We start from the raw sequence: 72,089 nt of genomic DNA on the forward strand, positions 1-72,089 counted from the left end.
ATTTTCATTTATGAATGAAGAGATTAGGCCCGTTTGTCTATTGGCAGGCGGGGCGGGGGGGGGGGGATAAGCTAGCAAAAAAAATTTAGCAAAAGTAGAGGACATGAGGATTGAGGATAAGAGCAGACACCCAGATGTGGAGAGCCCAGCTGCGGGTTGTTTCTAAAGGCGAACTTGAACTTGGTCAAGTGTTTACACTGTTTCTTTTGATTAAAAACCATGACAACTTGACTCAGATAGTTTCCCTTCTGCTATGAACATGAGATCACAGATGAAATAGAACTTTAAACATAAGATCTAATCAAATGCTGCAGAATGAAAGGAAAGACTCCAACAGAATAAAGACTAATAAAAGCCGAAGTGTGGCCCTTGAGTGAGGCTTGAAGGGCTGAGGCCTCAGCTCCTAAACCACACAGGAAGACAAGAGAGACAGCCTCAGGCTGCTGCAGGTGAGTAAACTGGAGCTGCTAATCCTGAAGGAAAGCATGCAAGTCATGAAAAGTGACTTAGAAAAACTACAAAGAGATGGGGCTCTACAGTTTCTTTTCTGTGTATAAAGGTATAAATGGGATGGGGGGAGGCAACAGAAAAAAAGTCAGAGCCTTGGGGCCAAACATGTCTACATAGAACTTTCAAATTTAAAATATCTGCCTAAAATCGGTCCTGGGCCATTTTAACCTATGTGACCTAGTTACAAACAAGGAAACTGGAAGAATAAAATCAGATTATAAAATTTTTGTTATAAAACATGATTAGAAGAGAGCTTTCAAGACTGTTGGTATGAAAAAAAAATAGGCATTTAAAATATTACAAATAGGGGAAAAACAGAGGGAAAATTCTAGATAGGCCAAAATTTACTGATGAGCTAACAAAGGAAGAATTTAAATATGATATGTTACATATAAGCATGTGTGTGTGTATGTATATACATATGTGTGTGTGTGTGTGTGTGTGTATATATATAGAGAGAGAGAGAGAGAGAGAGCGAGAGAGAGAGTGTCTTGTTATGTGTATATTTTTTATCTCAGATGCAGTTATTTTCTCTAGTATGTATACAATACAAAGGAAGTTGATTATGAGGATTGGCTCATGTGATTGGAGGCTGAAAAGCCTGAAGGTCAGCTCTGCAAGCCAGTGAACCCAGGACACCCAGGGATGTAGTCTGAATCTGAGGTCCTGAGAACCTGAGGAGCCATGCTGTAAATTCCAGTCGAAAAGGAAATGAGGTTTCCCAGCTCACCTAGGGAGGCTGGGAAAAAAGGAATGAAACCTCCTTTCTCCATCTTCAATCTTGTGTAGGCATTTAGTGACTTCCAAAAGGAAACAGAAACTTTAAGTAGAATCACTGTTCTGCAACCAAAATAATACTAATTTAAGACATTTTTATACAAAAGTTTAAGCAATTTTTCAGGAACAGACATCCTATATGTTGTGCAATTTTTTGCCAAGACTAAGAGGAAAGGAATATCTCTCAACTTTCTTACAGTGATCTATGTTTGATTTTTTAAAAATTCTTGACAAGATTATAAGAAAATGTAATACTTATAAGAATATATAATAAATGATCCATGGGTCTAAAGATCCATAAGCATACTAATGAATAATTATGAATGATATACTAAACATCAAGCTAATTGTTTAAAATTTATTTTGTGATTGGGTTGGATTAAAATCATTAAATGATGTTTGACAATCCATATGTTAGTAGATTAAAGAAAGAAGTGAATCAGGAAAAGATTTCATAATACTGAATACTATTTATGATAAAACATGAAATTTATAATTGAACGATTTTCTTAATCTGCTAAACAATGTTTTCTCATAACTTTCAGCAAACCTAATAATAAGTAGTGAAATGACAGCAATATCTCCTTTCAAAGCAAAAACCAAATAAGAAATTATGTTGTATTTTCTCTTTATTATTCTTAATGTCCTAACCAGTGTACAAGAGGGGAAAAAAGGAAATAAGAGGTCAATTATCATACAAACCAGATGAATATCTGCTTGGAAACATGAGTTCTTTAATATTACAGACTTTGCTGAAATTTATGGCTCTAGGACTGATACTCAAAATAAACCAGGGGTGGAGTTTGTGGATAAAGAAAATGTGAGGCTGTCATCCGGGTCCTGGAGCATGTTTTCCTTTACAGGACGGCTAATATCACAAATCTAGTGTTCAATAGAAGCAGTAAGAGCAGATATCATTGCCTTGGTCCAGTTTGAGGGTGTAGTCTTCACTGTTAAGGAAGATGCCAGTGTTAGCCCCACCCCTTCGGGTGACTCTCATTTCTTTGTTTCATTTTGCACAGTTCTCCTTACTTTGTAGCTAAAATCACATCTCTTCTACTTTAATGTATAGTCTTCCCTTGATCCCATGATGTATATATCTTCATTTGAGATGCAGTTATTTTCTCTAGAAATTGAATTTTTAATGTGTCCCTGTCTCTGTTTTTCAGAATTTTGGACATAGTTAACATAGAAGAGTTTGGACATAGTTCATATAACTATCTGCAATAATGACCTTAAGTCATTTTCCAAAAATTCCAACCTCTGTGTCAGTTCTCTGTCAAACCTTTTTTTCCTCCTTATTGGTCACATTTTCCTTTTCTCTTACTTTGTCTGGTTCTTTGATCAGGTGCCAGATATTTTGTGTTCTACATTTAAACAGTGCTATACCCTTTTGAGTTCCTATAAATGTTTTTGAGCTTTGTACTTAAGGCAATTACTTGGCAACAGTTGAATCCATTCTGGTATTGTTTTAATGATTGGTTAGGTAATTCCAGAGCAATGCTCAGTAGAGGGCCCATTATTTTCCATAGTAAAAACTGAGGCAAGACCTTCTGGAATATTCTGTCTAATGCTCTATGCATGTTGAGGGTTCCAGACTGGACTGTAGGAACAAGCACTACTGTTGATCACCCTGTGTAAGCATCAACCACTGTTCTCTATAATTTTTCTGAATCTGCCCCTGTTCCCTGGCAAACTCCAGCTGCTTCCCAGGTGCCCTGCTGCTCAGGACTTCACTGAATGCTCAGTAGAGGTTCTCTGTAGAGAGCCAGTTTTCTTCCTGCACAAGTTTCTCCTCCCAGCACTCTCCCCTGCAGATTACAGCTGCTTCGTTCTCTTTAGCCTCTCTACTCAGCTTCTTCAAGTCAGGGAATCCTCAGGTCCGCACACCTAAGCTTGGGACCTTTATCAAGGCTGTGAGCTGAGATACAGGTAAGACCCCTCTCTCTAATTGGCTTTCCTTCTTTCAGGTACCACCCATTTTGTTTCCTGATGGTAATCTAAATGCAATTTCAATTTTCTTGGTTTTTATTCTTTGACTGTTTCAAGTGGGTTTATGAGTCTGCTCCTTATTTTACATCTTGACCAGAGCCTGTGTTTTATTACCTATGGCTTTCAAATATATTTATTCTTTCATTTGATTTCTAAAATGTTTTCCTGCTCTCTTTCCTCATTTATCTCATACGTTTCTGCATTTCTCTTTCCACCTTTTGCTCTTCCTTCTTCTTTCTGTCAGTGGTGTCTGTTTGTTCTTCTGCCTTATTCTCCCCTCACCCTTCCTCCGGCCCAGTTGAGATTGCCCCATAGCCCTGAGGTCTTGCTTTATCTGATTCAGTGACCTAGGTAGGCATTTAGGAGCTTTTACATATCTCATTTTAGCTGATCATTCCATTTTTACATAGTTTTTTTTTTAGTCTCTTCTTTTATATATTAAATTTAATTATTTAATCTTTTTATTATGCAATTCTGATGTTTTTCTATTTATTGAAACATGATCTACTTTCTTTTTTTTCAAATACATTTGCATGGGGTTATGTTTTATTTATGTATTTTAGTTATCTGTAATATCTCATGTTTAAATGAGGCAGGATTTCTGGGGTGATTAGCTAAGGCATGTTTTTAAGCCTCCTGGACTTTTGAAGCATTGGCTATTTGTAATTTGTTCCCATAATATCTGAACCTCATGTGTGGAGTTTTGACCTTGTCAAGTCTGTGATTATTATTTGTATTCATATTTGGTCTCAGTTGAACCATTTTTTGTAATTTCATATTAAGTTGATATTCTGATTTTTTGAAACGGCAATATTTGATCTTCTCTGTGTGCTTGGAGGTTTTTGTGTTGCCATTAATTCACCCCAGTGAAGAATTTTCCTGTTTTCGCTGGTTGTTCTCAATTGCATCTATTCAGGTTTTCCCTCAAGGAAACGCTGCTGTGAGTTGTAAGAATGTTTTGACTTTGCAGAAGAAAGTGGGGTCCATGGATTGTGGGCTTGTGTATTTTATCTTTGCTGGTTGCTGCCAGCTCTTCTTTACTTTCCCATTGCTGCTTTGGTGGCTCTGCCAAACCCCACTATATTCTGAAAGGTATGAGGTCCTTATGCCCATTTGTAAAAAGAAGCAATTTTTTTCTGTCTTGTTGACTTGTTAGTTTTATTTAAGAGTTTGAGAGCAATTTGGAAATATGCAAATTTACTTTATCATTCACCATAAAGCAAAACTTAAAATAGATAAAAGAAAATGCAATGAAATATATTAATGACCATAGTAAGAAATACTAAGATATACAAGGATAAATTCTTCAAAGAGAAGGCAATACATTTACAGAAAGAGCTTGTAATGCTATTGAAGGAAATAAAAGAATACTAAGTGGTTGAAGACGCACATTATGCTTATTAGTGGCGAAACTCAGCAATATAAGAATTCAGGTCAAGCAAATTAATTCATCTATTATATTTTATTCAGTTAGAACAAACTCTTCCTCAAAAGTTTACTCAAGTGACAAAGGAAGGCTTAGCCAAGACATTTTAAAAGATAAAGAAAAAAATAAAGGAAGCTCATCATAGTTATTGTAATGATGTAATTTACATGATTATAATGATTATATTAGTAATACACAAAAGAAAAATTTTAGACACATGGGAAACTTATTCAAACAGCAACAGGGATATTATGAAAACTGAGGAAAATATTAGTTTTAGAGAAGCAAAGACAAGAAATAAGACTAAATATACTCAAAGAGACTTCATTCATAGTATTTTAATTCTGTCACAAATATTAGGAGTGCTACATGTGGCCCAGCATAGTGGCACATGCTTGTAATCCCAGCATCTGATTCCAGAAGATCTCAAGTTTAGAGCCAGCCTCATCGATTTAGTGAAATCCCATGCAACTTAATGAGACCCTGTCTCAAAAATAAAAAAATAAAAATAAAAAATGTCTGGGATGTGGCTGGGGATGTGGCTGAGAGGCTCCGTGCATCTGGGTTCAATCTATCCTACTGAAAAAAAAAATATTCTACATTTGTTCAAATCTCTACAACATTCAATATGAATGATTATTCTTAACGTGTTAGCTATATTTTCTTCACCTTCTACTCCTCTTCCTTCTCTTCTTTGCTTCTTACCCTCTCCCCTTCCCTCCCTCCCTCCTTTGATCCTTCTTGTCTTCCTCTGTCCATTACAAGAAATTTTAAAAAAAATTTAAATATACTAGAAACATTTGGATATTCTAGGTTGGTCACTAGACAGTGATCCCTACTCTATAAAAAATAAAATGTTTATATTGGTCAGTGGCTTGCCTCTCACTTCTGTTTTAGTTTTGTTTGATAGTGTGGATAGAATATATGAAGAGAATTTATGAGGAGAAAGAAATTGTTAGCAGCAAAATGATAGAGTCCATTAGTTCTTAAAATATGCACTCTACATAATTGCATGGGTGAAGTTTTAATTTAGGTTTTAAGTCTTTAAAAAATATAGCAGTAATTACTAGACCACCAGGCACTAAAACTCATGACAAATAATCAATTTTGGATTATACTTTAAATACTTCAAAGCTATTTGGTTCTCTAAAAGAAGGATACAAATAAAATATAGGGTAATTAGTTTAGCTAAAAATTATTTATCCAGAGAAAAATAACTATTTGGAATTTCTCTAGCCATTTTTGGAAATTGTATTAGGGCATTACAAATAAAAGGGTGAACAAGGAATATCTATTTCTCACCTGGAATAACTGAAAAGGTGATCCATGAATTGGAATTCGATACTCAGATGCTCATGTAAAGCAGATCATTCTGAATGGAGGGGTGTGGGTAGTTTATAACCAGTGAAATTTAATAGGGTAGTATGCTAGAAAGAAGAATATTTTATGCATTACCTTTTAGATTATCTGTAAGGTATTGAAAATTGAGAGCACAGATAATAAATGACAGTTCATCTGATTTTTCTTATAGCATGTTAGATAAACCTGTAGTGATAAAATTGAAGAAGAAAGAAGAAGCATTTTCAATGGCTTCCAAAAGTTTTAGAGACAGCTCTTGTAGAAGAATGACTCTCCCCTGGCACCTCGGTGATCTTGCATAAATCCACAGAAGTTGCATGGGCAAAGCTTTGAATAGCAGCTAACCTGTGTCTTGGCAGCATGCCCTATGGTACTCTTGGGCAGGGTTAGAAGTTAGCAGGGAGATTCCACAAGGCCATCTCTTTCCCTGTCCACCCTGAGGAGTTGTTATTAAATAGGTTTTCATCATCTTCTGCATTCTTTTGAGGTATGAAGTCCCTACAGCTCCCCTCTCAGAATAAAACCCATCTGCTTGGTAATGGAGATCTAGGATTGGCAGAAACTTTGTAAGCTGTGTAAAAGTAGATTGAACTGAGTCTCATCATCCAACAGATTAATCAATGTGAACCTTCAGTTGTGGAGTTTCATATGCTCATGATGTGTCAATGGATCCTATAGGGTAGGTCACTTTGCCCACATGAAGGAGTAAAGTTGATTGTAAAGAGAAGAAATTCATTTTCTTTTAATGTCTTTACATTCTAACTTAGAATGTGCATGCATACATATAAATGATTAGAAATATTATTTCAGTCCTGAAATTTTGTCATTATTTGATAAATCAGAATTTGGTAATTTTGGAGCCTTCTAAAGGCGGGTATGCAGATGAAGGACAATGTTGTACATATTGCTGGAGTTTTTATACTTCTTTGATGGTTTTATTGCTTATTTTCCCAAAGATGTAGAGTTTTTTATTTGACTTTGGATAGCATTACTTTAAAACCTTCAGTCTTATAATGTCTCACAGTTCTTCTTCTTGAACAGTTATATCTCTAAAGATTTTCTTTGTAATGAACTTTTTTTTTTTTAAAGAGAGAGTGAGAGAGGAGAGAGAGAGAGAATTTTTAATATTTATTTTTTAGTTCTCAGTGGACACAACATCTTTGTTGGTATGTGGTGCTGAGGATCGAACCCGGGCCGCACGCATGCCAGGCGAGCGCGCTACCGCTTGAGCCACATCCCCAGCCCCTGTAATGAACTTTTATTTATTTTTTTGTCTTGTTTTGGAATTTGGATCATCTTGACATTTAGTTGCCCACTTCAACTATACTGATAGTACCTCAAGGAACAAGTACCTGAGGTATAACATTATATCCTTAAAGTTCTAAGGTTTCGAGATGAGTTCAAATTCAAGGATGAGAAAGAAACAACACGGACTGATTGGATGAGTCTAAGAGAGACATCTGCTGGCTGCCTTTGAATAGCTACTCCAGGGAATTTTTACCAAGACTGGTTGTTCCACTTTTTAACATACAACCTGGGGAAAAGAACAAAATATGTGGAACATATCTGAAAATATTTCTGAAATTAACTCATTTAAATAAGTGTTGATAACTAGATTAGTCACTACAAGTTCATAAAGAAACAAAAAGGTATAGGCATTATATAGAAAAATGCTGTATAAGTACTCATTGATAATATCTGTTCTTTTAGATAATAATAAATTGGTATTAAAATCATGTACCATAATCATAAATGGTAATTATAAATTGATATAATAGTTACCTGGATAAAATTATTTCTTACAACTCAAAACTCTGAGAAAAAAAAGAATTTCACATAACAGAATATATTGTATAAAAAACACCGAAAATTTTACAATTGTCATATTTTATACTTGGCCTTTAAAATCTTTTGTTTTTTACCTTTAAACTTTGTTCATATTTCTATTTATTTAAATGTTATGAAAATGCTCATCATTATCCTGGTGTGTATGGCTTTTCATTTATATAGCTACCATTTCCGAAGACGCCAAGGAGGATGGAGTATGATTTAATTCATTATATGGCACACACTGTTTATTTATACAGTAATTTTAAAAATACATGTTGACAGAAAATACAAAATCTGACCTCCACAAATAAAACCTGTAGAGGTAAAGTAATTTAATAGAAAAGTAGGGTCTGGTACAAGAGGTGGAAAGTGATTTCGCCCACTTGAAAATTCTTTCTTTTGTGAGTTATATGAAAATAGCCAGTGATTATATTTTTAGAAATGGTTCATTCCTTTGACCAACTGTGTAAAGCTCAGATGCCTCTCAGTCTCTTGGAGCAAATTTCTTTTGTTTCAAGTTTGTGGCTGATGGGGCCATTCTGTCCAAGTGTGCCCTCTTGGCACTATTTCTTCAATCCTCTTTTTATCCCTCTCCTCAGCAAATGAGTTGCCACATCAGTGACCTTTATTTTGGTTTAAAGAACTGTGTCATTTCTGAGTATGAGAGCAAGGAGCACTGGACCCTTCTCTCCAGACCTTGACCCTCCACCTACTTCTTGTGTTAAAAATCAGCGAAAGTCACACAGGGCTAAGGTGGGAAATGTCCATTAATTACATACTAAGCTTCTTGTCATTTTTCCTCCCTCACATGTTCTGTATCAAAGAAAATTCTCTGTATTTATATAGGCTATAATTCACAAAATAATTTTACATTAAAAAATCTGATCCTAGTAATTACACAGATAGAGAAGATTATTTTTTCCCAATTTCAATTAACATGATTTTTTTTCACTTCTTTAAAATTGCACTTAAACTTAAAAAAATCATCTTTTCATATTTATTTCCTATGTTTAGCGGATTTGGGGAAAAAATTATTCTGACCAGACATAGAAAACACTATTTTCATTTGCAGATGGAATTGCAACTTGAAGAGGGTCAAGGATTTCTTCAAGGGCATGCCAGTTTGTTTTATATTTGTATTTTTAAAATTTGCTTCTTTATTTTGTATTTTACCTCGGCTGGCCTTGTGCAGCTTTTTTTTTTCCTTTTTAATACACTGTGTTTGAAAGACATTCTCTATTCATCAAAGGAAGCCAAAGTTTCCCCTGAATAAAAATGTCAGGTTGTGTTTGAAATCACTGCTAATTCCCTGTAACTAATCTTTATCTACATTTCAGTTCTTCTCTAATATCTCTTGTCTTATTAATTCCTACTTAATTTCTACTGACACATGTTTTTTTTAATCATCCTGAATAGTGGTCTTAAATCTTTCCTTACTAAGCAACCAACTCTTAAAGATTCCATGGTATGTACTTACAAGGCATTTATATTTACTTATTTTAATATTTGACAAAAGAGTACCATACAAAGACACATATATATGACATTTCAATTGATTAAATAAACATAAAAAATCCACAAAACAGTTATTGTTTTCATCCTGTTTCTATATTTACAAATTATCCTGTATAAAATTGCTTTTTTATTAATACGTGATCCAGGGCAGAAGAATTGACAAGATGACAAGACAGCATACTGAACAAAGAGTATCTGTCCCTTCCCTGAACTTGGTCATCATCCATTTGAAAGATAAGGTGTAAGGCAATTTGAATATGCTATTTTGTAATGGCAGCATTCTAACTTTCTATTCTTTTACTATCTTAGTCCTATTGTAGGGATTCTTCATATACACCACTATTATCAGTGTTTCCTTTTTTTTTTAAATAAACAGATGACCCCACCCTAGCTCCACCCTCTACCTATCCTATATGGACTATATCCTGTAATCAACACCCCATGCCTGTTTCATTTCTTCTCACTCTTGTTCTGCCTGCTCTTAGTACTGAATCAATTCAACTATACATTCCTCTATTTTTAATCCCAACCTGTAACTGGAGACACAATTACAGGATTATTTTGTTTTGTGATACAACATTTACGGTTCATTGGAACCTCAGCCTTTTCACCATTAGCTCTTTGAGTGCATGTGCTATTTTAATTTCTGCAGTTATTAATTTATGAATTTACTATTCTCAAACCCTCTTTTTTTCCCCTCATTTGCTCTTAATCAGTCTTCTTTGTTGAAAACCTTACCTATCTACCTTTTAAAAATTTTTTCCTTGTGGCACCAGGGATGGAAGCAGATGGCATGATTCTATATATAGAAAATCCTGAAGATTGCATGAAAAGACTATTAGAACTGAAAAGTAAAGTAGCAGAATAAAAGATCAACATAAAAATTAGTGGCTTTCCTACATACCAATAGTGAGTTTGTTGAGAATTTTACAAATAATCCCATGCACAATGGTTTGTAAAACAAAGAAAATCTAGGAATAAACTTTAAAAAATTCAAAGACTCCAAGATAAAAAAAAATTACAAAATAACAATGAAAGAATCTGAATAAGACACTAAACAATGGAAAGACTTCCCATGTTTGTGGATTGGAAAAAGTGTTAAAGTGTCTATACTACCCCAAATCATCTATAGATTCAACGCAATCCTCAAAACATCAATGACAATCTTCATGAAATTAAAAACACAATCTTAGAATCCATATGGAAGCACAAATTCTTCAAATATCCCAAGCAATCTTAATGTGATGTCTCCAGCTTTGTTCTTTTAGATTATCTTATTTCTTTGATTACTATGATATAGTACAGTAACCAAAACAGCATGATATTAGCAGTAGAACAGATGCCTTAAATTAAAAAGAATAGTGGTTCTAAAAACAAATCCACACATCTACAGCCAACTGATTCTAGATAAAGGTGGCAAAAATATACCTTGAAAAATTACAGTATCTTTAATAAATGGTGCTAGAAAACCTGGATATCCACATGCAGAAGATTGAAACTTGACCCATTTCCCTCATCTTGTACAGATGTCTTCTCAAAATGGATCAAAGACCTAATGAAAACTCAAAATTTGAAACTACTAGAAGGAAACAGGGTATTATTTCAAGATAGGCAATGGTTTTCTGCATAGCAAACATAACCAGGAGCCCATGTGGCTGGAATCTCACAGTCCAGAAAATAGTTGTTCAAAGTGAGCTTAGTGGGGAAAACAGTGGCCACATCCTGCACAGTAGGAGGCCATTATATATCAATCTTCATTGACCCATCCATGTAGTAAATAATTATTATGCTCTTTGTTTTCTACATTCAACAGTGCAAAAGTATTCTTTGGGGCCCTTATAATTTATGAGGAAGATTGATTTGGCAGACTCTTAGTTATTTCCCACTATCCCTTTCTCATTTTAATTGTTTAACTGGTATGTAGTCATTTAACATTGGTATGGATACAAGTTACAATAACGGGTATTTAAATTTTTATTCTTAGTTTTCTGAAATTTTAGCTAAGCTGTATTCATCATGTAATTATACTAATCTATTGTGATGAGTACAGATTAACAGATGTTCATCATGCTAATCTGTATTTATCACAGAAAGTTCCCATTCACAATCCTATATAGCTAGACCCCCTCTTTTATTTCTTCATAATTCTATGCAACCATCAATTGTTCTCCATCTCTATAATGTTGTCATTTCAAGGATGTTACATAAATCTAATAGTGTGTGTTAGGTTTTTGACACTGTAGCCAATATACCTTACAAGAACTTAGATGAGAAGTTCTTTTGGTTCATAGTTTCAGAGGTTAAGTCCATGGTAGGCTGAATCCATAGCTCTGGGACCAAGTTGAAAGAGAACATCATGGTGGAAGGGTGTGGCAGAGGAAATCTTCCCAGGTCTTGACAGCCAGGAAGTAGAACTTGAGTGCAAGGAGCCAGGGATATTGCAATCCACAAGGCACCTCCTTTCTCCATTCATGCCCTACATGTACAGTTGCCACCCATTAATACATTCAAATTATTAATCCACCAAATGGATTAGTTCACTGATTGGGCATGAGAGTTTGTGATCCAATCATTTTACCTCTGAACATTGTACATGGTCTCATACACAAGAGGGGGACACCTCATGTTTGCAAACCATAATGGCATATAAAGCTCTAAAATTTTTATTTCCTTACTTTTAAAAAATTTATTCTGATTTGTTATATATGACAGCAAAATGTATTACAATTCATATTACACATATAGAGTTCAAGTTTTCATACCTCTGGTTGTACCCAATGTGCACTCCAGTCAGAATGGCAGCTGTTAAGAATACAAACAAAAATAAATGTTGGCAAAGATGTGGGGAAAAAGGCAGTCATACATTGCTGGTGGGACTGCAAATTGGTGCAGCCAATATGGAATGCAGTATAGAGATTCCTTGAAAAACTGGGAATGGAACCACCATTTGACCCAGCTATCCTACTCCTCAGTCTATACCCAAAGGACTTAAAAACAGCATACAACAGGGACACAGCCACATCAATGTTTATAGCAGCACAATTCACAATAGTTAAACTATGGAATCAATCTACATGCCCTTCAGTAGATAAAATGGATAAAGAAAATGTAGTATATACACAATAGAATATTATTCAGCATTAAGAGAGAATAACATCATGGCATTTGCAGGTAAATAGATGGAGTTGGAGAATATTATACTAAGTGAAGTAAGCCAGTACCAAACAACCAAATGCCAAATGTTTTATTTGATATAAGAATGCTGATTCCTGTTTTTATAATAGACTTTTGATTTTCTAGGACAGTTTTAAGTTTACAGAAAAATTGTGAAGATGCTTCCTAGAGTCTCAATCTACCTAGTTTCCCAATAATTAATTTATTAGTATTTAACAATTGTTATGATTAATAAAACAATATTTGTGTATTGTTATTAAAGTAGATGCTTAACTCCTATTTCCTTAGTATTTACCTAATGTCTTTTTATCTATTACAGAATTCCATCCAGAACCCCACATTATATTAGCTGTCAAGTCTCATTAGTTATCTCTGAACTGAGAGAGAGTGAGCATTTCCTTGTTTTTCATGGTTAGACTGGTCAGGCCTGTAGTGGTCAGGTATTTTGAAGACTTGTCACTCAGTTGGATTTGTCTAAAGTTTCTTTCTTTCTTTTTGTAAATCATAATTAGCTTGGGATTATGGATTTGTGTGAGGAAGGACAAAAAGGGAAAGTGACCTTTTCATTTTCACTACGTAGTATAAAGGGATATACTCCTAATATGAGTCATCTCTGTTGATATTACCTTGATCAACTTGCTGAAATAATTTGTTCAGTTTCTCAAGTGTAAAGTTTTTGGTCATCCTTTCAAACTTGTACTTTTAGGAAGTTGCTCTGAGAAATCTATGCTTAATTAACCGGGAATTGTTAAAGGGTGCAGTATCAATAGGAAACATTTGGATTTCTGATTAGGAGATTTGTTCTTATTTATTTATGAATCATTTTAATTTTTGGATTGTAATGAAATAGCACTTTATTTTGTTGCTAAAATTACTGCGCTTCGGGTATGGGTCTGTTTCACATGATGGTGGATTGGTTTGCTTTTGTCCTTGTTGAGACTTCCTCATTTTCTGGGAAAAAACAAGATGCTCCAGTCTTCTGTTGTGCATTTTCTTTCTCAGTCCTTGAGTCAGCCAGATCAGTAGCCAGCGCTGGCTCCTCTTATTGGAGAGTAGCATCAGAGATGAAATCAAGGTGTTGTGTGTGCTTTCTGTTGCCTGCAGATGGTGACATAGGGTTCTTAAGCAAATTTAAATCAACTGAAGTCCATTCAAATTGCTGTGAGTTTCAATAATTGTTTCCATTTTATTATGGATCAGTATTTGATCATTGTAGTGTATTTAACCATTCACCTGTGTGTAGGCTGTATTCAGATTTTAGCTCTTACAAATAAAGTTACTATGAACATTCATTTATCTGGAATCGCAATTATTGAATCACATGGTTAGAGGATGTTTAGTTTTATAAAATAGGCAATTGATTCAGATGAATTCTACAACTCTACTTCACGTTATAGACAGAGTAGTAAGTGACAAAAAAAAAAGAGTTGACTTTTTATTTCAAATTCAAAACTATTAAAGAAAATGAAACTTTAAGTTGTCAGTAAAATATATTATGTAACTATAATTCCAAAAACAAGGATAAATGGTATTTTTTTCCTTTCCCCCAAACTATCCCTGTCTTCATCTTTAGCATGGATAAACCATCCAGGTCACCTCTGAGTAATTAAGCTGCTGTGTATTACCAGAAGGCTTCACCTTCTAGGTATCTCATGGAAAGATGCCATGGGTCCTGCTGTTTGCAGTTATTTATATATACATTTGGAAATTAAGATAATACCAGAGACATAAAAATACCCTACTGCCTAATAAACATTTCTTTGTTAGAGATAATTTAGTATGGAAAGCAGAGTGAAGTTGAACTTTATTAGTTATTTATTTAAAGTTTTATTCCAAAATCACTCAAATACTAAGATCAATGCAAATTAATTTCACTGAATTTATTGAAAACAACTTCATGACACAAATTCATTGCCAAATTTATGACTAGAGGAGTAAAAATTAAATTATGAGCCATGGTCTAGGATAGCAAATGCATTAAAATCTGATGTGCTTGACATGTCCCCAATAAAAGAGAGTTTAATAAATCACATTCAATATAAAGTATTAATAAATAGCACCTATGTCCTTTTTGATAGGTAAGCTAAAATAATTGTTAAAGGGCATGGTTCACAAAGAGGGTATTTTAAAATAAGTATACAAAGATTCTTGCATAAATTGCATTACATTTAAATGATTTTCAATCACTTTTGTCAGTGCATATTCTTTCCTAAGAAACAGCGAGAAGGAAATACAAAATTATGTGCAAACAGTTTAACTGCACAATTCACGTCAAACTGCTTAATGTTTAAATAGGTATCAACATAGGTGCCTTTTTCTTCCTAATCTCGTTTTGGAAAGTGCCAATGGAGTTTGCTGCACTTGCAGTACAATTTCTCCTTATTTTTGGTCATACACATCTAAATCCACTTATCTACCATCTTCAGCCTTATTTGATCTTTATAGAGCTACATTGGTTCCCATTAGATACAAGCAAAAATCATATACAGCTTCATAGTTGTAGCTTACATAATGTTGCTATTGAGTTTATTTGCTTTGCCTTAGAAAATAAAGGTTTATCTTTCATAAGAAAAATCAAAGTTAAATGAGGTAATTCAAGAAAAGGAATAATATGGGACATTATTAATTATTATATTAATATTATCATTTTTATACTAGTTATTTTTGTTCTTATGGAATAGTGTTCAATAAAAAAGGTATCTCATGCAATTTTAAGGAAAATGTCATAGCATGAGGCCAAAGTTTTCTATGCATTATGAAATTTGTTCTTGAATTTTATCCTGAATCTCTAAATAGCCAAAACAAAATGTGGCTAATTACTGATTTTCTGTTTCCGTGAGGAAGCCTTATGTGTTAAGCATTATGTATTAAGGAGAAACACAAATTTTAAATACTGATATTTAAAAGTAATATTTAGTGAACTTATAATATGAACAGTAAGCTTTGTATTTACTTCTGTCCTTCTATCAGCATAATTTGAGGCAAAATTTAAAGAGATAAATCAATTCTCTAGTGCCAAGGACAGTATGCAGACAATTTAGCAGAGGGTAAAATTATAGAAACTTACTTCTGAGTCTGAATTTGGCCTTACCTGTGGTTCCTCAGGCAAATCATTACTTCAAACAAATACCAATCCTAATATGTTTGGGAGATGGGAAGTTCAAGTATATTCAGTATCAAAGAATATTTTGTAAATGAGCTGGGTTTATTTTTGTTAGTTACTTATACCATATTAGTATCCAAATGTTCAAGGAGAATCTCAGAAACAAGTTTCTTTTCAGAATAGCATGGCACATTCCTTGTGCTTGTGAGCATCTTCCCACAAGTCATAAGGAACTGCAGGCTTAGCCTGAAATTCCAGGAGAAAAGCTGTTCCCTATTCCTAGTTTTTATAATTGCCTTGGTAGTTTTTCGTTTCAGAAAATGTACACTTTTTTTCTGGTACCAATTGATATTTTTCAACCAAACTTTCTATCTACCTCAAGGTTGGTATCAGAAAACCAATTCGTACAAACATCCAGAACCTAATTCTAAGTTGACATCACTGTGGAATTAGGAACAACAGGAACTGTGAAACTTGGTAAAGAAAAATTATAGTAATCTATGCTAAGCCTGCTCTCAGATCTCCTAGAGAAGACACTGTCAGTATTTACTGGTGATGAGGAGGTGCTTCTGGAGAATGTTACTGCCATCTCCCCTGATTAGAGATGGACTAGCCTAGAAGGTGAAATATAAATTGTCATCCAAAATGATGACATATATATTTGTCCATAGATAGAGATTTCAACTGACTTTAACCAAAGAAGAGATGTCTCAGAGCTTCTGACAAAGGCTGAAACCAGTGAGTACCAGACAATGAATCTTGGGTGTAAACAGAAAGGGAACTAAGACCTTGAATCCTTATGTTTTTGCAAGTGAATTTTGGAATGTTACTGATAGAAATACTGTGGGTCAAAGGATCCCCTTCATACTGTCCTTTTGGAAACAAGGTTGTGATGACTAAAAGTTTACAATCTCCTCAAGGAAAGGAATGAAGGAGTAGAGTAGAAAGGAAGGAAATGAAAACCACTAGTCATAGATTCATATTCTGTGTGTTTTAATACGCATTAGTAGTTGCTAATCTCTGCTTTTAAATAGGGTGTGAGCATGAATCATGATGACTTGTAAATCTAGTTCACACACATCCTTACACACACACACACACACACACACCATTTTATTTTTAAAAAGTTGTTCCCAGTATTTCAGATGCTTAGAATTGATTTCTTCTTAGAGCACATTCCTGAGTCCGTATAGTCAAGAGTACTTAGGTGACACATGGAACTTCTACAGACAAAATGTGTAAAAGACCCCACCCCCATGTTTCTCTTTAAATGCTATGTTCAGTGCACAACAGCTGGACAGTTCGGGAGAGTCTGAGAGTGAATGCTTGGCTGACAGGTGGAGATGATTCCAATATTCCCAGAGTTATCCTTGATTCCAAAGTTCACATCAAAAGATACGATAACCAAAGGGTTAACTTTTTCTCTAAAGCATGATCATGTTTAAAGGAAGATGGTTGTTGCATGGGAGCCAAAAGAGATAAATGGAAGAGGCTGGAAATATGCCCAGATTTCGAATTCCAAGATCCTTGGGAAAATAACTTTTCTCTCTTCTCACTTCCTGGAGGTGTTTCCCCCCCCCCCCACCATGTTTCTTCTGAAGCCTCCTTAGGAAGGGAGAGAAAGTCTGGCAGGAATTGGGTGTTTGTCCTTTAACATTGTCCCCTGCTACTTTTATTATCTAAGTAAAAAGTGTGTAGGAGGTGAAATTGTGTTGAAAGAAAAATATTGATTAGAAAGAAAAATTATTTTAGAGAAAAATTGTTCAAGAGAGTTAGGAAAATATCAAACTCTGACATTAGAGTTGTACATCAGCAGTAAGAATCCATAGTACTATCTATCTATCTATCTATATATATATATATATATATATATATATATATATAGAGAGAGAGAGAGAGAGAGAGAGAGAGAGAGAGAGAGAGAGAAAGAGAGAGAGTAGCAGAGTCCAGAGAGCAATCTAGGAAATAGCTCTATTAATTATTAAAATGTATCACAAAGGATCAAAATTAAAACAGGATTCTATTGATTCATAAATGGAATAGACCTAAAAAGACTGACCAAAAATTCACATATAGACCCAAACAGGCATAGGAATTTGATATATAATAAATGTGTTATCTTAAATTAGACTAAAGGTATGTTATCAAAAAAGAGCTTATAGAACAAAATAATGGTCATCTATATAAGTCTCAAGTTTGATTGTCTTCTTATATATATCTTACAAGATAGACACTAAAATTTCAAGTAAAACATTACCTTACTCTAAGAGATCACTAATTCAATGTAAAAGTAAGTAAATATAATAGAAATAAATGTTTAAATTCACTAATAAAGTTGAAGTTAGGAAGTTTTTCCAATTATTATTCAGAATACATAAAAGATAATATTAATGCATTTGATTGTGCCAAAATAAAATACTTCTGGATGCAAAAATAAAAGAGAAATCACTATAAGCAAAATCAAGAACCAAATGACAATTTAGGAAAAAAGTGTTTTTGACTCATGTGCCAGCGGAAGAAGGGTTAATATTCCCAAGTATGCAATGTGATGATCCTCAGAGTCATGTGTTGAATTCCCCAATACAACAATGAGGGAGCTGGGCCCTTTTGAAGTTGTGTAAGTCATAAGGACGTCAATATCATGAATGACTGATGCTGTTATGAAGGGCTTGCTGGAAGAAATTCACCTCTTTATTTCCCTTATGCCTTCTGTCATCTTAGGATTCTGTGCTTTTCTCCTCTGGAGTGAGTGGTAACCCAGGTACAACCTTGGAAACAGAGAGCAGTAGTCACCAAATGTCAAACCTGCTATTGCTTTGACCTTGGACTTTCTTGGAAATAAATTGATGATTTTTTTTGTGGGGGAGACCTGTTGGGGATTGAACTCAGAGCCTCTCGACCACTGAGCCCCATCCCCAGCCCTATTTTGTATTTTATTTAGAGACAGGGTCTCACTGAGTTGCTTAACACCTTGCCATTGCTGAGGCTGGCTTTGAACTCTGGATCCTCCTGTCTCAGCTTCCTGAGATGCTGGGATTACAGGCCTGTGCCACTGTGCCCAGCTAAATTACTGATCTATATAGTTTCCTAACCTCAGGTATTTTGTTACAACAGCCCAAATGAAGGAAGACTGAAATTGGAACCAGAGAAGTGGGATGTGACTACAATAAATATCTGACAATAAGAAAGCAGCTTTAGAACTGGATAATGAATGGAGGCTGGAAAGATTCTTAACTCATTTTCTTTAATTTTAACTGAAAATGTGTGTGTGTGTGTGTGTGTGTGTGTGTGTGTGTGTGTGTGTACTCTCACACTGCACAATGTGGTATTTCCATACATATATACATTGTGGAATAGTCAAGCTAATTAGCATGTCCATTACCTGAAATACTTTTTGTTTCTTTGTGATGAGAACATATAAGTTATTTTGTTTTGAAAGCTACATTACTATTAATTATCCTGCCCATGCTATGCAATAGATCACTAAAACTTATTTCTTCTATCTGAAACTGTGTGTCAGACCTTTGACAAACACGTCCTCTTTCTCTACTCATCAACCTCTGGAAACCAGTCTTTTTCTCTCTACTTTCATGACTGACTTTTTAAAGACTCCACATGTGAGATCATATGGTATCTGTCTCTTGGTGCTTGGCTAATTTCACTTAGCATGGTGTCCTTAAGCTTCATCCATATTGTCATAAATGAGAGAATTTTCTGATATTTTAAAGCCAGGGAGTATTTCATTGTGTATATGCTCACCATGAATATTTAATATATTCCTAGCTTGACAAGCACTTGGATTGTTTCAATATCTTGGCTACTGTGAATAGTGCTGAAATTAACATGGGAATGTGGGTATTTCTTTGGCATACTGATTCTAATTCCTCTGGGTATATACCCAGAAGTGGTACAACTGATTATCTGATACTTTATTTTTAGTCTTTGGAGAAACCTTTGTACTGTTTTGTGAAGTGGCTGCACTACTGCATAAAACAGCAGTGGTAGACCAAGCTTCCTCTCTCCATTTTGCTGCCACCTTCATTATCTTTTATCCTTTTGAAACAAGCCAATTTAACAGATGAAAGGTGGTAGCTCATTGTGGTTTTGATTTGCATTTCTCTGATGATTAGAGAGGTGTTGAGCATTTTTCATATATCTGCTGTCTATTTGGGGCATCTATTAGGAAATGTCTATTCAAGTCTATTGCCCATTTTAATAGATATTTTGTTGTTGTTGTTGATTAGTTTGAGTCCCTTGTATGTTTTGCATATTGCAAATATTTTCTCCCAACCTGTGTGTTGTCTTTTTACTTTATTATTTCTTTTGCTATGCAGAAGTTTTCTTTTGCTTTTTCTTCCTATTTGTTTGTTTTGTTTTGTTTTTGTTGCTGTATTATTTTGTTTTTTTTTTTTTAGGTCAATACACTCCCACTTGCCTATTTTTGCTTTAATTACCTGCATTTTTGGATTCATATTCAAGAAATAATTGTTCAAAACAAATATCATGGAAATTTTACACTACATTTTCTTCTGATGGTTTTAAAACTTCATGTCTTACATTTAAGTGATCCGTTTGAGTTGATTCTTGCTTAAGGATGAGAGTAGGGAACATTTTTTTCTTTTGCATGTGAAAATCCAGTTTTCACAACACTTTTATTAAAGAGACTGTCCTGTCCCCATTTTGTATTCATGGCACCTTTTCTTGAAAGTAGTGGACCATAGTTGTGTAGGTTTATGTTGTTTAGATACAAGGTGTCCCCTAAAATCTCCTATGTTAATGCAAAAAAAAAAAATCAGAGGAACAATAATTATCAGAGCTATAACCTAATCAGTCCGTCCTGGACCCTATGGACTGACTGGGTATTACTTGTAGATAGGTGAGGTGTGGCTGGAGGAGGCTGGTCCTTGAGGACCACACTGGAAGTGTTCTCCTTCCCTCCTTCCCAGTGGTTTCCTCCCCACACTCTGCTTCCTGCTGGCCTGAAGTGGAGCTCTCCTCCACCATGCCCTTCTGCCATGATGTTCCACTTCACCTTGGGCCCAGAACAAAGGAGTCAGACAACCACAGGCTAAGTCCATGAAACCTGAGCCCAAATAAAATTTCCCTCCTCTGTTGTTCTTATCAGCAAAAGAAAAATGTACCTTTCTTTGTGTAGATAGATATTTAAAATCTTGAGTTAGATCACCAGATGAAAAAGCCGAACTGCCATAGCATTTGTGTTTGGCCAGTTCTCTTTTTTGGAAGAAAAGGGAAAATAATGTATATATTTATATTTGAACAAACCAAGTCAAGTGTGGTGTGCTCCCATGCAATTGCAGTGGGTGCCTCTGAAGGAAGGGGTGGGATAAAAGAGGCCCACAGTAATGGGGTGAACCTGAGGATTCTCATTGGTTATCATTTTATGTCTTTGGGGTTCTGAAATGGTATGAATTGAATATTCTAAATGAATGAAAAAGGAAATAAAGGCATTTTTAAATTTAATGAATCAAAATTATATCTTCATAGAACTTGTGGAAATAGTCCCAGATTCTTTATTTAATAGGCAAAAAGGAAGTGCTAAGGCTTAGCAAGTTTGCTAAATCCACAAGGACGGATTATAACTTAGCCAAAATGAGAGTTTCAGCAATGCATATAGATAATAATGTTCTGGGGAGTCTTTCTAAGGCATCTTCACAAGGTCAGTCCTCACAAGGAATGTGTATAGTTAGGTGCTGGTCAAAATGGAAATGCATTTGCAAACTTACCCAAATATCACGTTTTAACTGAAAAAAACCTAAACAACGTTCAAGGCCCTGCCTTCCTGCTTTGGGGATTAGTTTTGCAACACATGAATTCTGGGGTATACATTCAGACCATGACAGTCTTTTCATGGCCTAAAATCCATGTCTTTCTCACATACCAAGTGCATTTATCCCATAACACTTCAATTGGATCTATAGAGACAAAGTGAAAACTACATTTGCTGAGGAATGATGCAGATGGAGAGGATTTTCATAGATATCTTGATAGATTTGTGAACAGAAACAAAGCTGCATGCTCTTAGGTGCTTATGGAGAAAGGAAATTAACACATACAACTCATTTGCTTGTGAAGTGAGATTGTGCTCCTGAAACACACTGAAAACTTGTGATTGAATTGAACATTATAAACAAAGGAAATAAAAAATGCTTTCCCCACAAAACTTCTAGGATCTGGAGTTACTGAATATTTTAAAAAGTAATATTAAATTTATGATGTAAAATTATGATATAAAACATTATCCATTGTCTTTTCATAGTTTTAAAATCATTAGCTAATATTTTTTTCCAAATCGCTCTAGTCTTATATTGAAATTTCTTAATAGCAAAATTTGGTGTTTTTATAGCCTCTGTCATGAAAAATTATCATTTGCCATATTTCTATGATATATTTTTATAATCATCATAAAATCATCATAAAACAAAAATATCATTTTGTCCATTATACTATAGTGAATCAAGAGTAAAAATGAACAGAAACAAAATATCATTTGCTCCTTTTGTTTCTGTTTTAAGTTATTATATATTAATTTCTACAGAACAGCAGAGTTTATAGGAGATGATATTAATGTGAAGATCTTCAAACTAGGACCTGTGTATCTTATATTTATAGGACATAGCATTGTGGGAGTTTAGTACCAATCTAGCATTTAAAAAATATTCATCTCTGGTGCTTTCTTATTATTAGTAATGCCATTTTGTTTTGCTTTGTTGTTGGAAAAAGTATTAAAAACAGTAACCTGCTGCCTAAGTGTGTAGCAATGGTTTCCCAAAAAGGAGGCTTAGGAAAATCACTTTGCTTTATGTTTTCTTTTGCACTATGTTCTATGGTATTTGATCATGTCCTATTTACTCCATCAGTGAGGAAGTCTTTCTGTTTTCAAGAGCGCAAAAAGTCCATGCACATGATAGCAAATATAGTACAGGTGCATTAAAACAGACGTTTATTAATCAAACAAACCCACAGCTCCAGAGGAAGAAAGGCATGCCATACAGGCCCATGGGGGGTATGTATTGGGGATGAGGTGAACAGTGGAAGTAGGCTGTGGGAGCAGGAGAGTGGAGTGGTCCTGCAGGATGACAGGGGCTTATTTGAATAATTTCACTGATTGTCAGGCATGTGAAGCTTGTTTGATTGAAGACCAGGTGAAGTCCAGCTGGTCTAGCTGAGACAGGAGATTGCTGGACTGGCAAAATATAAGATGAGCATATGGGGACTCTCCGTAATTCCTTCAGAGCCCTGTGAGCTTCACAATGTCAAAGCACTGGCCCATAATATTTTATGCTTATTAAACTTAGGATTTTAGGCCAAAAATATCTTTATTTATTTATGCTAAAATAATAAATATTCATCAAGAGATAAGTTTACCATTTGCTTTTATTTGTTTTAGATTTGCTTTAAAATAATTTATTTTTCTCATCTGAAAGTTTCAGAGATACATCATCCTTCTATGTAAAATATCCAGGATTGCACATTTAAAGATCTTTTTTTTTTCTTTTATTTGCATTTATTTTTTGTTGAATTTATTCCCGTGCCATAAGTTTTTGTTTCTTTAGCTTCTTCTGGGATATCTTTTTCTTCTGTGCAACCTCCTCTTCTGGTTTAGGAACAATTTGTTCCTTTTCAGTGAGGATCATCTCAATGTGGCAGGGGGAACTCATGTATGGGTTAATCCGACCATGAGCTCTGTAAGTACGACGGCGCATCTTGGGTGCTTTGTTCACCTGGATATGTTCAGTGACCAAAGAATCTACGTCTAAACCCTTAAGTTCAGCATTACTCTCTGCATTTTTAAGCATGTGCAGCAAAAATTCAGCACTCTTTGTACCTCCAGCATTTGGAATACATAAAATGATGGACTAAATATTTAACAAACACCACAAAATAGAAAGGTTATATTGATCTCCCCAAAAATTTAGAGCTGTGTGCTAGAGAGGAAATAGAACATGGAACTAGTTCTAATTAAGTTCCAGTCCTGATTCTTCAGAAAGTCATTTAACAGACCCAGTCCTCCGTTTCTCCAGTTAAAAAATAATATGAAGAATGATGATTTTCATTTTCCTCCTATATCCAACATTGTTTTATTGAATCTAAAATTATACTTTAAAAATATTTAGCCATTTTGCACATTTATTTTAGCTTTAGTTCTGGCAGAAATAGCCCAAGGATAATGGATGGCCTGCTATCAGAAGATAACAGTATCTAACAGGTGAGCCCAAAAGATAGAGAAGCTGAGGGCAATTGGCCTGCACTGAAACATTTTGCTGATACTTTCCTTGGCAATTATACTCTGTCGCATTCATCCATCCATATTATAAAATCATTGCAACCATCATGATAATCATACAAAGCATTTACAAGCACTTCAACTTAAAATACTCTAACTTGATAATATCCTTTAAAATAAAAACTGTTCAGATAAAGTGTAGCAACTGCTCCTTAAATTTTGGCCATTATGGGGATGTATTTTGAAAGGAAGAGTCTCCTTTACTGTGAGTACATCTATTTTTTCAAAATTTATTGAATGCAATATTGAAGGAAAATGGGTTAACCAGAGCAAAAATGAAAGAGAAGCTTTTGCCTTATTCTCTCTGCCCACAACCCTGGGAGAGCTGAAAACATGTATAGAAAGATCTAGTTTTGGCAAAAAGGGTAAATGAAGTAAAAGGAAACTCAAAACTGCAGGCAAAAGAAGTATAGCCTATGGATTTTTTTTACCCACTGTAGAACTTGGGGTATGATCCAGTGGAGTTGCTGATGGTGGGTTCTTTGGGTGCCACATAAGTCCTACTCATTTCTCCACTTTTTTATTTCACCAGTGGAAAAGGTTTGTTCAGGAGGAAAAATTTTTTTGAAGTGTTAGAAGAAACTGGGGCTTGAACAGATAGGAAAAGCTCAGAGTTTTCCTGAAGTTGAGGGTAATGGTAAAAGCCTTTTTGTCTTTTTCTAAGTCACTCAACTACATTTCTTGCAATAAGATGAATGGAGTAAAATAGCAACACCTTTTTTCTAGGAACAAAAGTCATGAATTTGTTTAAAGCATCCCTCTTATCCATCTTTCTGGGTATCAATTGTTTGGGCCAGGCAAAGAGGAGACATGGGATCTGCAAAGGTGTCAAAATGAGGTCCAAATCTGACCACTAAGTAAGCAATCTTCATACCATCGGTTGCAACTAAGGTCTTACCAGTGCTCTCCCACTCCCTCAACAGCTCATTAAATGTTCCATACAAGCAAAGGCTATTCATAGGCTACTGAATAAAATAATTTTTTTTTGACATTTTTCTTTTGCAACATTTTTGAGAGGAAAATTCTAAATGTTCTTTACCTTAGTGCTTCATTTTAATATCTGTTGTCATTATTAGAATAAGCAGAGTTCACTAGCAGCAAGCAATTTGAAATCAATGACAAAATTATATATTTTTGTTTTCTCAATGTTAAATAGAGTGATGGACTATAAAAAACCAAGCAATAACCAGTTTTATTCTTAATCCATCTTTGATTAATTCTCATGGTGTCCTTTATTGTTCACTTAAAAATTTTACCAATCCTTAAAGTCTTATCTCATACAATCTTATATAAATCATTTATTTACCTTCAATTCAAGCCAATATATTTTTCTTCCTTGAAGCCTGTAAGCATTTTATGTTTCTTGTCTTATTGCCTTATGCTTCCTGGAGTTAAATTTGTGTGCTTGTGTGTGCATGTACATATGTGTTTTATCACTACCAACAAACCCAAGTAATTCATTCCTTTAAACATATTTATAGAATTCCCACTAGGGACCTGTTTTAGATTCTTGAAATACATTCTTAAAAAAATTTAAAAAGGCGAAACTCCTTTGTTTTATGGAGTTTATATTATAATTGATACAAACATAATGAATGACTTAATTAAATAGAATTCTATATGGTAAAAAGCAAAGATCAAAACAGGGTAAGGGAAGGGAGAAACTGATGTGACTCCATTTTTGCAAAACCAGCTTCTACCTCAAGGCCTGTCCAGAGGGAGGGGGCATGACCCTTGTCCTTGGAAAAACTCGGAGCGCTTACAGGCACATACCATACCCACCCTGCTGAGTTGTTTGTCTGTAAATAACTAAGTGTCCCTGACTCAGTAATGCTAGGCGAGGACCCACAGCAACCCCCTAGCAACCACCAATCAGGGTGAGACAGGGAAAATACCTGAAATGCCAGGTGACCCTCCCAATAGTTTTGGTGATTGATAACAGGAAACCTGTAGTTCAGCATGTACACCCCTGGTGGTTTAAACCCATAAGTTCAAATGTATCCACCTCTTGAACTCACCAATCACCCTTACCCAACTTGCTCCTGCTAGTGAATGTGCTAATCAATGTTAAGAGTTGTCATTTGATTTTCCAGAGGTGTGAAATGATTTGCTGTGTGACGTTGTGACTCATAGAATATCCCCCCCAAAACTATAAATCCTCACTGAACTAAGGGCCAGGACTCATTCCCTGGGACCGCTATGTCAGAAATGGTTCTGAGTCCAGGCTCCAGCTTGCAATAAAGACTCTTGTGTGATTGCATCAGATTTGGCTCCTGGAGGTCTATTGGGGTCCCAGGAATCTGGCATTACAGAAGCAACAATAAGAGGAGGCCGAGATTTCAGAGCAAAGTCAGATGGTCAGGGAAGGACACAAAGACAAAGAAGGTGATATCTATGTAAGAACTTGATGATGACCAGGGAATGATAATCATTCTGGAATACTTTCCCTAATCCCTTTACCCTGCAAATCCATCAGAATGATAGTGCCAGACAAAGGAAAGAGTGCAGAGACCCCAGGGCAGGAGCAGGGCAGGCAATCAGCAGGAAGGAGGGTGCATCTGGAGATGGTCCTGTTTGAGAGGCTGGTTTGGTAAAAGTTGATGTTGGAATGATAATGAAGGGCTTCATCAAGAGGGGCTTCCTAAGTTCCCTTAAAGGATTTTCTTTTATTCTTGGCCAATTATGGAGGATTTGCAGGATTTTTATCAGGGGAGTGTCACACTCTCACTTCCTTTAAAGGGATCACAGTGTGAGGGCTGTACTGGGAATAGTTGTTAGCGGTGTCAAGAGTTGAAGCAGGGAGTCTAATTAGGAGGGGACTCTCAAAGAGGAATATTAGCATCTCAGGTCAGAGAGTAGCGGTGGAAGTAAGGAGACACTGATGTACTCCAGGGGACTTTGTGGTGCATGGATTCAGAGGGGAACATGCAAAGCTGATTTGGGAAGTGTGAATGTGAATCTAGGAGACATATACACTAAGGGACAGGCACATATGCTCTGCTAGTGTGTTTTGTGCACAGTCATTTATTGTGCAAAGGCAGGCTACCTAACACAAAACATCACTTTGTTTTCTTTTTTTCTGATGATGGATCTTATTAGATAAAAGAAAAGCTTATGTCCTAACCTAAGGTAGTCAATTTAATATTTTAAGGCTGACAGTTAATATTTTTCTTTCATTTCTGATTCTTTGAGAAGGGTTTTACCAATATCTGCAATACATCAGTAAGTAAGAATTTTAAAAATTGAAGATGCCTAGCTCATATTCTATAGGATTGTAAAATCATGCAACATTTTTCATTATGACAGTTTTAAGGTATAACTACCATACTAACTTTCTGGTAAAATGTTAGGTATCTTGAAAATTAGCACAACAAATGAATCAGACACACAGAGAATGCTTTTGCCAGCCCAGAAAATATATGCAATACTCATATGCCTGAGTACCCCTTTATTCTTTTCATGATTTATCATGGAAATGTGGGTTGACAGTTTTATGTATGGAATGCAAATCTGGCTCACTTTATCAATCTCATGCATATTAATATGTATGCATGGTAATTTTTGCTGCTTGTGGAATGGCCTTTAGACACTACTTCAATTCTATGCAATTTAGTAGATAAAATGTTGGAATGTATACATTTCATGCGCTTGCTTTATTAAACTAGTAAAATGTTTTGGGAATTTGCTAGGAAATTGCCATTCTTTTATAATACTCTGATACATGATCAAAAAAAAACAATAGGTAAGATGTATTATCCTATATATACATGCATAATATATTTACAAATGTAAATGTTATTCCTATTTATGGAAACTCAATAACTTTGTGGAAGCCAGAGAATCATTGGGGAAAAGTAATCATTACAAAATGCAGGCAACTCATTTTCATAAAGTTGCAGAAATTATCTGAATTATGGTAATTATGATCCACCAAGTGATTCTTAGCTTTCTAATATAATTATGAGAGAAAATAAAACTTCATAATCCCTAATTATTCTTCCCACATGTCAAATGCCATTGTCATCTAAAATTGGTTATGAAGAGGAAAATATTCTCCTTCCATCTCTTTCCCCTTAGTCTTCCTCACCACTATAATCTAGGAATCTAAGGGTTCATGATTTTCAGTTGAAAGCACCTTAATTTGAATACAAGATTCTAGCATTTACCAGCTGGGTGACTTGGATATAGGTTATAAACTGTTCAAGTCTCAGTTTCTTCAACCCTGACTGGCAATGATGATTGTGATCATTTCAGAGAGTTTAATCATATGAGTAATTAAGAGAGGCAAGATACTTACCATTCTTTCCTACATAGTTAACTCTCAATATGATATCTATTACTCTCAACACAAGTATTTACACCTTTTCCCTTCTTCATAGATGATAGTGTTACCTAAAATAATAGATTCTACAAATTTTGTGATCCCACTTATCTATTTCCATGTGTTTAAAAGCATGTTCAGATTTCTTTCATTAAACACAACAATAATAGACTCTTCAGACTGCTGCTGTTAACTCTTCTCCTGTAACCTCTTCCAACTGCCATGCTCAGCTTCTGCATGCTGCTCCTGTAAAATGTTGGAACGTGCGTGTTCCATTTCTTTATTCCCCACCTCCCGTTCACTCAGCCCTCTCCCATCTGGGTCTGGCCCTCACTCTGCTCTTAAAATCCATCTTGCTGTGTATTCTAGTCTTAGTATGACAGATACAATTAGTGCTTTCTGGCTCTCTTTTGCCCTGTTAGCAGTGTTTGGCAGAATAGGTACTTCCTTTTCTTCCACCTCTCTTCCCATTACATCTCTGTCATAGTACTCAAGATTCTCCTTCTAGATTCTAACTATTCCTTCTTAGTTTCCTTGCTTTATCCTTCAAAACTTTTCATTAGTTGTTCTGGTTTTCCAGAAACTCTTAAAAAATTCACCAAAGTTTCTTTCTTTTTTTTTTTTTTTTTGTACCAGGGATTGAACCCAATGGTGTTTAAGCACTGAGGAGTCACATCCCAGATCTCTTTATATTTTTATTTTGAGACAGGGTCTCCCTAGGTTGCTTATAGCCTCACTAAGTTTCTGAGCCTGGTTTTGAACCTGGAATCCTCCTGTCTCAGCCTCTGAACAGCTGGGATTACAGGTGTGTGCCACCACACCTGGCCAAGGTACACATTTTTTAATCCTTCCAGTTTGTTAATAAATTATAAAACAGCAATAACAACAAAAAATTTGAAAAGTAAACAATAACAGCTAAAACCTCTCATATTGTTCTGGCTCATAAAGTAAAATGTATATTTGATTTATTTCTTCCCTCACCTTACATATCTGATACACTAGTGAGCCCTGTCCCCTGTCTACTTGAAACATGTGCTGAATATGATGAATTTTATCCATTTTCACTGTCATCATTAAGTTTCCTAATATCCTGCAAAACAGTCATTTCACTGTTTTCTCTGCAGCTCCAAAATGAATAAGTACAATATATAGTGCCACTAGATTTGTTATGTCATTACCAGTGTTGTGAAGAAAAATTAAGAAAGGACCTATAATAGGAATGGGCTACAAGTGGATGTGGTCTCAATTTTATATAAGAAGTTGAATGTAAGCCTCAATAAAAAAGAAATTTCCCTAAATATTTCATGGTGCTTTAAGTTGTATAAACTAAGTTAATAAACCCAAGGATCTGATAAAAATATAATTCAGTATAAATCACAATATATAAAATATAAATGTATTTGTTTATATGTGTTAAGTGTGATGAATCTTGAATATTTTTTCTAGGTTTCAGTTGAAAGCTGTGAAGGTGAATGATTGAGGAAGGCATTTTCAAGAAAGTTCCTAGTTTATCTATGCAGTTCCTAAGATATGGTGAAAAAAATTGTCAGTATAAGCCTACAAAACACCTCCAGGTGATATGTGAGCAGGGAAATAGGCAATATGAAGTCAAAGTCAGTATGATGGAGGGCCTCTTTATTTATTAGGCAGAGGTACTAATTTTTGAGTGCTAGAGGGGTATACCAAGAAGGAGACCAACAGTGAGCCATTGCTAATGGGTACTTTTTGGTAGGACTGGCTGTCAGCAGCTGGGCAACCTTCACTGGAAAGAGTGGAAGTCTAGCCCAGCCTGTAGGATCTGGGGCATGAATGATGGTGACATATAAACCAGAGGAGAAAAGGAACATTATGTCAGCTTTGTCACTATAACTGAAATACCAAACAAGAACAACTCAGAGGAGGTAATGTATATTTTTGCTCAAAGAACCAGCATTATCTGTCCACAGATGGCTGGTTCCATTGCTCTAGGTCGCAGTGAGGCAGAGCATTATGAGAGAAGGGCGTGGTGAAGGGAAGCTGCTCCCCTCATGGTAGCCACGAAATAGAGATAGGGAAGGGCCTACAGAGATGCACCCTCCTAGAGCACATACCAATTACCCTCTTCATCCATGCACCATCTGCATTCAGTTACCACCCAGTCAGTCCATTTGGATTAGCTCTCATAATCTAATCATTTCACTTGTGAATATTCCTGCATTAACTAAAGGGGCTTGGTGGACACCTCACAGGCAAACTATAACAAACACGATAAACATCCAGGCAGCTGCATGATTCTGAAGAAGGCATCACAAAAGAGACAGCTTTTGGTGTACACTAAACCCAGTAGCACTGATGCTGGGTTACTGTCTCCGGACCCTCTCTCACCCTCCTCCTTCTCCTGTCCCAAACCTGCAAAGTCCCCTGAAAAGCCATCACAGGGATTGGAAATCAAGAAAGGGAGACCAAACCTCCCCTTTTCTTTGATTGTTTATTAGTTGAGACTTGATAGAGAGAAAGTTGAGGCTTGAAGAGACATTAAATATTTGTTAAATAGGAATTTATATTATCTGAAAAGAATCAGAAATCTAGGAGCTCTTCCTGAGAATGCATTCAGAGATAGAGAAGAAAAACAATCGACAGAATGCTTCAAAAAGGGAAATTATAGAGAAGGATACAATTTTTCCCTGATTGCATACTACTGCATTTTCAGCTTTACAACAGACTGTATGCAGTTTTACAAATTTCATTATGTTCTTCATTGGATTATAATTGATTCTATTGGGAACTTCACTGATTAAGTTCATTTGTTATTTATCTAATATCGGAGATCAGTTCATTTAATAGGAACAATTTGGCAAATTATTCTCAATGATACTGTCAGGAATAATTGTGAATGACTTTGAAATGGACAATGAAGGGCCCTTGGGCATTCTGTCCAGCTCATCCTTCATCGTCTTTGAACTACATGAGCACTCTAACTTGTAGATAACTGATAGTAATGAAAATGGCTGTTACTCATAGGCAATGCAAAATGAATTTTCTCTAGCGGAGGTCCTATTGATTTTTCTTCTCCTCTCTCCCAAAGACATTAGCCTTCCATTTATTTAATCAGGTTCATTTCAACTTTCTTGACTGCTTTATGTGTGTCTTTCAATTCTCCTTTGAACTGTTTTCTAGTTTCTCAGAGTTCCCTCATTAATTAATGAGTTCAATAAAAGTTCTGATATGTGTCTATTATTACATCTGTATATATATATATTTTTTAAAAAAATCTTTAAACTCTTGGTGGTCCCACTGAGATGGACAATTGAGTTATGTGGCAGAGCAGGTGCCAGGGAAATAGAATCCATACTGCACCTGCAGGGGTGTTCTTGGCTGCCAGAGAGGAACTCAAGTGGCAAAAGAACTGTTATTGTGTTGACTTTGTGTTTCTCCCATTGTTTTCCTTTCCATTGATTTTGTGGTTTGTTGTCGTTTCCATTTTCCTTGGAATGTACATGTTATCTTCCATTGGTGGCAACAGAGGTTGGGAATTTGGTGGATCTATCTGGTGAACATTCTAGATGATCTGTGGTGAGAGATGATAGGAAATAAGGTTTATTATTCTGTTTTGTTTGCATGTTGAAAATTTTGAGCTCCAATAACTTAAGAATCATATGCCCCTGGGAAGGCAAACAACACATTAATATCTATCTCTGTAATTATTTTTGATCTGTGATTGAAGTTATAAATCTGAAGCTCTAAGCACTTTATGTATCATATTTGTCTGTAATTTGGGAGGACTTTATCTCTCATTGTATGAATGTGAAATATTTTAATATTTCTAGTAATAATGGATAACCTACATTATAAAGTATCAAATTATAGGAGCTCTGTTCTGTTTGCCTTTGAGAAATAAATAAACACTTATATAAATAGAATATTCTTAAAATTCCCAGAAATTCAGACAAATTTAATAGCATAGATGTCCTAAATTGAAATAAATTTCATACAAAAATAACTTAGAAGGATTCCCCTCATCAGAATAACCCTGACAAACAAGGCTAGTTGAGTATTAATCATTTCCTTTAAATGCCATCTGCCTTTCCTATGATTTATTAGTGTCAAATATAATGAAGCATAGATTTTATTCTAATTGAGTTTATTTTCCCAAATTTACACAACTTTGCTGATGCAATGAGGTAGCAATTACTTATGTTTGATGTTTAGGATCAAAGAATATTTAAATCTGTTGAACTAAATTAAATTATTTTGTAAATTATTTTGTAAAATTTGTATTTGTATAGTGATCAGGTTTTTTAGCATGCTACCTTTAAGATAGTTTCTAGCATTTTTAGAATAATTTAAAACCTTAGTCTAATATTATGGTTACTTAATAGATATTCTTGCACATCTGATTTCCAAGTAAGAGGAAATAAAGAAGCATGGCTTTTAAGCACCATTGCATATTTCTTTTAACTTAAGATTTCTGTTTTAAAGAGCAGATGTAACTTTGGGTTATGAGTGCGTGAATAAGACAGATGTGGCCTCAGAAACTTTAATTTTGTGTGTTAATAATGGCAATGCTTGTGTAAAACAGTTCTCATTTATCCAGCCCCTCACCTTTTCTGTGAAATTTTTCAGTTAAATACCTAAAGATTATTGTTGAAATGAGTGTATACACCTGTACTAGCAGCAATGGTGACAGAGAAATAGAAGTGGTGTATACTTTTGTTTATTATGGACGTGGGATAGACTTTTCCTAAGTTCTCGACAATTCTCAGATGTAGTCTCTGCACATTTATACTCTTGAGGACCACAAAGAACCTTTATTTACATCGGTTAACTACGTATTTGTACTGTACTTGAAATAAAAACAGACATTTTTAATGCTTGTCGATTCATTTGAATAGAGCAATAATGGACATACTGAATTTTCATGTGAATAACATCATAATATTGTTATAAAATTATTTGACCTCATAGACCTCTGAGAGAAATAAATACTTTCCTGCTTAAGCAGTGTCAGTTGTCTTCAGAAAACCAACAGGCTAACATTTGGGAAGCCAATTTTAATTGCCATGATGTATAATACGTGGTTTTTCTTTCTGAAAAAAAGCCTATGAAATATGTTAAAATTTTAGAAGCATTCACATGGTTGGCACATAATTGCTGCCTTAATATCTAACTGGTCTCTTTAGCAAGAGTCGAAAACATTGTTCTCAGTCCAACACAACCTGCCCATATAGTAGAGATTATGTATGGTATCAGATTAATTTTCTGGGTCTCACACTGAATTCATAGCATTTTTTATTAGAAAGAAAGATAGAGGTGGGAGGAGGGAGAGGGGGAGGAGAAAGGCTAAAGTTTCCTAATTTATGTAAGACATACAATTCATTATAATTCTTCTGTCTTCTATGATTCTTTAAAACATGTTTTTGTCACTTTGATTAACTATATAACCAACTGCTGCTTCTCACGAACCTATGTCAGTTACTCAAGTCAAGATCCCAAATCTTTAACCATGCTTTTAATTTTGTCTTTACAAAATCAATAATAAGGAATAAAAAAAATCCACTCAAAAAATTTCTTTGAGATTTTGAAAATAGATTTTGGAAAATCGCACATATTTCCTTTTTTTCCTTCATATAAGGGAAGATGCTAGAAGTAATTAGGTTTGTTTGATACATTACCATTGTAAGTATTGCATAGAAAATCATCAGATCAGAAGATATAATCAACCTTCCCAAAGTTAAGTTTGTACAGGCAAAATGTATTAAAATAAATGTTTCAGAGACTGCACTCTTTATGGGAAAATTCTGGAGATTTGTCAATGTGCTTTCTTGCCATAGTGTGAATTTACCCTCAGGGAAAGCACTGATCAAAACCCAATGGAATAATTATGTATAGACTGCAATGGAGAATTGGACTCTTACTTCCTGATGTTATTGGTTATAATAATACATGAACCACAGCCCAAAGTTAATCCTCTATCATCCAGTTGATTTTCTTTTTCACTTTTGCACTTGTTTGAAGGCTTTGCTGAAAGTCTTTCTCTTTTTAATAAAGAAATATGGTCTCAGAGTTTTGTAGAAAACAATAGTGCAGGCACTTTAAATTATTGACCCTTAAAAGAGTAGGCTTAAGGGTGTAGGATTCCGAGCACACATCACTTAGATAACTTTCAGGTCATGATACTGGACTCAGTAAGGATTTATGGATTTCATTTTAGTCTATAAGTAGTTGGCTGCATAAAAGTGTAATCCAGAATCTACCAGAACAAAAGCTAATTATATAGACTGGATGGAGTGCTGAGGCGGGTTCTACTGAGGTTATGTCTTTGGAATAGTGTTGATGCTGTTATAATGCTCCATTTTCTACACGTATAAGAATACCCTTTCTTTTTTTTTTCCTTAAACAAGCTGTAGTGCACAACAATATAATGCATTATGTTTTTAGACTTTAAAATAAGATATATTAATATAATCTCTGATTCTCACTGACATTCAATTATGTTAAATATAATATTTCTAATATCATATTTAATTTCACAATTTCCATAAGACATTGTTCTCCTTTATACCAGCAATACATAATTGACCACCTGTGCACCTATGGCCATACTTAACGTTCTGTTTGAGAACGAAGCTCATGGGATCAGGTGTGTTAACCTAGGATTAAATAAAAATGTCTGCTATATTGATAGAACGAAAGCATACAAAGTTCTGTTACAGAAACTGGATTGTGCTTGATTTACAGGAGTTGTGAACAAGATAGGCAGTGAACAAGATAAATTTCTGCCAGTACAGGAACCCAGGAAATTTTTGAGACTTCTGAAGGCAAAGAATTTATTAAATTCATCAGACCTGCAGTTGAAATATGGGGAAGAGCATTTCTTTGGTTTTGTTTTTAATATAATGTTTTAAATAATGAATGGAGGCATTTAAAGGTGCTATCTGAGATTCTGTATGAAAACAGAATTCACACAGTGGATTTGAGACTTTGTGAATTTTTCTGTACTCTATGACGTTCTCTGCAAAAGGACACACAAAGGCCTAGAGGGTTAATTAAAACTATTGCTGGGCCTGTGTAAATAACCAGACCAGACTTAAAGGAAAAAATAGTTGTGCTTTAATTTGATATAATAAACTTTAATTTTTTATATTTTACTTATTCTAATTAGTTATATATGACAGCAGAATGCAATTCAATTCCTATTACACAAATAGAGAAAATTTTTCATAACTCTGGTTGAACACAAAGTAGTCATACCGTCTGTGTTTTCATACATGTACTTAGGGTTATGATGTCCATCTCATTCCACTGTCTTCCTTACTCCCATACCCACTTTCCCTTCCTCCACTTTGCCTTATCTAAAGTTCCTCTATTCCTCTCGTGCTCGTCTACCCCATCCCCATTATGAATTAGCATCCTATATCAGAGATGACATTCATCATTTGGCTTTTTGGGATTGGCTAACATCACTTAGCATTATATTCTCCAACTCCATTCATTTACTTGTAAATGCCATTATGTTATTATCTTTTAATGCTGAGTAATATTCCATTGTGTGTGTGTGTGTGTGTGTGTGTGTGTATAATTCACAGTTTATTTACTCATTCATCTACTGAAGAGTATCTAGGTTGGATCCACAATATAGCTATTTTGAATTGTGCTGCTATAAACATTGATGTGGCTGTGTCCCTGCAGTATGCTGTTGTTAAATCCTTTGGGTATAAGCCAAGGAGTGGGGGAATCCAAGATGGCAGGACAGAGGGAGGCAGCATTCTGTGTCACTCCATGACTTGGGTCTCAACTAGTGGGAATACTGCTTTGCTGAGAGTGATAGAGGACCCCTTTACATTTGATCCCCTGCAGGTATCATGGTCACTATGCTGTGTGGGGCCCCAGAACCCAGCATTAGAATAGGACTTCAGACTAGGACTACTCGCCCATGCAGGTCTTGCGGGTGCCTTAGTGGGATCAACAGCATCAGCACCAGTGCAGATTCCCAGACACTGCTCCCACAAAGGATGCTCAGCTTCTATCCACATGCAGAAAGTTCAGCTGTCACTCCTGTGTCGACTCCTATCTACCAACGTGGTGCTCCCTCAATTGCCTCCATCATGGGACTCGGCAGCTACTGCCATAGTCCCCTGCTCATGGTAGTCTGCTTGTACTTAGGGACATCACAGGCTTTAAAGACAGCCACAGCAGCAACACTGCACAACACAGAGCTCATCTCTGAACACATGGCACAATGCCATCACTTGGTTCACTCTACCTGACCTGACACTCCATTGCTAAAAGCACTGCCTCCATGTTGGGTCACCCACCTCCATCACCATTTTTAGTAAGAGCAACTACTCCCACCAGATAGCCAGGTACCCCCAGTTTTCTAAATCCCCCCAATCCTCGGCAACCACTAACTTGGCAGAGTGACTGCCCAATTCAAAACAGCCCTCCGCAACAGGTGCTCACCCACCAAAGTGCAACACCTAGACCCCTGGAGAGAAAGGTTCCTGATGAAAAATTAGAAAGAGGGTGAGGGAGATACACTTTAGAGACTAATGTAGAGGGCAGGAACAGTGAGGTCTACAGACAAGATGAGGAGATAAAACCTGGCACCCACATCACAGGAGCAGACCCCAGAGAAGATTCTTGAGGTACAATCTCCCAACAGGACCGGCGGGTGCCACATCCCACTTCCAGTTGCATCCAAGACCAACCCTCACAGCCTGGTAATTCCTACCATCCTGAGTGCAGAGATACTACTTAAGGACAGCCCCACCTATCAGATGAGAAGGGAAGCAGGAAAGATACTGATCCCAAACCAAAACAATCTTTGTTTCTTCCTTGGAGATTTTTTTTTCTTCTCCCTCTTTATTCCCCCACCCACACTTCCCCAACATATTTGAAAACAAGTACTTTGCGTGAATTAGGATATTGAGGACTGAGACGAAATCAATAGTATATTACAGTTGTGTTGTATATTCTTCTTTTTTTTTTAAAAAAAATCTTCTTTGATTTTTTCCTCTTCAATTTTTAATATTTTAATCTTTTTAAAATTTTTCTTAATGTATATGTGTGTTTCTTATGTACTCTACTTTCTTTCCTCTTGTCTACCCCCAATTACTACCTCTCTATTCTTTTGCTACTAACCTTCTTTGTTTCTCTTTCACACTTCTGAAGATATAATCTCTGTATCCTTATCTCATACCTCCTCAGCATCTCTTCCTACAACTCATCCCAGTTTTTTGTCCATTATCAGAAACTGTAAACTCTTTTACAGAACTACTGCTTATATTGTAAATAATAATTGAACTCATCATTTCTGTACATATGACCAAACTATAAATGTCTTAATAACAACTATTTATTTTTAGGTGGTATTTTGTTTATATTTGGCTCTGTTAATATTATCCTTCCCCTCAAAGGAGAGGTATTGGAACCCTACAGAGGCACTATAAGCCTACAGGTTAAAAATAGTAATGGCTTGGATCTACAGAGCTAGATAGGAAGACACACAAGCAACATGAAAAGACAAGGGAAGAAAGTGCCCCAAACATATCAAGATACCACATTATTAGAATCCAGGGCCAGCGCAGCAAATGAAATTACAGAGGAGTTCAGGATGTGCATAATTAAAACATTCTGTGAATTAAAGGATGATATAAGAGAGTAAATACAGGCAGCAAAAAATCATGTTGACAAAGAGCTACATAAACAAATAAAGGAAGCAAACGATTACTTCAAAAGGGAGATCGAGAGTTTCGAAAGAAAAACCAAACAGAAATCCACGAAATGAAAGAAACAATAAACCAAATTAAAAGTTCAATTGAAAGCGCCACTAACAGAGTAGACCACTTGGAAGACAGGACATCAGACAATGATGACAAAATATATAATCTTGAAAAGAATGTAGACCCCACAGTAAAAATGGTAAGAAGTCATGAGCAGAACATTCAACAAATATGGAATAGCATAAAAAGACCAACTTTAAGAGTTATTGGGATAGAGGAAGGCATAGAACTCCAAACCAAAGGAATGAAGAATCTATTAAATGAAATAATATCAGAAAAATTTCTAAACATGAAAAATGAGTTGGAAAGCCAAAATTCAAGAGACAGAACACCAAATGTATAAAATAACAACAGATCCACACAAAATCACATTATAATGAAAATGCCTAATGTGCAGAATAAGGACAGAATGTTAAAAGCCATGAGACAAAGGAATCAGATTACATATGGGAGAAACCAACTGGATTATATGCAGATTTTTCAATCCAGATCCTGAAAGCTAGAAAATCCTGGTACAACATATATCAAGCTCTGAAAATGGATGCCAACTAAGAATTTTGTATCCATCAAAATTAATCTTTAGATTTGATAATGAAGTAAAAACCTTCCATGATAAAGAAAAGTTAAAAGAATTTACAACTAGAAAACCTGCACTACAGAACATCCTCAGCAAAATATTTATGAAGAGGAAATGAAAAACAACAATAAAAATCAGCAGAAGAAGGTACTGTACTAAGGAAAAAGTTAATCAACAGAGAAACCAAGTCAAGTTAAATAATAAAAATTAACAAAAATTGCTGGGAATACAAATCATGTCTCAATAATAACCCTGGATATTAATAGAATAAATAAAGGGATAAAGAAGGACATTTCATATTGCTTAAGGGAACCATACAACAATGAGACACAACAATTATAAATACATATGTCCCCCAAAATGGAGCATCTATGTTTATCAAACTATTCTCAAATTCAAGAATCAAATTGACCAAAACACAATAATTTGGGGAAACTTCAACACACCTCTTTCACCACTGGATAGATATTCCAAACAAAAGCTGAATAAAGAAACTATAGAACTCAATAAAAATCAATAACTTAGATTTAACTGACATACATAGAATATATAATCCTCAATGAGCAAATACATTTTCTTCTCAGCAGCACATAAATTCTTCTCTAAAGTAGACCATATGCTATGCCACAAAGAAACTCTTAGCAAATACAAAAATGTGGAGATACTACCCTTTATTCTATAAGATGATAATGAAATGGAATTAGAAATCAATGATAAAACAAAAATTAAAATGAATCCAACACCTGCAGAGTAAATAATATGCTACTGAATTCACAATAGACAAAGAAGAACAAATCAACACCAAAAGCAGTAGAAGACAGGAAATTTTATTTATTTTTTCAAAGAATCAACTTTTTGTTTTGTCAATTTGTTCAATTGTTTCTTTTGTTTCAATTTCATTGATTTGAGCTCTAATTTTATTTTTGCCTCTACTGCTTTTTTTTATTGATTGTTCAAAACATTACAGAGCTCATGATATATCATCTTTCATACATTAGACTCAATTGGGTTTTGAACTCCCATTTTTACCCCAAATACAGATTGCAGAATCACAACTGTTACATACTCACATTATTACATAATGCCATATTAGTGACTATTGTATTCTGCTACCTTTCCTATCCCCTACTATCCCCCCTCCCCGCCCCTCCCATCTTCCCTCTCTATCTCCTCTGCTGTTGTTCAATTCTCTCCCCTGTTTTCCCCCTCCCCCTTGCCCCTCATAACCTCTTATAATTTTGTGTATCATTGAAGGTCTCCTACCATTTCCATATGCTTTCCCTTCTCTCTCCCTTTCTCTCCCCCATTCGTCTTTGTTTACTGTTAGTCTTTTCCTCATGCTCTTCCTTCCTGTTCTGTTCTTATTTGCTCTCTTTATATCAAAGAAGACATTTGGCATTTGTTTTTTAGGGATTGGCTAGCTTCACTTAGCATAATCTGTTCTAATGACATCCATTTCCCTGCAAATTCTATGATTTTGTCATTTTTTAGTGCTGCATACTACTCCATTGTGTATAGATGCCACATTTTTTTATCCATTCATCTATTGAAGGGCATCTAGGTTGGTTCCACAGTCTAGCTATTGTGAATTGTGTCGCTATAATCATTGATGTGGCCGTATCCCTATAGTGCGCTCTTTTAAGGTCCTCAGGGAATAGTCCGAGAAGGGCGATAGCTGGGTCAAATGGTGGATCCATTCCCAGCTTTCCAAGAAATCTCCATACTGCTTTCCAAATTGGCCTCACCATTTTGCAGTCCCACCAGCAGTGTACAAGTGTACCCTTTTCCCCACATCTTCTCCAGCATTTGTTGTTGTTTGACTTCATAATGGCTGCCAATCTTACTGGAGATGGTATCTTAGGGTGGTTTTGATTTGCATTTCTCTGATTGCTAGAGATGGTGAGCATTTTTTCATGTACTTGTTGATTGATTGTATGTCCTCCTCTGAGAAGTGTCTGTTCAGGTCCTTGGCCCATTTGTTGATTGGGTTATTTGCTATCTTATTGTTTAATTTTTTGAGTTCTTTGTACATTCTGGATATTAGGGCTCTATCTGAGGTGTGAGGGGTAAAAATTTGTTCCCAGGATGTAGGCTCTCTATTTACCTCTTTTATTGTTTCCCTTGCTGAGAAAAAACTTACAACTATCTTATATTTGATAAAGGGGCTAAAAACATGCAATGGAGGAAGGATAGCATCTTCAACAAATGGTGCTGGGGAAATTGGAAATCCATATGCAACAAAATGAAATTGAATCCCTTTCTCTCGCCATCCACAAAAGTTAACTCAAAATGGATCAAGGAGCTAGATATCAAATCAGAGACGCTGCGTCTGATAGAAGAAAAAGTTGGCTCTGATCTACATATAGTGGGGTCGGGCTCCAAATTCCTTAATAGGACGCCCATAGCCCAAGAGTTAATAACAAGAATAAACAAATGGGACTTACTTAAAATCCTCTACTGCTTTTGATATTGATTTGTTCTTCTTTTTCTAGGGCTTCGAGATGTAATGTTAGGTCATTTATTTGTTGACTTTTTCTTCTTTTAAGGAATAAACTCCACTCTTTAAAGGAATGAACTTTACTCTTAGTACTGCCTTAAAAGTGTTCCAGAGATTTTGATACATTGTGTCAGTGTTGTCATTTACCTCTGAGAATTTTTAATCTACATCTTGATGTCTTTTGCAAAGCATTGTTAATTCAGTAACATATTATTTAGTCTGCAGGTTTTGGAGTCATTTTAATTTTGTTTTATCATTGATATCTAATTTCATTCTGTTATCATCTGATAGAATAAAGGGTAGTATCTCCACTTTTTTTTTGTATTTGCTAAGAGTTGCTTTGTGGCGTAATATATGGTCTATTTTAGAGAAGAATCCATGTACTGACAAGAAAAAAGTTTATTTGCTCACTGAGGATGAAATATTCTATATGTCTCTGTTAGACTAAGTTATTGATGGTATTATTGAATTCTGTAGATTCTTTGTTTAGCTTTTGATTGGAAGATCTATCCAGTGCTGAAAGAGGTGTGTTAAAGTCACCAGAATTATTGTGTTGTGAACTTGACAAGAGTTTGTTTGATGAACATAGATGCTCTATTGTTTTGAGCATATGTATTTATAATTGTTATTTCTTGTTGTTTTATTGTTCCATTCAGAAGTATGAAAAGGCCTTCTTTATCCCTTTTGATTATCCTTGGCTTAAAGACTACTTTATTTGATATGAGGATGGAAACACCTGCTTGTTTCCATAGTCCATGTGAGTAGAGTCCCCCCCCCCCCCGATATTTCACTTTTAGTCTGTGGATATCTTTTCCTATGAGATGAATCTATTGCACACAGCATGTAGTTGGCTCTTTTTTGAAAAAGTCCAATCTTACAGTCTATTTCTTTTGATTGGTGAGTTTAGGCTATTAACATTCAGGGATTTTATTGAGACATGATTTGTATTTCCAGATATTGATGTTTATTTTTGGTATTTAACTGACTTGGTTTCTTCTTAGATTATTTTTTCCTTTAGTGTACTACCTTCTTCGGTTGATTTTTATTTTTGTTTTTCATTTCCTCCTCATGGAGTATTTTGCCAATAATGTTCTGTAGTGCACACTTTCTAGCTGTAAATTCTTTTAACTTCTGTTTATCATGGAAGGTTTTTATTTCATCATCAAATCTAAAGCTTTATTTTTCTGGATATATCATTCTTGGTTGACATTCATTTTCTTTCAGAGATTGGTATATGTTGTTCCAGGATCTTCTAGTGTTCAGGGGTCTGGGTTAAGAATTCTGCAGATATCCTAATTGGTTTCTCCCTGTATGTAATATGATTCCTTTCTCTCTTGGCTTTTAAGATTCTCTTCTTCTGTATGCTAGGCATTTTCATTACAATGTGACTCAGTATGGATCTGTTGTGGTTTCATATATTTGTCATCCTGCAAGCCTCTTGTATTTGGTTTTCAATTCATTCTTCATTTTTGGAAAATTTTTTATATTATTTCATTGAATAGATTGCTCATTCCTTTGGTTTGGACCTCTATGCCTTCCTGTATCCCAATAACTCTTAAATTTTGTCTTTTTTGTATTATCCCATATTTCTTAAAGTTTCTGCCCACAGTTTCTTACCATTTTCACTGTGTGATATACAATCTTTTTTCTTTTTCTTTTTCTTTTTAATGTGGTGCTGAGATTTGAACCCTGTGCCTTACACAGCTAGGCAAGATTGCCACTGAGCTACAGCCCCAGCCCTGATCTACGTTCTTTTTAAGACTATATATTTTGTTTTTATTGTCTGAAATCATGTTTTCTAAGTGGTCTAATCTGTTAGTGATGCTTTCTATTGAACTTTTAATTTGTTTTATTGTTTCTTTCATTTCAAGGATTTCTGTAGTTTTTTTTTTTTTTTCAGAACCTCCATCTCTTCATTGAAGTAATCTTTTGCTTCCTGCATTTGCTTATGTAGCTTTTTATTGAAATGATCTTTTGTTGCCTGTATTTATTCTCTTATATCATCCCTTTAATTCACAGAACATTTTAATTATGTACATTGTAAACTCCTACTCGTAATTTCTTCTGTTGTGCTAGCTATGGAGTCTAATAATGTAGTATTTTGATTTGTTTGGGGCACCTTTTATTCTTGTTTTTTTTTTTTTCATGTTGTTCATGTATCTTTCCTTCTAGCTCTGAGGATCTGCAGCGTTACTGTTTTTTATGCTTTAGGCTCATAGTGCCCCCGCAGGGTTCCAATACCTCTCCTGCCCAGCCAGTGTTCCACGCTGGGATTTGCCACAGCTAAAGATGGCCCTGAAGGGGTCCCAAGATGGAGGAGGCTGCTTTCAATGATGGAGTGTCAGCTTTTGGTGGTGGAAGAGGTTTCAGGAGGTGATGTTGGGTGATGTTTTCAAAGATGCAGCTCTGACACAGTGTGGGCTCTCCGGGCTCTGGCCCAGGCCACCTGGGCTCCATGAGTGTTGGAGAGACTCTAAACCTTTTGATAATATGTATGAACATAAAATAGGAGAATTGTCATAAAAATAATTGTGACTAGACAATGTGAAATTGGCAGACCTGTTTAAGACACACATCTGCGTTATCTTTGTCTTTTGTTGTCTTTGAGCTATGTGGCACCTTTGCAAGTAGTAGATATCTGATAATAGTGCATATGCTTCTGTACATTCACATACAGATGCATTTTTGACCAGTCAGGATACAGTTGGTTTCCATCCACTGTGTAAAGGGGCCATTTTCTTCTTTACTTTAAAAAAATATATATCTTTTGCAGAATAAGTTCAGTACTTTTGTTTGTTTATAGATGTCAACATTTGGAAGAATCTATTGACTGGATAAAATAAGACTAAATATTCCCTTATTCATTAATGAATAAAGCCACATATTAGAAATGTATTCATATTCTATTTGGATGAGCATACTCTTTTAACTTTTTAAAATATACTTTATTATTACTCTCTGCATATATGTCACTTAAATTTGTCTTTGACCTCTTCATTGTCATTTCTTCTACCTCTACTATGTAACAGATTCTATTCAAGTAGATTTACAAAAGCCTTTCAATTTTAAAAACAGCTCCCTACTGTAGGTATTATTATGATCATTTTATATCCAAGGAAAAATCTTTCATAATGCTAATTGGGGAAATCATGATTTAACTGTGAATCTATTCCCAATTCTGCATCTTTAGTATTGCGTGTTAACTTTTCAAAATGTGTAATGAAACCCCAAAATGAAAATGATTGATTTCACCACTTTATCTTCTACTTCAATAGAATAGAATTGTGCATAATTATTTTGATAATCAAATCAAGATCTAAGCCATAAGAAAACATCATTCCAGTAATGTTCTCAGTGTGGAAGGAGAAAGTTGGCATCTAATGTGCACACTCTGTTGACAATAAAAAATATAAATAACCCTGGAGAGCTCGCTGGTATATCATTCACAGTACACCTCTATAAAATTGGCTGGCTTCCTGACTTCCAACCTCCAAGCAAGCCTATTAACCTTAGCTGGTATTGTTTTGAACAATTTTCAGAATCATCTACTTTATCACCAAAAGCCAGGAATTGCTTGTTCATTTTTATGTTGTTTTGGGTTTTTTATAGGAATAGAATTCTTGATCGAGCTGGCTTTCTTACCTACCTCAGCAATATGACTTGCCCATGCTTAGCTACGAGGCAGCATTTTGAATGTGTTGCTAGAAAAGTTTTCTTTTTTTCTCTCCATCTAAATTGCGAAGCCTTTGCGTTTTGCTTTCTTTTCAAAATTTTCTCTATTCTGTAACAATAGGTTTTCCAGAGCTATTTTTGTGAGCACAATAAGAAGCTACCCTACTCCGTCTCAGAATTCTATTACCAAATGTCTACTTGCTTTCAGACACCCATTCATTTTGGCATTCCCCTAAACTAAAAATGCCAGAACAAAAGCTTCACTTGGACTCATGAGAGTTCTAAATAGTTAAATGTTAATTTAGTATCTTACCCTTTGAGACTGAGATTTGATAAGCCACAGAGAACCTGTCTTCCCGTGTCCATTTCTCTGCATCCTACAATATAAGAGGATCCCATTTTGTGGCCTGCAGTCTGTCACTTACCCTATACTTATTTAGAATTGAATGAGCATACATATTGGTTGAGCCACATTTGAGAAAGTAGCAAATCTCACTTTCCTCTCTTCCCTCTCTTTTTACTTAATGTTTAGTTTTTTTTTTTTTTCCTGCCATTCTGGGCTCAGTGTCCATGATACATGGTCACTGCATTCACTCCTTATCAGCATGAACATCTCTGACCAAACAACTTTTGACAGAGTTGTTGAGCTCCTCTATGTGGATTTTTTTTTTAATGTCTTCATGCTTTCATGATTCTTAGATAATCTTCTTTCTCTCCTTGCTAGGTGGTTTTTGGTTTGTTTTTCTGTCTGTTGCTTTACTCGTTAACCCATATTTAATTCATGAGTCTATGTTGGTTTTACTCTTTACTCTCCTTCGTATCCTTCATAGGAACAAACACTTTAAAGAGATTTTAAGTATTTTCAGCCTTTTTTCACCTGAGGCTTTTGTGTCAAGATTTCCCCAACTATAAATGTTAATTCTTCCTGAAAATTAGCACGTCAAGGTTGAGTTTATTAGCTTCTTTAAGAAATGTATCATGAGAAAAATTCTTCATTCAAAAGTGACACAGGCAGAAAGCTACATTAGGGATACTTTACACTCATTTTCCAGGTGTTGGTATGAACATCAAGGCTTCATTTCCAAATTGAGATTGTAATTTCTTCTTCTTATGTGTAAACGGCTAATGTATTCATCAAAGCCCTCCTACTATAAATTAGGTTAATAAAGCAAATCTAATCTTCATGTTTCTTATACCTACCTTAATCCAACTGCATCTAGGGATTTCTTAAACTTTATTTTCTACATATTCTCTTCCCTTTCTCTCATACTACTTCCAAATTCTTAATTACTTAAGTCTCCCACTTTTCAATACTCATTTGCAAGTTTAGCTACTAAAATCTTTCCATTTTTCTTGTCAATGTCTCCTTTCCTTGATGTGTCAATTTTATGTTTTTTTTTTTTTTTTACCAGTGTCTTTCTGTATGTCATGTAGATAGTTCTAATTTTTTTAAATTAAATAATGCAATGTTTCTACCAAGTTGTGGTCTAATGTTTAAGCAATGTTTGGGATGAATTTCCTTAGAATTTTTCATTCACGTTTGAATGAAGAACCAGTGAATAATCCTATCTATTCTAATCACCCCTGGAACTGAATGTGGGGGTGTTTATTCTCTGCAGTGTTATAAGGATGTGGCTGGTCCTGTTTTTATTGATTGATTTATTCTTTCTTTTCTCCTTTCATTCATTCATTAAGCATTTTTTTGAGCATCAACTCTATAACAGACCCATTTGTGTGTGTGTGTGTGTGTCTGTGTGTGAGCATCTGTGTGTGTATAAAGTAAGATGCTCTTGACTTTAAAATGCTCATACCTAATTGGCAAGACAATGAATATAATATTTTAAAAAGTAATGATACACATATACATGTATATACATATATATATCACATATGTGCTTATATCTCAGAATAAAAGATAAACGTTTGGGGGAAATGCTGTGGAAGAACAACCTTCTTGAGTCTTGCAATGCCACAAGGAGAGAAGACAAGATTGGGTTCTGTCTGGAGGGATAGATAGCCCAAAGCTTTCTTGGCAAAGGAATCTCTTGTTAAAGCATCAGGTAGACATGGGAAAGTATGGTCAGGTCAGGCAAGGTGAGAAGTTTGTGGTGATGTGTGTGAAATAATTGCTGTCCGCTTCTTTCTGCCTTTGCTCCTTTTAGTATTTCACATGAACTTTCCTTTGTCACCTTTATGGTCTTTTGAAAGTGTTTAAGACCAATGCTAATCTAATGCTTTGCTTTCATGAAATGAGAGTAACTGTTAAAACTCAATTTGTAAATGCCATGGTAACCACACAGTTGGATCTATTTTCTTATTCTCTGGAGACATAGGGTTTGCACTAGTCTGTCACAGTAGCCTCTATTTAATAAATGGAATAGTCATGAGGTAAATTAATGAATGTCTCAGTATGTACATTTCTGCACCTTTATCTAGACTGTCACATGGACAGCTCTAACTGGTTTGGCTCAGATTCGCTTCAGTTCATACACTCAAGAACACATTTATCAGACCCCAGACAGCAAGGCTCCGCTAGACAGTCAATACACTCAGGAGAGGAGCAGAAGAGTGAGATTCTAATTATTCTTGATATAGGGCATTCTAAGGATGTCTGGTGCCAAACTAATGAAAGTTATTTTTCTTCAGGAAATTGAAAGACGATACATGGGGTGTCTTCAAGTTTCCACGGAAATGGAGTTAAATGAGAAACATGTGGCACTCCGTGATGGATACAGATCATCCTGAATCACTTCACATCTGCTGGCTAAATAGAGAAATAACTATAAATCTTTTCAAAAACAAAGGAGAGAAAAATGCAGCAAATATATCAAGTAATACCTTTATGGCACCATTAGCATGACTCTATCTAGAAGGTTATTTATAACGGTTGAATTATTTGTCACATACCATTTAAAAGAAAATAGTTGAAATAACAGATGAGTTATAATGTTCAAACGTTGTTTGTAAGCTCTATATATTTAACTTTGCTATATATAAACATTATTTTTAATCTTTAGTAACATTTTAGAAGTTTAGAAATGAATAAAACCTTCATCTCAGAGTAAGTTCAGATCCTTTTGATATTTTATAGTTTTGTTTTTAATAATCCTCAACAGAAATTTAAAGAAGTTTATCTTGTCCTTGTGTGCATGCATGTTAAAAGTGTTATTTACAAGGGGTGGTAATGGTGGTAATGTTGTGGAATAATTTTTCTTTCTTTTTTCTTTTTTTGGTGAATGTAGATTTCTTCCACGTTTCAAAAAAGTTTCTGACTCACCCCTGTTCACCCCTGTCCACCAAGCTCCATTTACAGTATAATACCACTTAACTACTCTTTGAGTGTAATTTAAAAATTTGTATTTTTAATCTTACCTATGAGTGCTAAAATGATACACCTTACATAATATTTTATCATTTTATGGTCTCACATTTCACTTATAAAGGAAAATTATTTTATCACCATGTAATTATTTGGCAATATTTTGGTCATCATCTGCATTCCTCTTTCTCTTAGCTCTTAGAATAAGAACTACTTTTTTTTCTTTTTTCATAAAAAAATAAAGAGAAAAGGTGTAAAAATAATCCTTTCATTGTTTTCAAACTCCATCTAGACCTGGGACATGGTACTGGTATTGGAGGGCAGAATTCTGTGGGTAGTTTTTATCTGGAAGCTTCATATTGTAAACTAACAATTACTAAAGTTGCTTCTTTATCCCCTTCTTCACTTCTTCAAATAATCTGCCAATGATACACCTGAAAAAAAAGTGAAGGTTTAGCATCAAATTGGGAAATGAGATTTAAGATGAGAATTGCCACTGAATTAAGCATCTGTTGAATAACCAAAAGCAAAAAGAAATTTTAAAAAATCATTGTATAATATTTGAGCATAAACAGACATTCAGATAAAGCTTTATTATTTTATCTGACAATTAAAATCGAGTTCTAAATGCCATGGGTTCCCCACACTGGAGATGAACTGGTATTAAATATCAGGATCTGTGATAAAATTCTGGTCTGATAAGAATTTTCAACCAAAGAAAAAGGAAACCATTTCAGAAAACTGCCATGCAAGGTACTGAAATTTAATGACATAATTTAAGTATTATAACATTTTGAAAGGACATTAGAGGTCAGAGTTAAACTCCCTCATTTTCAGCTGCAGAGACAGTAGAACAATGAGTTTTAATAACTTTTTTAAGGTCATTTTGTGATTTTATTAGTTATAAATTGCATATTTTATTTAGTCTCAAATCTCTTATCTGAGTAGCGATGCTTCTCAAAAGTTCTCTATTGCAGTGCAGTGTAAGATGATTCTAAAAGGGAGGGAGTGTGTCACAGAGAGGTGATTCTGCTACACAGAGGAGTAATGGGGTGGTGGTTAAGAGATGCTTCTGAAAGTTGGATCTTTTCAGAATCTCCCTTTCCTTCTTCAAAATTTAGATTAAAGAAACTCTGAGACCATCGTTGTAGACTGGGGTTTTAATTGTGGCATATTATATCGCAATGAAGAGGTGCTATTCCTTTAAGGTGCTAGTGGGGTGGATGGGGAGAGAGAATGTATCTTGTAAATAAAGGGAAGAAGATAAAGGGGCAGAAGTACAGTTGCCTACTGAATGGACATGGCTTCATGTGCCCTGTGATTGGCACTAGAGTATCAACTCCCTCCTGCGTACATTACTCATTTAGCATCCACAGAATCAGAGCCTGCCTATGAGAGGAGTGAAGGACACAGAGTCTTTGTGTTAAATCTGATGAACCCTTTGGGAATCACATTAATTACTTTGGAAAAACAAATTAGAGATTTGAAAAGAAGCATGAGAACTTTACAGGAAGATGGGGTCAAGGTAAGGCTTTCTTACTGGGTTCAGCTACCTAAATCTCATCTTTTGTTTCATAGTTATGAAAGGTTCATCACAGTGGCAGTGAATTAGAAGTCATTACATCAGGCACTAGGGGTATGGAAACTCTGTCCCACATCCCACCAGAAAGTGACCTGATTACATTTGATTGGAAGCAGAGTGATGAAGGGGGTGAGGCAGGAAGCAAACACTCTTGCTAACTCTCATTCATTGAGAGTCAACGCTTCTTTGCCATCTTGTTAAAAATGAGAACCTCATCGTTCACTTTTCTAGTTGCTTTCAGTCTGTGATTAAATAAAGTGCTGAAGTTTCTCTGACCTGTGGTCAAATTAGTATCTTTCCCTTCACTTACTAGGAACCCTCTGCGAATAAAGACGAACACATAATAGGACAGCCACATCTATAAAATGTGGTTGGTATGTCTGAGCGTCACAGATTTCTGACAACACATAGAGATTAATTAGGTTTTAACTTTCCATTTCTTTCCCTTTAATCAGGGTTTTATTTTCAAATTCCAAGTGGAGAGAGCTTCAAATATTTCGCCTCAGGATTTCTATGCATAAAAAGGCCACTATGGCAGAGCTACTCAGATGAATACAGGGACGTAGATAAGAAAGAGTATAACCATAAACTTCATCTGTGGTTAAAACAAGGAATCTGGGTATATTTAGCATGGTAAATTAGATGTGTCCTGTTCTAAGGCAAACTGAAAAGTTATGGCTATTTGGGTCTCTATTATGTATCATTAATAAAATTTTAGGGATTACCAACATAAATATTTTTTGTAGTTACACTAAAACATGGTTCACTTTCTGGCTATTAGCCAATTTGGTGTGGAAAGGTGGGAAGAAGGGAATCAATAGTAAGTACTTACTGCCCACCTGGTACTTTATTCCTTATTTTCTCTCTCTGTCTTTCTTTCTCTCCCTCTCTGTTTGCATCTAATACAGCATCTTAAGAGGTACGTGTTCGTCACTATTTAGAAAAAATGACATTTAGGAGTTAAAAAATTGAAGGTATATCATTTCTTGGACGTGAAGTGATTTTTTAGACTTTAAGACTCTATTTTTACCATTTGTGACTGGCTATCTCTAGATTCTCTCTGGTTATAGAACTTATATTGGGAGATGAAAATGTCCCACTAATCTTTAGACTGCTACCCTGGCATTCACTGGAACTGGTGGCAGAGGAAGAGAACTGTTCATTAGCCAGTCCCATGATGCGGGAGGATTCAGCGGGGGAGGGTGGTCTCATTTCATCAAGTGCCTTATCAGGGATTGCTATGTAGACAGACAGCACAGAAAGACAGAAGTCTGCAACTCTGCAAAAACCACCTCCCTCCAGGAAGTGATCTGTTATTAACTGGAGTTTTGTGACAGCCTTCTATCCAGGCTTCCTGTAACTATACATGTTCTACTTCCTGCCAACCTCCATAGAGCCCAAATGACAGTCCCCAAACCCAAATTCAGACAGGTGACCCACCTGTGTTTTAATTTTACTGTGACTTCTCATTGTCATTCAACATTCCTATAAGCCCGTATCAACCAATCTATGTGATCGGAAGTTCTAGTATGGTTTTCAGGAGCAAAGAGAATTGGAAATGAAAATCAAGAGATAGGAAGGAAGTATTCTATGCATAAAAGCCCACTATATCAGAAATTATAAAAGCAATACATTCCTATGTTTTTACCTCATAAGGGACTTTATCTTTAGAGACTTTTGAATGCTAGTAGGGAAAGACTGAATTTCTCTCTCATTTTTATAGGCACTTAAGTTGAGTCCAATGCTCAGAAAACAACTTGTGTTAGAAAACCTCAGACTATTGCTCTGAAACTATTTTTACAAAATTCCGTGTGAGTAAGATCTAAACTATCAAACATAAAGGAGAAATATGAAGCATAGAATATATTCTGTTCTTGTAGGGAAACTAGGAGCCAGAGAGGAGACAATGGCCAAGGCCAAGCAATAAATGAAGCAGAACTTGTCTGCAAAATCTGACACAATTCTGGGATTAGGATTCTAATTCATTGTTTTTTCAACCACTCTGTCATCAACTGATTTCTATTTAAGAACAGTTTGTAGGAAACATTTAGAAATAAGAATCATTCTTTTTCATCTTTGTTCTGCCACCTAAAACATTGCATTTGATAATGTTTGATGTGTCTTTTTAAATAAGCAATGCCTCTCTGTCAGGTTCACAATGGTACATTTGCATGAATGATTAATAGAATCAAACTTTAAAACATGCATTATGTCTAACATTGTCAAACTCATCAATTTCACACATATATGTGTTTTGAAATAATGGATAAAAGGACTAAAAATTAAAAGGGATATGAACAAATAAAACTATTGCAAGTACATTAGGAAAAATTGTTTTAAACACTTGACATGTTTAATAAGCTGATACAAAATACTAAATTACAACGATACTAGTTTTTTGGTATGTTTTAAAGTGGGACTTTGTGGCTTCTCACTGAGGAAAACATCAATTCCTGTTTTGGGAATGGAGAGAGGATTGAGGATTATGTCCAAATGCCTTTTGTCTTTCTGGTACAAATGGAAAGGAAACTTGAAATAAAAAAATACAGATTTTTAAAAATCACTGTACTAATGAACAAATGGCTTTGTTTTACTCTTCAACTGTTTTTCAGTTCATTATCTGCATATATTTCTCAGCTAATATGCTTTGAAGAGGCAGAATCTTCTCTGTGATTGGTATGACTTTGATTTAGCACAGCAAGGACAAGCTAGTTTGGATAGATGGATATTCAATTTTTCTGTATGCTGAAGATCATGGAGTTATACTTTTAGTGTGTAGTTTCTGTTCCTCTGGTTAAATTAGCACAATTGAAATATACTTTGTCATTTTAAATAACATCTTGGGCAGGCTCTGAACCTGCCTTCAAACATAGTCAGGAAATATATTTGACACAATTTTGTATTACATTCAATTATAAAAATGAGGGATTTTTATCTTGAGCTACTTTTAAAGTAAGTCACTCTTTTTATGAATATAAGAAGTTAGGACACTGATCTGCTTTATGAGGATCATAAAGACCACTTCTTTAGAGTCAGAAGACATGGTGGGTTCTTGTTCCACTGTTCCATAGCTGAATTGCACGTGCTATGTTGGTTTAATTTTAGCCTCCATCTCACTAGCTGTAAAATGGTAATTGGCTTTAGTTTCTGAGAATATTGGAGGGATTAAATAGATTATTTATTGGAAAATATTTAATACATAGAAAAGAATGATTTTCGTGATGACTTGAGAAGTTTAGAGGAAAACTTCCTCTATTTTTTCTTTTACAATAGAGTGTTCAGCTAAACAATTGTGCTCTGTAAGTACAACTAAACAGCAACAGGGTAATGTGATTGTAACCAGCATAAGTAATCTGCATGGCTGAGTCATTACATGGAGAACAACTGACTAGTCTCAGGGCAGCCTCTGTGAGTGTACGGCATGTGCCTTGTCAAACCACCAATGATTCTCTTTTACTTCTGTTAAACCTAAGCTATGTCTCCTTGTGTCCTATAAGAAATTTATTAAACAAATTTTATAAAACATATGTGAATGGAAAACATGATAAATATGATTGTTGTGAAAGAAAACACATCTGACATAAATTGATTACTTAAAGATGATCTGTATTACCAAAATATAAAACCAAAAGATTCAAACTGTGAATATAGATAGCTCTCATGAACCAAAAGGAAAAATTATCAAAACAAATGAAAAAAAATTTAAATATATAAACAGGCAAGTCAGAGGAGAAAAAATTACTATAGTCAATATTGTTTTGAAAAGGTGAATGGCATATAAGTTGCCCAAAGGAAATATCAGATTTTAAAATGTCAAACTGGAAACAAATTGCTAACATTTTGAAAATGTGAAGTATAAAAAAGGATGGGGAAAAAGAAAGACTCAGACCTTGTGCTGTGACAACATAAACTAGCTAACTTGAAAAAGTACTTGTGCAAAGTTGAGTGGAGATGAAGAGGGGCATGTTTGAAAACTCATCACCTTTGCTCAAAGTTTATTGTCTAAGAAAGCTTTTGACATGCATGAGAACATTTACGAGAACTTGGGTTATAAGAGTAAAGTATTTGAATATCCTAAATGTCTACTGAAAGGAGACAGCTAATTTAATCACAGTATTTTTTACATATGGCTATTAATTATTAAAATATTTGAGGTATAATACATATATAAACAATGGCAAGTTTCACATAAAAGTGAAGGTCTTGAAGTAAGTTGTGAAATGAAACTTTCATTATTGTGTAATGTTTAGAAATATATAAACACACAAAATTAAAGGATATATTATACATGACCTGATGTACAAAATTACATGAAAGACATAGAATAAAAACATAATTCAGGAGAGAGGTTCTGTGCCAGATAAATAGAAGATAGAAAGGAATGAAATCAAGGAGAGCACAGGGAACTTTAATTGTATCAATATTTTTTAAATAAAAATTTTTATTTAAAAAAAAACTTTTAAAAGTATTGATGAGAATTTAATTTAACTTTACTTTAATTTTAATTTCTAGCATTGGTACACTTGTAAATTTGGATTAACAAACCAGTTGAAAACAGCTAAGAAAGCAGGACAGTGGGTTAAGAAGCATTTGGCTGAAGCAACTGGCAGGTTCCCAGGACATGAGAAGTACTGGGCTAAGCATCACAGGAGACAGGATTCGAGGGATGTGAGCCTGACTTTTAGTCAGCTCTAGCCCTTGGGGCACTGCCAACTCTAAAAGAGGTAACTGAGAGGCTGAGGCCCTCAGAACTGTTTTGGACAGTCCTGTGAGGAGGCTGGAATAAAAAACAAACAAACAAAAACTGTAGCACAGTAACTTCCCTAAGGAACAGGTTGCCCCCATAAGTCCCTCATGTTGGGTTAGGGTCCTGAAGGGCTGGCATAGAGAAGAAGCCAACTGTACTCTGCTTGGCACTGATATTCAGAAGGACTGGAGCCTTATCAGTTAAATTTAAGCACAGATTCTTGATTTAGTTGGTTTGGGATCATTATTGCTCCAAGATCCCCAAAAGAAATCATCAAGTCTGTGTTTAATTTGGAGGGAACACAGGAGTAAGAGTGAAGAAAACAGGAGAGGAATTTGGGTTTATAGCAAAGATGTTCTTTTTTAATTTAGGTTGTGGTTACGAAGGTGAAATTTTGTGATAAATTTTAAGCGGTGTATTTTTGACTTCTACCCCATTTTTTGTACTGATAGGTACGTTGAAATGTTTCATCCTAAGTAATTGGCCTAAATATCTTTTCAAAAAATCAAATGATAGAGTTTAAGATTTAGTAGTTTATAAACTCATAGATGTTTATCATGCTGGTCACTTTTTTTGTATCTTTTGTTTCATAAATTAAAGAGAGTAAAAGAGAGAAAAAAAAAAAACAAACAAAAATACAATCACCAAACATACATTCTGGGAAAGACTGGGAAGGAAAATCATGTCTTTCCTAGGGAGTAAATGTTACATCTAGCTTTGTGAATTTCTAAGTGCTGTTTACAACAGCTGCAAATAGTCCATGAATGTTCTTTACAGGTCTACATTTCTCATTTTTCCATTGAATTCCTCTCTTTCAAAAAAATAAAGTGAAATATTATTGAGTCATTTAAAAGGATTTGGGGGAGTGACCACTAGTTAATGCAGTTATTTCTCAGAACCAGTATTGTTTCACTCTTTGAATGATCTGAAATAGTAGCCAAATGGATTAAATCTTGTACAAGCGATGTGAATCACGGTCTTGAACCTACAGCTTGATGCCATCCTCTCCCCATGTCAGAACATCCTATTTTAGTACACTGTATACATTTTTCTTCCCTAAGAGGTCAACAAGGTCACAACTTCCTTTTCTCTAGCCTTGGTCTTCACAAGTCTTCCAGCTGAGTTCCTAGGGCATTTCAAAAGCTGGTTTCTCTCTCTCTCTCTCTCTCTCTCTCTCTGAATATATCAAATATTTAAAATATGCATGACGTTTTATTCTTCTGTCACCACTTTCTTGAAACTTTTCCCAGTACACTCAGACACCATTTGAGCCTCAAGGCTTGGACCTCCATCAACTGATATCTTCTGCTATTGCTGCTTGTTTACCTCCCTGCCTCTAGAGAGAAACAGAAGAATCTTGATGTAAACGCTTTGTGTCTTTTTTCATTAGTAAGAATTCAATAAACAACAGTTAAATCAGTGTATGAAAATGAATAGTTAGATATTCTTTTTTTTCTTTTTCTTTTTTTCCTGCTCTGGGGATCAAACCCACTGGCTCTTGACCTCTGAGGTACACCTCTAGTCCTTATTTTTATTTTTGGACAGGCTTTCACTAAGACTCCCAGACTGCCCTCAATCTGGTGATCCTCCTGCCCCATTTTCCCAGGATGCCATGGAGCCAGACCCTATATACACTCTTGAGAAGTCCCCATTTCAATGAGCAGTCCCTGATGAAGTGGGATGAACAATAAAAAGACCATTATATTTTTAACTCCCAAGAATATATTTTTTAAAAATTAGTTAATAAAATATAGCTACAATATATTTTAGGCACAATCTATTTGTTTTAGCTAAACTATAAAGAATAACGATCCCAAACCTATTTTATCATGAATGATAGTGCAGAAAGTTAACATCATCATCACAAATTTTGTAAATAAAAGAAAACTAACATTTACTTGATAATATTTTTGTATTTGTATTGTTTTTAAGCAGATTGCAGTAGAGAATTTCTCATATTAAAGTCATCTAGGTAGAAGATCTTTGAACAATCTGTCGATTTTCTGCTGAAATATTTGAAATAAGGATGAAAACTGTAAAGTAAGACCAAAAATTTGGTAAAATCGTTCACTAATATAAAGGTACTAAGAGAAACCTACCCTGTCCTGAAGACTTATGACATTCAGACCTGTAGAAAGAAAAGAGAAGGAAAAAAAGTATTCATACAATTTCATCTGTTGTAGACTGCACAGTGACTTCAAAGACATCCAAGTCTTCATCATCAGAACCTATAAATATATGACCACAAATGACAAAGTAGATTTTGCAAATGTGATTTAGACACAGACCTTGAAATAGAAGATTATTTTTTATTATTTGGGAGAGCACAATCTAGTATCATGGGTCCATAAAAGTGGAGAAACTTTTTCAGGTCAAGGTCAGTACCATATGACCTGGAATTTGATCAACTGTTATAACTTTAAAGATAAAGGAGGGGGCCAAAAATGAATGAACAGAGGCAGTTGCTACAAGGAAGTGGATTTTTCCTAGAGCCTTAAGAAAAACAAACACATACGAGCCTGCCAAACCCTTGAATTTAGTGCAGTACTTTTTATGTTTAAGACTCTAAGTTTTTGATAACTAACATATTATAATAGAAATAGAAAACTAAAAAGATGGCCTCTGTCTGATCTTGGATTTGGAGACTTTGTGACTACACCAACTAGCGAATTAAGACATCTTTACTTTTTCCCAAAGGAAGATGATTTCATTTATTTCCTTATCTCCCTCAAACTTCAGAACAACCATCAGTCACAAGAACCACCAGAAAAGTGGCAGGAAGTGGTGTGCGTGTGTGATGGGTTGAAAACCAAGGCCAAAATCCAATGTATTATTTCTAGTCTGTGTCAAGTTGGCAGATTTTATACAACATGCACACACCCATGCGCGCGCGTACACACACACACGCACACACACACGCACACACACACACGCACACACACACACACACACACGATGCTTAAAGGAAACCTGAAGCTCATTGGGTAACTGTCATTATCCATTTCTCTAGTGAGAGGAGTGGACAAAGAGATAACACAGAGTATGTGACCTATAAGAGGCAGAACATGGGACTTGAGTTCCCCTCATGATTTTTTCTTTTGTCCTAACATAGTCACATAAATAATTCGACATCACTCCTTTTTATTAAAGTTATGCACATGCATTTTCTCTATCCTGGTGTTATGGTTTGGATGTGAGGTGTCCCCCTGAAAGCTCACACATGAAACGATGCAAGGCAGGAAAGTTTGGAGGAAAAATGATTGGGTTATAGCCTCATCAGTGAGCTAATCACTGATGGGGTTAACTGAGGTGGTAAGGTGTGGCTGGGGGAGGTGGGAACTGGGATGTGTGTGGCTTTGGGTATATATTTGTATCTGGAGAGTGGAGTGAGTCTGTCTGCTTTCTGATCACCATGATGTCAGCTGCTTCCCTCTGCCACACACTTTGCTAAGATGTTCAGCCTCACCTGAGCCCTGAGGAACGGAGCTGGTCTTCTGTGGACTACCACCTCTGAAATTGTGAGCCCTCAGATAAACTCTTCCTCACTCCTGTTTTTCTGGTCAGATCCTTTAGTTATAGCAGCAGAAAAACCAAGACACCTGTCCCCCCATTGCTCCTTGATCTTGTTTCAATTGCCTTCCTTCATCACAGAATTCCTATATCTGGCAGAGATACATCTCCTTGTGTTAGAAATAGAAGACAATTATTTTATATACAGACTTTTATTAAAATAAACCGACGTAATGGAAAATTCTAATCCAAATGATTTTAAAAAACAGTTGTTTTGGAGTAGGAAACTCGGAATTCCTGTGGTTGAGTAGACATCAGTGAAGCAAGACTTCATCTAGCACGACTTATTTCTTCTCCTCCTCTCCCTTTCCTTCTTCCTCTCCTCCTCCTTTTTCTTTCATTTGGTCCACTCTGCGTGTGGAGGAGCTAATATTCCCTGAAGTTCCTTTCCTGGTTTGTCCATAACAATGGTCCAGCACTTTCTAAGTTTACTTCAACCTTTGCTCATGTTTTCAGGGCTGAGAAAATATCTTCAGCCAACCAACAATCACCATAAAGTTCTGCGAGTTCTTTGATGAAACCGATCCGAGTCCCCTGCCGCCCTTTAATCGGGGCTTCCTGGAACACGGAATGCAGTTATGGGCGCTCTTCTTTTTTCATTCCTGGAAATGGAGCTAGCATTCAAAATCAAGTGGATCCCAAAGGACAGTTATGGTTCTCGGGGAAGGAAGTGCTACTGGAGACGTTGATAAAGTGAGGAAAAATGTGTGAATAATGAATATGAAGAAAAATATTGTGCATGTGGTGTCCCTGGGGAAAAGTCTTTGTCTTTTTGTTGCTTTTTTAGCATGGCTGCTCACTGTGGGGTTCCTAGTGTGACCCCCGCAGCATGATTTCAATCCAAGTTTCATAATCAATAAGAGAAATAAATTCCTATTAGCAAACTATGTAAAAGTATGGAAAACCTGAGAGACTCTATGGACAAATTACGGTAATTAATAAATGAAAACCAAATAAAGTAATTCAGATGTACTATAAATACACAGAAATGAATTCCTCTACATACTAGCAACATACAAGGGGAATTTTCAAGACAGTTAAATTTACAATTTTGAGGAAATATGAACCATACTTCAAATACTGCTCTGCATTAGGTTAGACAGTTAAAAGGATAAGATTACATTCTATTTCACACAATATTTATACAATCTCAAGATAGATAAAAGCCTTAAAGCCAAATCATAAAATTTATTAGCAGATCTATTACTGGGTGTAATAAAGACTTTTCCAAACCATGGAATATATAAACAACAAAGGGACTTAATCCAAAACTTACCGGGGATAAAGTTTAAAAATTCTGTTCTATCAATGTGAGGAGAGCCACCATGAGGTACTTTGGGGGTCTTCTCTTGGTACCAGGCCATGGAGACTTAGATGTGTTCCCTGGGCACTAGCCCGGCTTTCCCATGAGCATCAGTGGTGCAGGGCCTGAGGTCTCCATCTTCACTCCACCAGGGAGACGACTCTGGAGTTGGGAGTAACCTGTTGGGAACTGGACAACCCACCTTAGACCTTACTTGGCAAACAGCATTCCATGAGAAACCTTTGCTGTTTCCCCATATAAATAAGGCAAGCGTGGGCTCCATCTCTCTCTTTCTAGTGGCTGGATCCCTAAGATTGGCTGGCTGTCCCACCCCCACTTTTTAAAAGTTACTTTTTGTGCCCTGTGGGTTTTTTTTTTTTTTTTTTATGTCTTCTCTTTATTAGCCTTTATTTTGCAGCCAGCCCACTTCAAGAAAAGGAATCCCAATATCGTCGCCTGGGCGGGATGCAGGCGAGATCAAAGGATCTCATAATTTTTAAAAGACAGACTAAAAGACAAAGAGGAAATATTTTCCTTGAGTTTCCAGTCAATGGTTTGGAAGAGAATTTTGGCAAATGAATAGGGGAAGGAACAGAGCGAGAAAATGGATAAAATATTGAAAAAGATAGTTGCACAAGAATGATCATAAATGGACACGGCATACAAGAATTATTAAATCTCACTAGTAAATGGGAAAATACAAAAACATATAAGATACCCTTCCCCATCAGAGCAGGGGAAAAAAAGACCCTTAAAATACTGAATATTTTAAGTGTGGAGAACTGGGGAAATCATATGCTCAAGAGAGTGTAAACTGATATGGTCACAACAGAAAACAGTGTATATAACATGGTAAGTTTCAAGATGAGCAAAAGTCAGGTATCGCCACCCACCTCTCAGTATTCCTCCCACAGGATTTTTCACGTGTGCACGAGCTAACCAGTCAGGAAAAGACCTTTACTGTTGCTTGGAGGGAGGAAATATAGAAATAACCAAAATGTCTGATAACATGGTGACAATTAGTCAGCTAGGATTGCCCGGTGACATGCTGCAGATTGGGTGGCTTCAACACCCTGGAGACCAAAAGCACAAGATCAAGGTGTCTGCAGGTTTGGTTCCTCCTGAGCTGTCTGTCCTTGGCTTGAAGAGCTACCTCCTTTCTGTGTCCTGCTTTCCTGTGTGTGTGCCACCTTGGTGCCTCTCCCTCTTGTTTTAAGGACACTAGTCCAACTGGATTAAGCCCCACCTAATCCAACCTCTTTTAACTTGAATTACCTATAAAATGCTGTATTTTGATAATATTAATTCAAGAATATGGGAAATCCTTGCATCTTCTAAGGTCTTCAATTTCTTTCTTTGGTGTTCTATAGTTTAATTTGTAGAGGACTTTCACCTCTTTTGCTAGATTGGTTCCCAAGTATTTTTTTTATTTTAGGCTATTGTGAATGGGACAGTTTTCCTAATTTCTCTTTTAGCTGATTCATCAGTGGTATACAGGAATGCAATTGATTTATGGGTGTTAATTTATATCCTGCTACTTTGCTGGATTCATTTATGAGTTCTAGAAGTTTTCTGGTTAAATACTGTGTTTCCTAAGACAGTCACACTGGTTTAGCCCTCACCATATAAGCTCGATGGAATGCAGTGCAAGTGACTCATTCATATAATGCACCACTGTAGAGTAGTGAAAACCAATATCAATAAAGATGAAATGTAACAACTGAATGTTCAATACAAAACCAGGTATTAAAAGTGTTTACATGGGAATAATATATGCCAGTATCTTAAGGAGAAATTAATCTGTAGTCAACTTGTAATAACTACTTCAGGATAACTAAAAAACTTCAGATCTTCTTTTCTTCCATAGGAGAAGGTAGGAGTTCCATAAGGTAGGAGAAGATGGGCATCTTAGGTCAGCTCTGGTGAGGCATTTCTGCTGATTCATTGCTCTACTTTTTGGTCTGTGGAACTTCTACATTCTGAAATAATGTGCAACAACTTCGTGTGAAGTGCTGGCACAGGAGCTTGGGAAACGCTGTGAGCACACTCTGGTCCCTGGTCTTAAGGAGCCTACATAGCATTGCAGCAGAGACAATCCACATGAGCATGATAAAACAGGACCATGTTTCATTTCTTAGAAAAAAAGGAAAGGAAAGTCATACATTTTTTAAAAGGAGATGCAGTCTTCAGTGTGTGTTTTCATCCAGAGGAATTCTTTTCCCTTTATTTCACATAGTTTACAAGTTTCTGAATTGATCAGAGCATCTTTTCAAGTTTACTCTCAACGTAAATATGCAGGTACTTGTTAGGCATTATGCAATTTAGACTCAGTTCTAATTTCCTTTTAGGTTTCTGATTTTAATCCTAACATTCTTGTCAACTGACTTAAATCTGTCTATGAAAACCTTTAGGATATAAACAAATGAACAAAAGAGAGAAAGAGTATCAAGTAATCCATACATTTTCAACATATGGAATATAAAATGTTCATCTGTTAATGGTTTTGTTTAGGAAATAAAGCATAATGCATATTATCTTTTTACAGTAATGTTAAAAATGTTACCAAAACTACCGATCCAATGTAAAAGAGAAGTGGAAAATGTGAATAGTCCATTGAAAAAGGAATTAATAAAAAGGTCAATAAGATAAAATACTTTAATTACATCTAATATCCAATAATATATGTTAAACTGGTAATTTAACTATTAAAATCAACTAATATTTAAGTTTGTAGTTGAATATGTACACATTGTAAAGATTAGAGAAGTTGGTTTTTACTATAGCACATTAAACAAGGTATGTCCACATGATTACCAAAATTACTTTGAAAATGTTAAAGCACATGGAAATGACACTGTGAGAATGTTTAATGAAAAGAAGGACACAAATTTTTTCTGTGACAAATTATTTGTTCCCTATTCTGTAGTACATACATGAATGCAGAAAGATATAAATAATGGTTGACATTTAATGAGGGCTGACTTTCTGTCAGACACTGAGCTAAGGATTTTACGAGGATTATTTTACTAAATCCTCCTAAGAACCCTATGATGTAGGTACCAATATTATCTGCATTTGACATATCAGTGAGTTTCAGAGAGATTATGTTCACAAGGCTAGTTACTGTGGAATCTAGGATATGAACCAAAGGAGTCAAACTCCAGAACCTATGCTTTTAATTATTGTGCTGATTAGAAGTCAACTGGGGTTACTCATAATGATAAAAATATAATTAGTTAGAGATTAAAGTCATAATCCCACTTCTAATGGTCTAATGGTTGACTACTGCTGTCCCTAATATTATGTAAACTCTCTGTGGCTTATGGTTTGGGTTTTTTTTTTTTTTTTAGATTCATAGAGGTAATATTCATTAAAGCAACTGAAACTATGACTAGGAGAAACCTCTGTTCTTGAGTCTTAGTCCATCTTGACTCTGGAAAACGGTTGCTTATCACCTTTCACTTAAGCTAGAATATTTTAGTCCCATTTTTCTTGCCCCTCCTCTCACCTCCCCACCTATTCTTTCTTTTTTTTTCTCTCTTTCTTTTCCTCACCTCTGTCTTATGCTTATCAAGTGTTCATTTCTTGTGGAGACAAATTTAACTATGATTTGTTGTTTCCTTCTAAATACTGTTGCTTTAGAGGACATGGGTTAGTTTTTCACTGCTGTGACAAAATTACCATGCAAGGATGACTTGGAAGAAGAACAGTTTATTTGGGGCTCACATTTTCAGAGGTTTCAGTCCATGGTCAGTGAACTCTATTGCTCTGACCTGAGGTGAGGCATCATGGTACAAGTGGGTCATCGTGGAGTAAAGCTGCTCAGCTAATGGCATCTGGGGAGAAGAGAGACAAAAAGGAGAGAGAGAAGGGGAGAAAACAAGGATCAAATAGAATTTCCAAGGCCACACACCCAGTGACTTAGCTCCTCCAGCCATGTCTCACCTGCCCAGAGTTTCTCCCCAGTAATCCATTCAAATTATTAATCAATAAATGATTAATCTACTGATTATGCCTTACTTCTAAACATTGCTACATTGGATACCACACGAGCTTCTCAAGGAATACCTCCTATCCAAACCAGAATAGGATCCTGACCAGACATTTTGCCAAATGAAAATAGAATCTCCAAATACTTGATACTGTTAATGATTATTTATCTGATAAAAGACAAATGTGATCAGTATGCATTTGGAAAAAAATTCCATCTAACTAAAAGTTAAAGAATGCAAATGTCATATGTTCCTTAGAAAACACTTTAAAAGTCTAATACTGCATTCAATACTGGTAGTTGTGTTTTGCCAGGAGTAACCACTAGGGTGAACTTCACATTGTACTTCTGCCATGTTATTTGGCCATATAACAAAAAGACCCTTTGTGCTAAATTCATGTAGTTTTACCCGCTGATTCCATTATATGTATTTCTAAATACTAACCAGGAAGCCATGAGCGTTATGGGTGTTTCAATTATCACACAGCACTCCCAGGCTGAACATGAAAAGGTCAATCTTCTCTGGATCCAGGTTACCTGTTGTCAGAACACATTTTACTGCAGAATCATCTTGGGATCAAAAATTGTCACAGTAAATGATAAATTCCTTTCATTTCACAGAGTCACTGACACAAACAGGAATATATGTATTTTCCTCAAATCTCTGCCACCAGCACCACCAAAGTGGTGGCCCAGTGCTAAGAGACACGTAGTTCCATGAGTGGACACATCGCTGGTTCTTTGTTGATGTAGTTTAACTCCCCAGTGTTGGTGGTATTTCAACTATCAGAGGCAAAATTTGTTTAATTGGTTTCAGTTCAGTTTCACCCCCCCCCCTTTTTTTTATCTGATGGAGCTTGGAGCTTCAGTGTGTTTTGAATCCAAATTCTTTTTATACCTGAAGAAGTCTTCAGCTGATAATGTAAATTAATGAAAATGAATTGACACTTGCAAAAGGGGAAAGAAAATGATCCATCTTGTTATCATCTTCTAAGCCTCCAATTGAAGTGAAGATATTGGAGGTTAGATACAATCAATTCTATTACGAATCTGCATAGACCTCAGGCTTACTAACATGTCATGTTACAGAGAGACTGTTAATCATATTTTTGTCTCTATATCCAGAATTCTGTTTGTCTTGTATCAAAGGTAGAGAAAACTATTTGCACATTTCAAACTTCACCAGCATTTGTTGGTAACAATTTTGAATTTATATCCAAAACCCCAGGGGACGGACCCTGTCTCTCCTTCTGAGCCATGATCCTTTACATGCTTTAAGGATTTTAGAAAAAGGAAAGGTCAATGTTATAAAACTTGTTCAGTAATATCCTTGGGAAATGGAGACTTTATTTGTAAATCAATAAATAACTTAGGGAAGTAAGTAAACTAAAGGTTTCACATAATACCCTGTGGTGTGATTTCTCTGAATCCTGGGAGGCTCTATGTTCTTGTAAACTTGAAAAGATAATTATAAAATGTTAGTGAATGTTTTTAAAATATTAGTGAAAATTTTCATCGGTGAATATTTATCTACCAGCACACTAAATGCAAGCGGAAGTTCATAAGTGGCTTATGGTTTATTTTTAAGATTCCAGGTGTTCAGTTCATCTGCATATAAATTTGACACCCACATGAGCTTGCCAGTTTATTCACCAGAGTAAATGAGGCCCCTCTAGCTATATACCTTGTACTTTCTCCAGAGTTCAGTTCAGCACAAACCGCATTATTTATTCAGGATGACATTAAAATGTTCACTCTTCACAAGAATAAACACATCGATGATGTTAATGCCAGCACTTCATTTTCTCTGGGACACTTACATTTAAATACAGCAGAGGAGGAGTACGTGGCATTTTGTTGACTTTTTTTTTTTATTTCAATGCTTGATTATAGCTTTCTATTTGTGGTAAGTTATTTCTGCAAGATATCCCAGATTTAAATTTTTAAATATTATATGCCTAAGTTTCCCAATAAGTAATGATTTGATCATTGCTACTCTCTGATGGAAGGCATAGGTGAACATTTAAGGCTATATAAGGCTACCAAATTCTATAAAGGAATTTCTCTAAAGGAAGCGGAAAGGAAAATATAAAAATAGAAAGCACTGAAAAACATGAGGAAAGTCACTGTAGTCATATAAAACTCTGGTAAAACAAACTTCCTGGAGAGGCAGTTGGGTCTTTTTACAATGAACTGAGCAGTTTTATGGTCCACTGAAGCACTTAAAATGTCAATGAAGAAGGCTGGATAAGTCTCTAAACCAGGAGTCTGTCTTCATAATGGACAGCAAACAACCCAAGGATACAGCCCAAAAAAGGCTTTTTCATTCCTGCTGTATGAACAGCAAAATCTGGAAGGCCGTGTGTGGTGGTGGGGGAACTCCATCCTTTTCAAGTTCATACAAAGAAATCATGGGTCGTCAGATGCTGGGTCTCAAGAGCAGGAGCCTGTGTGGAGTTAACGTGATCAATGCAATTAACTCTCAGGCCTCTGGGTTCTGAAGCTATTGCTGATCATTTAAGTCCACACATTTTCACTTTCTGAAGAAGTCATTTCCAGATCCTGAAGTGGAGATTTCTTGTAAGACATGGAACAACCCCTTGAAAACCATCAGACTTAGCAAGTGAAAAATTGTAAGTAAATTTTTAAATTAGAGAAAAAGATGAAGTGTTCCTCAAACAAACTTGGGGATGGTCAATCAAAGTCGAGATGTAAAAGATATCACAGAAAATTCAAGAGAAATGTAATGCCTCATTTGCCAATGTTGAAACGCTTGCCTGATTATATTTCCAAAATATAAAAGACATGACTTAAGAATTGTGTTCCATGCTTTTGTGATTATGTCAGGGTATATCTTGGTGTTCTATGTAAGGAAAAAGAACTTTAAAAATTAAGAAACCAGGGTTGGCAGGTAACTAATAACTAAATTTGAGACTTGGAAAGAGAAAAAACATTTTTCTTCAGTCAAAATAAATAAATAAATACGTCATTGTCCTAAATAGAAATCACATTACACAGTGTAATCATACTTGAACTAAATGAGCAATTAACTTTATATCTGAAATACATATTCCAAAAGACTATAGAGCAAATCTTACACAAAACATACTGATAAAGTATCTCAATTTTAGGAAAGGGTGTGAAGAAGTAATGATTATATTCTCTCACTTCAAGAAGTATAATTTTAACTACTTCAAGATCCATGTAAGGGGAACTGATCTCAAAATTAGAAAGAATTTTAATTTCATAATACTTTATACATCATAGCACAAGTTATGAATAAAGTATTTAACAATCACCTTAAAATATGTATCCAGCGGTATAAAATTTGCAGTTGGAAAATGATTTAATGATCAACATTGTAAAACAAAGAAAAAGTCAGTTTTCCTCCCACTCTCTTGCCAAATCCCTTTGCCCTGGAAGCAACTTTAACAAAAACCACGGGTAAACGGTGGTTTCTACTCAGAGTGTTCTCTCTTACCTTTCCCACACATTATAATGTGAATTCCATAAAGTTCTTACAGTTCTGACTTGCTCATTTTTATGACTGAAAAGTACTCCATTGTATGTGCGTGTCTCAATTTATTTTTAGTTTTATAGTAGTTTGTCTCATAGCAATGTTGATACCACATTGTGTTGGTATGTGTATATGGTCTAGTCTTGGACATATGACAGGTTCTTTTCAATAAACTGCAACACTTCAATAGAGTGAGCCATGCTTTTTTGATTTCTCAGCCCATGTGAAAGTCATGCTTACACTACCCTATAGCCTCTTTACTATACATTGACATTTATGCACATAACAAATATGTACATACCTTAATTTAAAAGGACAGTTTATTGCTAAAAATTGCCAAACCTCACAGGAGCCTCCAGCAAGTCTTTTGCTGTTGGGACATCTTGCCTCCATACTGATAAGTGAAAACTGATTAGGATTGCCATTTCTGAAAGGCAATTTCATAATATAACAGTGAAATTTGGCAAATATATCATATCCTCCTTTCACTGAGATTTTTCCTTAACTCACAGTGCTGCTTGATAGCATTTTACACACAGAACTTTTTTTTTTTGAAATCTGAACTTATTTCAAAATTGGAGTTAATACTTTCAAACCCTACTACTGCCTCACAACTAAGTTTATGTAATAAGCTGAATCCTTTGTGGTTATCTTAACAGTGTTCACAGCATCTTCACCAGGAGTAGATACCATCATGGGAAACTAGTTTCTTTCATCTTGCATAACAAGCAACTCTTCATTTGTTAACTTTTTAATCATAGGATTGCAACTCAACTTCACGCTGTATTTATGATTCTAGTTTTCTTTCACTTACCTTATCTTCAATTATGGTGTTCCCTGAAGATGTGAATCCCTTGAAGATGTCCATAATGGTTGAAATCAATCTCTTTCAAGTCCTGTTAATGTAGATATTCTGACCTCCTTCCACGAAGCACCATCAATTCTTTGTTTTAAATGTTTTATTTTTTCTTTATGGATACACATGATAGTAGAGTGTATTTTGAAATATTATACATACATGGAGTATAATTTCCCATTCTTACGGTGGTACATAATGTGGAGTTACACTGGTCATGTAGTCATCTATGAACATAGGGAATTTACGTCTGATTCATTCTACTATAATTCCTATTCTCATTCCCCTTCCTTTCTCTAAATTTCCATTTCTTTAATTCAATTAACTTCTACTCTTCCCTCCCACCCCACGCCCTTATTATGTGTTAGCCTCCCCATATCAGAGAAAACATTTGGCCTTTGTTTTTTGGGGGGATTGACTTATTTCACTTAGTGTAATAGTCTCCTGATCCATCCATTTACTGGTAAATGCCATAATTTCATTCATTTTATTGCTGAGTAATATTCCATTGTGTATATATACCACATTTTCTTTATCTATTCATCTGCTGAAGGGCACCTAAGTTGGTTCCATAGCTTAGCACTTGTGAATTGAGCTCTATAAGCATTGATATGGCTGTGTCACTATATTATGCTGATTTTAAGTCCTTTTGCTATATGCTGAGGAGTGGGATAAATGGATCAAATGTTGGTTCCATTCCAAGTTTTCTGAGGAATCTCCATACAGCTTTCCAGAGCATGCAAAATAAAAAGATTTTTATAGCAAAGTAAACAATCAAGAATGTAAAGAGAGAGCCTACAGAATGGAAGAAAATGTTGTCACCTGCACCTCAGATATAGCATTAATCTCCAAGATATATAAAGAACTCAAGACACTTAGCATGCACACACCCACCCAAACAAATAATCCAATCAGTAAATGGACACAGGAACTGAACAGGAACTTCATGGAAGAAGAAACATAATCTGCCGCAGTCCGGCTGCAGCAAAATAACCGGGGGGTGATGAGCAACTTGTGTACATGGATACAGCAGGAGTGAGAGCCGTTTATTGCTTATCTTAATTAACATAAACTAGATACAGCAGTCAACCAATAAGGAATCTCCACACTTAATGGCTCCCTGGCGTTACTTCTCAAACCACTCCCTCTGGCAAAATGCCAGGCGCCATCCTGACTTGTTTACAGACTCTAAGGATAATCAGCAAACATTACTAGTGACAAAAATGGTGTATCCTTTCCAAAACTTTTTCAAATTTTTTCACCTACATCAGTCATAAGAACCATTGTCTATAGCAGCTATAGTCCTATGAAATATGTTCTTCAATATTAAGACTTGAATGTTGAATTTTCCTTGACCCATAGGGAAAGGAATGGATATCTTTTTGAGGGGCATAAAAAATGACACTAATCTCCTTGTGTATGTCCATCAGAGCTCTTGTGTGACCAGATGCACTGTCAGTAGATAGAAATATTTTCAAAGAAAAACTTTTTTTTTCTTTTTCTGAGAAGTAAGTCAGCAATAGAATTAATACATTCACCACTCCCTGCTGTACAAATGTGCCGTATTCAGGCTTCCTTGTTCCATCTGTAGAGCACAGACAGAATAGATGTGGTATGATTCTTAAGGACCTTAGGATTTTCAGGATGGTAAATGAACACTGGCTTTAACTGCAAGTCACCGACAACACTTATTCCTAAGGAGAGAACTAGCCTGTCTTTTGAAACCTTTGGAGTTGGGAATTGACATGTCTCTAGGCATTAAGGTCCTAAATGGGATATTTTTCAATAGATTTTCATCTACATTTACTGGGACCACTTTCATCAATCATCTTAGCTTGATCTTCTGAATAACTTGGTGCAGCTTCTGTCTCACCTTGCTTTTTTTATTTTATTTTTTTATGTTACGGATAACGCTTCTTTCTTTAAACCCCACAAAACAACTACTTCTAGCCTCAAACTCATTATTCCATGCCCTCACCCATTTGAGCCAGCCTTTGTAGAACTGAGCAGAGTTGTAGCTGGTTTGATTTTCCAAGCCACTAAAGCTTTTTCCTTATGAGCAACAAGCCTTTTTCACATTCTTGCCCTCTGTGTGTTCAGTGGTACTTATAATTTCCTTCAAGAACTTTTTCCTCTGTCTTATAACTTGACTAACTGGTGCAAGAGGCCTGCCTTGCAGAGGGTTCTGGCTTTCCTCTTGGCTTCCCCACTAACTTAATCATCTCGAGCCTTGGGTTTATGTTAAGGATGTGCAACTCTTCCATTCATTTGGACACTTAACGGTTATTCAGTGACCACATTTAATATGGTTGTGTCACAGGGAATAGGGAAGCTGCAGGAGAGGGAGAGAGAGCAGTAACCATTTGGAGCACTCAGGACACACAGTATTTATTGTTTGTCATCTTATGTGGGCACAATGCATGGTCCTCTAAGGCAATTATAAAACAGCATCAAGCATTACGGACCCCAGATCACCAAAACTGATATAATAAAAATGAAAACAATTTCAAATTTTGTGAGACGTGCAGAATTTGTAATTGTTATGATATTACCCAAATGGAATTCTCACACGTGTGAAGTGAGACACAAAGTGAGCGCATACTGTTGGAAAATGGTACCAATAGACTTGCTTGATGCAGGATTGCCACGAAACTTCAACTTAAAAAAAAAAAAAAGAATACATATAAAGTGCAATGAGATAAAATGCAATGAAATGAGTTATGCCTGTATGAATAAATATCTTCATAGTTAAAACCTCTTTCCATGAAATCTTTACATTAATGTTGTATAAGTGTTCCCTTTCCAACACATCCTTCCAAAGGTTATCTTTTGCATTTTGGGATAATGGCCATTCTACCAGGTGTGCATGATGTTTCACCATGGTTTTGATTTTTATTTTCCAAATGATTAGTGGTGATGACATTTTTTTACATATATGTTGGCTATTTATTTGTGTTTTGTTTTTTAAAGATGTGTCTATTTAGATACTTTGTGAACTTTTACTTGGATTCATTTTTATTTAATCTTACTATAGAGTTGTCTGAGTTCCTTAGATATTTCGGATACTAGCTTCTTATCAGACATACAGCTAGCAATTTTTTTCTCCCTGTCCGTGGGTTTCCTCCACACACTGTTTGTTGTTTCTTTTGCTATGTGGAAGCTTTTTTGGCTTGGTGCTATCCCATTTATTTATAGTTGCCTCTGATTCTGTGGTAATATCTGCCAAATCTTTGCCTAGACAAATGTTGAGCATTTCTTCTATGTTTTCTTCTTGCAGCTATTATTGTTTTTGGTTTTACATTTGAGTCTTTGGATAGATAGTTGAGTTGACTTTTTATATAGTGTGAGATATGTATCCAATTTCATTCTTCTTTTCTCCATTGTGTATTCTTGACTTTTTTTGTGGAAAATCAATTGACCATAAATGCATGGGTTTGAGATTTCTGCCCTGTTTCATTGGTCAATATGTTCAACTTTATGCCAGTAAAATGTGTTTTAATTACTTTGGTTTTGTAACAGATTTTGATGTCAGATATTGGGATGGCTCCAGCTTTGTTCTTTTTTTTTTCTCAAGTTTTCTTTACCTACTCAGGAATTTTTGTGGTTATATAGGAATTTTGCAATTGTTTTCTTTGTGAAAAAATTACATTCAAATTTCTATAGACATTACATGGGCTATATAGATTCCTTTTGGTTGTGTAGACATTTTAAAAAATATTAATTCTACCCTGAACGCTAGATACTGTTCCATTTATTTGTGTCCTCTTCATTCTAATTCATCGATATTTTATAGTTTCCATTAGAGAGATTTCTCATTTCCTTGGGTGAATTTCTTTCTATGTAGTTTTCATTGTAGCTATTGTTAGTGGAGTTAATTTCTTAATTTTTGTTTTAGAAAGTTGTTAGTGTAAGAAACACTACTGATATTTGTGTGTTGATTTTTGTAGCATGTGACTTTACCAAATTTGTTGGTCCATTCTAACATTTTGTTGGTGGAGTCTTTAGAGTTTTCTTACATATAAGTTTGTGCCACCAGGAGAGACGCTTTCACTTCTTCCTCTCCTATTAAGATGCCTTTCATTTCATTTTTCTTGTCTACTTGCTCTTTCCAGAATTTCTAATATTGTGTTGAATAGAAGTGGCATCCTTGCATTATTCTTGACCTTAGAGAAAAATTCTCAACTTTCCATTATTGAGTATGATGCTATTGAGTGCTTTTCATATATATATACACACACACGTACATACATATATGCATGTATGTGTGTGTATGTATGTATATATATGTATATATAGTATATATATATATATATATATATATATATATATATATATATATATATATATAGAGAGAGAGAGAGAGAGAGAGAGAGTGCATTCCTATG

At 35.4% G+C, this 72,089-nt stretch overlaps 1 protein-coding gene across 1 annotated transcript; it reads right to left on the bottom strand.

The window, feature by feature from the left end:
* Positions 1–23,195: 23,195 nt before the first annotated feature.
* LOC308654738 (large ribosomal subunit protein uL22-like) lies at positions 23,196–59,401 on the bottom strand (the record flags this gene model as incomplete). Its single annotated transcript, XM_081304386.1, has 3 exons — positions 23,196–23,563; positions 56,634–56,695; positions 59,314–59,401. The coding sequence occupies 3 exons, from the start codon at positions 59,399–59,401 to the stop codon at positions 23,228–23,230; spliced, it is 486 nt and encodes a 161-aa protein (XP_081160512.1). The 3' UTR covers positions 23,196–23,227.
* Positions 59,402–72,089: the final 12,688 nt, after the last annotated feature.

The sequence above is a fragment of the Spermophilus citellus genome (assembly GCF_964194105.1).
Source record: "Spermophilus citellus genome assembly, chromosome: 8".
NCBI lineage: Eukaryota > Metazoa > Chordata > Mammalia > Rodentia > Sciuridae > Spermophilus > Spermophilus citellus.